Source organism: Ovis aries, chromosome 3 (assembly GCF_016772045.2).
Source record: "Ovis aries strain OAR_USU_Benz2616 breed Rambouillet chromosome 3, ARS-UI_Ramb_v3.0, whole genome shotgun sequence".
NCBI lineage: Eukaryota > Metazoa > Chordata > Mammalia > Artiodactyla > Bovidae > Ovis > Ovis aries.
The window spans coordinates 136338832-136399779 of NC_056056.1; the positions used below are offsets into that span (position 1 = coordinate 136338832).

Consider the following 60948-nt stretch of genomic DNA (forward strand, 5'->3'; position numbering starts at 1 on the left):
CAACAATATAACATGATTGCAACAAAGATCCCATGTGCTGCAACTAAGACTTGATGCAGTCAAATAAATATATAACTATTTTTAAAAAGCCCGGATATTTGGGATGCTTGTCAAAAAGTTTCAAAACACTTGGGTGTATAAGATCATAAGTCACTGTAAGACAATCGTTACTCACTTAACCGTAGTGACAATAAAAGAGTTCAAAGGCAAATATAGAACAGATAACTTAAAAGGTAAAGAAACTTAAATCTGTTATCAGAGGCAGTTCAATGTTTTAAGAAAAATTGTCTTCTTGACAGATATAAAATTCAAGTTTCAAACCAGCTTACTTTTGAAATTCATTTACTCAGTTAAATTCATTCCAAACTCAACCAGACTTGACCAAGCACAAAACTCTTCTCAGGGTCCACTTCCCACAAACCTTCCATCACTTTCTGCATCCATATTAGCCCATCCCTCATTTTTCCATCCAAACACAATGAGCTCTAAGATGGACTCACTTTGTTTTTCTTTAATAAAATGTAATTCCATTCCTTACTGAAAACACACATCCCACTTTCCTACAGCATACTGAAATGTTTCCTTTATTATTTTTATTAGCTTTAACTACATGTTTAAATTAGAGTCCTCAACTTTTAAAAAACCTTGATTTTTAGTGGAAATTCAGAAGTAAGAAATTATAAACTTTTATATTAGCATTCTATTGATTGGTGAACATAAATACCAATGATAATTTCTAAAAACATTTGCTTTTTTATAGAGAACATCTCCAAGTGGCACCAAACATATTCACTGATAGACCTAAATGTCTTTAATTTCTTTGTTTAGTAATTGATGTCCTGGTATCTTATTTGGGAATGACCCAGCTATTCAACAAACTTCCATCATTTAACTCACATTTCATGTTACCAAATACCCAGAGAGATCTTCCTCAAGTGGACATTCCTAAACCATAATTATTCCCATACAGTTTACCTAAAAGCTCTTATCATTTACATTTACTTTCCTTAAAGGACTTCCCTGATGGTTCAGTGATTAAGACTCTGTGCTTCTAATACAAGGGGCCCGAGTTTGATCCCTGGTTGGGGAACTAAGATCCCACATACTACAGATCATGGCTGATAAATAAACAAAAGCTTCTTCACATTATGTTACTTTCCTTGACAGATTTGCAACAGATATAATAAGGTTTTATTTGATTTTTATTAAAGTAAGTACAACCGAAGTATTATGTTTAATATCGATGACTCTAAAGACATATCTATATTAATCGAACCAGTAAGCTTAAGCCGCCTTCAATAGCAGATGTCAATTCAGTACTATTTCCCAGGTCATAGGGTCCTGAAGTTCATCTTGGCCAATTTTTAAAATATTTAATTTATAAGCACTTATTTTAAAGACAATTAAATAGAGCTCACTTGCCAGTTATTTACATACAGACAGAACCAGAGATCTCACAGTTTTTCCATTTGAGGCCCCCCCTCTTTCTTTTTTCTCTTTCTTCAATCTCAGAAAGTAGAGATAGTCTAGATAAATGTTCTTGAGAATCCTGGTAGAACATTTACATCTCAAGGCATAGGGGGAGAGAAATACCAATTTCTTTTTCTTTGAGTAGAGAGAGGTTTATTTTAAGAAACTGGCTTTCCCGGTTGACTTGAGGATCCTCAAACCTGATAGGATAGGTGGTTAGGCTGAAAACTCAGGGAAGAGTTCTTGTTCAAAGACAGTCAGGTGGCAGAATTCCTTCTTGCTTAAGGGAAATTAATCTTGTTCTATTGAGGCCTTCAACTGATTGGTTGTGGCCTGCCCACATTACAGAGGACTTCCGTTTTATTAAAATTTTGTTAATGTAAATGCTAATCTCACACAAAAAAATACCTTCACAGAAGCATTCAGAATAATTCTTGACTAAATATCTAGGTACTGTGGCTCAGCCAAGTTGACACATAAAATTAACCATTGCAGGAAGTAAAGCAGTGTGGCTTTTAAACCAAATTACTAAATTTTTTTGAATCCACCTTCTTTTAAAAATTTTTTATTTATGTTTAATTGAAAGGAAATTGCTTTACAATATTGTGTTGGTTTCTGCTGTACATCAACATAAATCAGCCATAGGTATACATATGTCCCTCCCTCTTGACCCTCCCTCCTACCTGCCATGCCACCCCACCCCTCGAGGTTGTCACAGAGCCCCGGTTGGAGTTCCCTGAGTCACACAGCACTTTCCCACTGGCTCTCTGTTTTACATATGGTAGTGGATATGTTTCCCTGCTACTCGCCCCGTTCGTCCCACCCTCTCCTTCCCCCCGCTTCCCCGGTCCATAGGTCTGTTGTCTAATGTCTGCATCTCCATTGCTGCCCTGCAAATAGGGTTGTCAGAAATACCAATTCCTTTTCATGGGAGCATAGCTGAAATTTCCCCAGCTTTGTAAAAACACCCTAGGGGGACTACAAGATAGAAGATAGAGCTCTGATCACCTCTGTCAAGGCTAGTCCAGAAGGGAAAATTCTAACCAACCCTCCGCCACAGGCGAAGCACAGTGCAATAGAGAAGGATACCCTGATGTTGTCACAAGTGAGACCTGTTATTTACCAAAGACCTCTCCACCAGTCAGTGCCAGTACTGACACACATACAGACAAACAACAGCATGCTTCAACAGACAAACTGTTAGACCAGGTGTAGCCCGATGATCCCATTTCCACTCCCAGATGGAGAACTCAAAGTGGCTCGCAATGAGCAGGTAGAATGCCCCCATCCTGCACAAGACAGAGGAGCTCACCCCAAAACAACACACACAAATACAAATGACAGATACGCCACGGTCGCACAGACAGAACATCAGAGGAATAATCTAAAACTTTCACTCCCACTCCCAGACTGAGGGTTCCAAAGAGATTGGCTCAGTTCTTGAAGGAGAACAAGCCCAGGACTGGCTCTCAAGGAACCCAAGAGTGGCTGGCCATGATGGAGGGGAGCAAATTCCCAGCCTTTCCATTCCTGTGACAAAGCAATTCTAACTGAAGAGTAGGGGATCATACAAAGGCTACCTCTCCTCACTTTTAAGAATGCACATTGGCCAAACAGAATTACAATAGGATCTCATTTCTTTTTAGTCATAGGTTCATAGCTATAGGTCGATCAGTCTGCCAGGATTTTCTCCAGAGGACTATCAGATGGAATTGAAGATGAAGCATTTCCCATGTTTGATCGATAGAACCCTCAAGTGCAGACCAAGAACAAACCAAAATCCTCGCCAGCAACAGAAGCCTCAAACCAAAAGCCAAACATAACAAGGCTCAAATCAGCTTCCAAGTTCTGCTTAGCCTGTGACCTCTGCCCCAGCGGGTGCCTTTCAAATGGAATTTCCCAGAAGGAAAACTGATGCCAGAAGCTCAGCCTCTGTACACCGGTGCCGAATCAAATCTCGGAGACAGGGTTTGGGGTGAAGTAGAAGAGAGTAGATTTATTGCTTTGCCAGTAAAGGGGGCCACAGTGGACTAATGCCCTCAAAACTGTGTTTCCCACCTTTGGGGCGGGGTGGGGGCTGTGAAGAGTCTTTTAATCAGGATCAGGGATCAGGGTGTGTGCAAGACCCACATTCCTTTAATCCAGAGGTCATCTGGCATCAGGTGATGCGTGAACTGTGACCTTCTCTGGAAAGAAGAGTGCTTCATCATGTCTTCTATATGATATGAGTTTTAATTCTGCAGAGGAGCTCAAAGATAACATTATGTATATCCCTTGAGGGGGGACCAGGAGCCTGCTCCCAAGGCTGTACTACTGCTTCTTGACTGCTTCTCCCTTGTCTCTGCATTTCCTCCCTTACCTGATCAGCAAATGTTTGAACCTGCCCTTTGGAACTCAGAGAAGATGACGCAGAAAGGCTTTTGAGCCCAGGAGCCCCATAACGTCTTGCTTGGTTTCAAGAAGAGAGGGAAAGAACCATGCATGTATAGGGGAAGAACATTCCAGGCAGAGGGAGCAGCCTGAATTGCTGGAGCAGAGAAAGCAAGGGAGGGCAGAAAGCGGTGGAGGTGGGCAGGCGTTGCGCATCACCGGAAGGACCGCAGGCTTTACTCGAGAGACTGAGGGAGTCACTGACCGGGGACTAGTGTGGACTGAAAAAGTTCTTTTTTGTTTTTCTTTTTGGCTGTACCATGTGGCATGCATAACTTCCCTGACCAGGGAGTGAACCCATGCTCCCTGCAGTGGAAGTGCAGAGTCTTGGGCACTGGACCACTAAGGAAGTCCCTGACAAAGGTTTTTTAAAAAATTAATCTTTTTTTATGGCTGTGCTGGATCTTCGTTGCTGCGCAGGCTTGTCTCTAGCTGCAGCGAGTCGGGGGCTCTCTCCAGGTGCAGTGTGCGAGTGCTTCTCTTGTTGTGCAGCACAGGTCTAAGGCACTCGGGCTTCAGCAGTCGCTAAGAGTGGGCTCAGTGGTTGCAGCTCCCGGGCTCTAGAGCACAGGTCCAGTACTTGTGGCATATGGGCCTAGCTTCTCCGAGGCACTTAGGATCTTCCCAGATCAGGGATCACACCCCTGTCTCCTGCATTGGTAGGCAGATTCTTTACCACTGAGCCACCGGGGATGCCCCCTGACAAAGCTTTAAAAGACACCTCTGTTGTTGTGTTGAGAAGAGAAGAGAAGGGCATGGAGGCAGGGACACGGTGGCCTGGTGGGAAGTACTGAAGGTGAGCGATTTGGATCCCTTTGAATGTAGAAGTGACAGGATTCCCTGATGGAGTCAGGGCTGGGTGTGAGAAAGGGGAGTCAAAGATGGCTCAAGCCTTGTGGCCTCAAGCTGGAAAGATGGAGTTGCCATCAGTTGAGATGGGAAGGATCATGGCAGGAGCAGGTTTAGGGAGAAGAGCAGGAGGCTGATCGTGCACGTTCAGTGCTAGGTGTTATCCCAGGTCCCTGCCCTGTCTTCCCAACATGGTGCTATAGTCAGTACGAGGGGACCAAAGGGGTCTGTCCTTCACTCTCTCTGGTGGCCACACAGCCAGCGCATCTCCTGGTGGCCTCCCTGCAGTGCCACCTGGGTGACAGAGCCCAGCATACCCATTTGGGCCAGGCTGACAGTGGGACTTGGACACCACAGGCCTCCCAGCTGAGCTCCTTCAGCACTGAGATCCCTTCTGCACCACCCCTCGAGGCAGCTCTGGGTGCTCATGACTAGCCACAGACTCTAGTCTGTCTTCTGGCTCCTCAGACTGCACGGACCATTTCTAAATTGTGACAGAAACAGCATTTATTGACAAGTGAGCATTTATTGAGTGTTTACTATGTGCAGGGCACTGTGCTACACAGGGCAGATGAGGGAAGATAGAGAGGAGGGTGCCATCTGAGAACCAAAAGGAGCCCTGCCCCCACAGAGCTCATAGTCCAGCTGGGAGGCACTGCCCAGATACAGAATCGCAGCTTAAAGACCCAAAAGAGTATTGAAGCAACCCACGCAGGGGCAAAGTGGGAGTGAAGAGGTGGAGGCAGCCGAGGCCCAGTGGCCAGCCCTTCCTCCCCTCAGCTCAGAATCTCCTCGTCCTCCAGCTTGGGGACCTGGAGTTCTGTCCATCTGCCTCTATGCTGCCCTGCCTCTGTCTGGTTTGGCATGTGACCTCCACCCTCCTCTAGACTGGGTGCTCTTTGAGGGCAGAAACCAGCCTGTGTTCTTCGTCATCGTCTCCCCACCTGGCCCCAGCCTACCCCACACCCAATACTGGCAGGCCAGTAGCTCTGATTTCTGCCAAGGGCTCCCAGGAGGGCCCTAGAAGTGGCCTCAACACAGGCCTGATCTGTTCTGACATCTGAGTGGAAAGATCATGGCATTTTGCATAAGCAGGCTTGAGTTCAAGTCTTAGCTCTACCATATACAGCTGTGTGACTTTAGTCCAGTTGTTCAGCCTCGGCCTGAAATGGGAAGGACAATATTTGCTCAGCCTGTCTTGCAGGGTTGGGAAATAATTGCAGGAGATGGTAAGGAAATGCTTTGGAAAAAGTAAAACACAACATGGCTGTCGGCTGCCGGCCTTCCCTAACCTCCCTGAAGTTTCAGGAGGATTAGATGAGCTAATGCATGTAAAGCACCCAGCACAGAAACTGGGACACAAAAGTGCTTAACAGGTGTAGTTCCCCTCCATCCCATCACTTGATTTCTGCTTTGACTTCTGACCTCAGTGATCCCAATCTGGGAGATCGGGGCTGGAAGCAGTAGGGATCTCACATTTAGTTCAGGGGACAGTGTCATCTTGGAAGAGGAACAGCTGTAAGGAGAAATTTTTGGCAACTTCTAGAGGGATCTGTGGAGAAGGAAATGGCAACCCACTCCAGTATTCTTGCTTGAAAAATCCCATGGACAGAGGAGCCTGGTGGGTCAGAGTCCAGGAGGTGCAAAGAGTCAGAAACTATTGAGTGACAGAACATAGCACAGAAGGATCTGCTGGGGAGAAGTGAGGAGGGGATGAAATATCCGAGACACATCCAGGCTTGGCTCACAGCTCAGTACCTTCCTGCCTTTGAAATTCCAGTGCAAGGACACTCAGCTGCCAGAAGTACAGCCCTGGGGGTCACTTTGGACTCTGACTTGACCCCTCCTCCAGGAATGAGGCCAGTGACTGTCATCAGCTGTCAAGGATTGGGAGAATCATCTCCATATCATCTATGACTGAGGGCAGGCTTTTTCTAACCTGAAGGAAGGTTTGGTCAAGGAAGACAGAAAAGAGCTTAGAGGAGGCAGTGGGCATAATTACAGATATGTGTTCCTTATCCAGTCTGTCTCTGAAGAGGGTGGAGGGCCCGAAGGGGCTGGAAGCTCTGGTGCACAGTGATGCTTGTGCAGTGTGGGACAGACACAGAAAAAAGCCTTGAAAGCATGAAGGCATCAGAGCATGGAGAAGGGGGCTCATGGTGTGGTCCTTAGGTCAGCTATGCAACAGGCTGGAGAGGGAGGGGAGAACCGCTGGCATGGGTGGTGGGAGGAGGGGAGAACAGTCAGTGTGGAGGCTCAGAGTTGGGAGAGGTGAAGAGGCAGAATCAGGATGGGGCTAGCCCCACACCCATCTCCTGCTGGTAGCTTGGGGCACCAGGGCCTGCCTTTGCTTTAACCAACAATTAAAGTAGGTACAGGAGGCCAAAGGTCATGCCCCTTTTGTATTCTTCCCCCCACCCCACCCCCAGGAACAGAAATAGCGAAATGATCCCACTAATGCGTGATAATGGTATGAGGAATTATAGTTCACACAGCATCTTTACATGCATGATCTCACTTAATCCTAGTTAATCTCGTTTGAGAAGCATCGCACTGGCCTGGAAATTTAGAAGGCCCGGCTCTAGACATAGACCTGTCTCTGCCTGGACAAGTCATTTCCCCTTGTTTGGCCTAGAGAGTGCTAGGCTGCTCTCTCCACAATAAGGTCCTATGGGGGGAGCCAGAAGGGAGGGGGCAGTAGGGCTGGGGAGGTGGAAGGGAGAGAGGGGAAGAAGAGCTGCTTCCTGGGAAGGGGCCGGAAGTGGGATGGGCGATGGGGGCATGTTGCCTGGTGCCTGTGGTTACGTGCCTGAGTGCCTTGCCCAGCCGGCCATAGGTGTGTGCTGGGTGAGAGGGCTCACTTGCGAAACCGAGTGTCCCCTTTCAAGAAGTGTCTAGTTGCAAATCTTCCCCCTCCCAAGACAAAGGCCAGGGGCCCACTAAACCCTTTTGTTCTCTCTGCCACAGTGGGAGGCTGATCTCTCAGTCTGCAGCCCACCCGCCCCCACCCAGATGGGCTCGGTGGTACACCTGCTGGAGACGCGCACACACACACACATGCCTGCTTCTTCTTCCTGGGGCGAGGTCCTCTCTTAGGGCAGGAGGGAGATTCCTGGCCCCCAACTTCCCTCTCCCCGCTCCCATCCCAGGCCAATGCTCGGGGAGCTGTCTTCTGGTTGAAACCTCGCTACCTTTAGCGAGGGTTCCTGGCAAATCTTAGGACCCCAGTGCCGCAGCTTGGGAAAACTTGCCTGAAGGGGCAGAGTCGGGAGTAGAAATCAGTGCCTCCCTCTAGCCCTCTCTGGGTGGCCTCCACACCCCCCCTCTTCCCTTCTGGGGAGAGAGCTTAGCGCTCGTGGGGACAGGACGCCTCCACTGCAGACGACGCGGATTTATCGCAAGTAGGGCGGGAGGGGTCAAGAAGGCAGTGAGAGCTGATCAGCCAGGGCACACTTGCGCCAGCGCAGGCACACCTGCTTACACTCAGGAGTGTGCACAGCCCTGCACTTGGGGACAGAGAGGCACTGGGGGACGAACACGCAAAAACACATGGGGCACCATTTCCGGCTCCCGTCCCCCAGCCCCCCAGTACACTAGCGCAGGCTCTCGGAGGAAGCTTCTAGCTCCGCCCTCCCTCCCCAGCTCCCTGCCAGGAGACGCAGGGTCCACTACTTGCTGGCCCGCGCAGCCTCAGGCCAGGGGAATCTGCCAGGCTCACCGCGGTGCCCGGGGCCCTGGCCGCTCGGCGCGTCTTGGAAGCAGCTACTGTGCCCTGGGGGCCGGCTTCGAGCCTGGGGAGAGGGGCTCCGGCGGGGTGGCGGGCGGGCGGGCGAGCTCCCCCAGCCCGTCCCGGCGCTCAGGCCTTGCTGCCGCGCGGGAGGCTCTGCGGGGAGTGCAGCTCCACTGACTGCCGCCGCCGCACTTCGCGCTCCTCCCAGTCGGTGTCTGGCTCCAGCCCCTTCAGCACCGCCAGGCGCTCCGACAGGCTCTTGGCGGGCGGGAACAGCACGTAGTTGTAGAGGAGCGAGGCCACGATGGCGCCCACCAAGGGTCCGATCCAGAAGACCTGGGGGGCGAGCGAGAGGGCGGCTGGAGGGATGCTCCTCTCCCCGTTGGCGCTGAAAGGGGGCCTCGCACGGTGAAGGGTATCAAACTCTCTTCCGTGTGAATAGTGAGGAGGAGCGAGCAGCTGGGAAGACTTGTTAGTTGTGGGCTAATGGGGCGAATTCAGTGCGGACTCCCTGGCAACCTTGGACAAGTTACTTGGCCTCTCTGTGCCTGTTTGCTCACTCTAATACCTAACGCCTAGGGTTGTTGTGAAAACTCTGAGTCAATATTTGCAAAGCACTTAGAGTAAGTCCTGGCACATACTAAGGAAGTACTAGATAAGTGCTAAATGATAGAAATATGTCATTTCTATCTAGTATGAATAATTACCATTTATCTAATTCTAAGGCAGTGCGTCATCTCTTTTAAACCAGTAACCTCACTTAATCTTTCCCCAGAGCCAAAGGAACAACCACTCTTATCCTCATTTATAGATGTAGAAACGGAGTCTCTGGGGTCAGACCTGAAAGGTGGACCCAAGACTCCCCGTAGCCCCAGGAGGAGAATTGGGGGTGGGGTGGATTTGCTGATCCCACTGCTCTCCCTTCTAGTGGAGATGGGTTTCTGCGGGAGGGGAAGACAGGGAGGCTTCAGCCATTACCCAGTGGTCATCAAACTTGCCGGTGACGATCGCTGGAGCCAGGGAGCGGGCCGGGTTCATGGAGCAGCCGGTGTAGTGGATCTGCAATGGAGGAGGGAGGCAGGGAGGCGGGCGGGCTGAGGATGGGGCCAGAGTCTGTGCCCCTCTCCAGTGCTTGACCTCAGCCTAAAGGGCATTCATGGGTGGATACTTAAGTTTGTGCTGTATTTACAGGACTTGCTATTCGTTTGAAGCTGGAGTGCTGTCTGTCCCTTTGTGGTGCCTGGGGGTCAAACGCTCTGTGTCTGTCCCTCTTGGGAGGTCTGTGTATCTGTCTCTCTGGGGGTGTCTCTGTCACTTTCAGGGGTTCTGTGTATCTATCTCTAGAGCAGTCTGTGTATCTGTTTCTTTGGGGAAGGTCCGTGTGTCTGTCCCTCCAGGGAGGCTGGAATCATTGGCCACGACCTACCCCAAGGAGGTGGCCCAGGGCCACAGAGAACCCAATGGAGAGGGCAGGGGTGCCCACGTTGTCTCCACGGCGCTCATCAGTGGAGGCGAAGATGCAGAGCACGAGCTGCAGTGTCAGGAAAAGCTCCACAGTAACGGCCTGGCCAGCTGTCGAGTTGTTGTTGAGCTGGGGACAGAGGAGGGGGACACACTGAGCATGCTCCCCACATTGGTGTCATCTTCCTGTCCACCTGCAGCCAGGGACCCAGATAGGCTTCCAGGCACAATCCGCCAGGGCGCACCAACCACCTTAGTCCACACTACTGGTGGGTTCTTACTGGGCCAGGGCACACAGCCAGGGGGATGGACCCTATGACTGACTGCTTGTGGTTCCCAGGCTAGAGGTAGGGAAACTGACTCCATAGCCCATTAGGTTTGGTAACTGGGATTATGTGCCTGCAGTGTGAGAGGAAAAGGGTACTGAGATGTGGAATTTCTGTTTCCTGAAGAACAAGGAGGGAAGAGGTTTTGATTGCAGCAGGAAGTTTTAGGCCTGGTTATAGGAAGACCTTCCTTGCTATTTACACCATAGGATACTGGTATAGTGAGAGGTCTTTCCTCCTATGGTCAGAGGGCTCCCAGGAACAGGATCAAGGGACTAGCTCAGGGGCTGGCACTAGTGTGCTCCCTTCCCCCAAGAGTCCTGTGCACAACTATGCTTATTCCCCTTGACCTTGCCTATTCCTACTGCATTTCAGGCGTCAGTTTTGCCCTGTGGATTTGCTCTCTGCACATCCTGCGGAGGTTGAGGTGGGGGTGCTGGGGCCCTGTACTGTGATGCCTCCACCCCCATGTGGGGTGCCCATGGTCCCAGCCGACCTTACCTTGTAACGAGAGAACCTGGGGCTGAGTGAAGAGGCGATTTCATAACTCGGCCACACCCAGTACTGGATTTCTCTCTGGGTTTTGTTATCTTGAACCCTACACCCTGCCCTCTGGGTCTGGGCACTGCGCTGGGTGAAGCTGGAGTAGCCCTGAGCTCCCACACTCCTTCTTCAGGCTCTGAACCCCCACCTTGGGTCCTAACCATTGAGATGGCGCCCTTGGGCCTCTCTGGAATCTAACCTCAACTCCCTCTCATCTTCCAATATCAGAGCCTATAGTGGGGGCAGTGAAGAGCTTTGGAGACAGATACTTTGGAGCCTCTGACTTGCTGTGGGGCTCTATTTATTTCAGCCTCAGTTTGTCTTTCTGTAAAATGGGGATAGCAGAATGGATCCTGGGGGACTGTGAGACAAATGACAAAGGCAGAGGCCCAGCTCCATTCCCTGGTAAAGAGTGGTCTAAAGGAGAGAGTATGGATGTGGGTTCGGTGTCAGACAGCTCTGGGTCCATTTCCAGGTGCTGACATGGCTCTGTGATTTGAATCAACTGAATGCTGAACCTCAGTTTTACCACTCAGAGTGGAGGATCACAGAATTCTCCTTATGGTGTTGTACCAAGAACGAGGTGGAGTCTGCCTGCCACAAGCAGATGCACGTCAGTGGTGAATTCTTGGTGGGCAGACTGGCTTTTCCAGTGACTCCAGAGGACACGTGGGACAGCCAAGGGGGTCATCTGGCTCTTGCTAGCCACAGGACAAGTCCATCTCACTGCTGCCCCATTCCAGCCAGGAAAGTTCTCCCCAGGTCATCAAGATGGTAAATGCTGAGCAGAAACTCGGAGGAGCCTCCCAGACCCTTCCCTCCTGAGGGCCCCAGTCAACTGCGAGATGATGGAAAAGCAGGAGGTTGTGTCCTCAAGGCCCCTTAGCACTCCCGTTGCTCTGCTATTAGAGATTTCCTAGCCACACATTCTGAGGCTTTCTTGACCATGCTTTCAGAAAGTTCCTTTTAGTCTAACTAGACCTCACCTGGCTGCAAACTGAACTAATTTCATTCTCAATGGAAATGGTCAGACTTCTCAGCCTATCCATCACGCTTGCCTTCTCTCAAACTTGAGCCCCCAGACTCATCATATTTTCCATTTGAAGAGAGAAGTTCCCCAGTGGGGACACCCTTGCTCCTTGCATGAGGAAGGCCACCTATATAGGGGAGGGGATGGCCACAGAGACCATGCAGTACTCTTCAGAGACATCAGAGCTTTCATCCAGTGGCCCAGGGGTAGAGAAGGCCAAGAAATGCGGGAGATCGAGGCGTGAAAGAAGCACACGCCTTCCTGGCTTGGAAGAGGAGCAAGAGTTAGAGCTGTGTTGAGGAGTTAGAGCTGTGTTGAGGGGCACAGGCTGTGTCTTCCCACCCATGCCCTCAGTTGCCCAGGCCTTGCCCAGACCCAGGAGAGGAAGAGGGCAAGGGTGTGGAGGGGGAGGGGCCACAGCATCACCCTCAGCTCCCAAAGCCACTGGTCATGTCAATCAGCTCATGGGCTCTGGGGACAATTTCCAAAGTCTGGAGAGACCTTGCCCCTTCAGTTTTGCCCTGGGTTCTGCTACTTTCCTTGATGTCAACAAAACTGTAGAGCTTTTAGCCTGTCACTTCCCTTCTCTGAACGTGTTTCCTTGTTTGCAAAACAAGGCTTAGATGGTGGCTCAAGGAGGGAGTATTGGTGGGATAGAGAGACCACAGGTTTTACAGTCAAGCCTGGGTTTAAAGACTAGCTTTGGTACTTCCCCCTTCTGAGTTTCAGCTTCCATGTTCTTAAGAAATGGATCTTCTCATCCCTCCCTTATGAGTTGTCGTAAGTTATCTGCATGTGGCTTGCATGGAGCCCCTGCTGCTGGAATGCTGGGTCCTTCTTCCCTTAGGAAGATGCTGGGGACTAGCTCTCTGAAGTTCCTTCTTCATAGTCTATTCATGTCTGCCTGGGGACTCTGTGCTCCGTGAGTTCTAGCACAGCCCTCGCTGCAACGCGAGCATCAAGTCAACAGAGTCCTTGACGTGGCTCTCCCTCCAAGAGGCTCAAGGCAGAAGGCACCAGCAGACCCGTGGGTACCCAGCTGCTGCTCTGACATTACTGCTCCTTCCACCCTGACTCTCCTGGGGCAGCTATGCTCCAGCATTTCTGCCCCTTCCCCATCCCACCTCTCTCTGTCTCTGTCTCCCCACCTAGACCCTCACCCAGATGTGGTCCCTCCCATCTCATCCCTCGCAAGGGACTCGCCAGGATCTTCCCTTCTGGAAAGGACACAGTTCCGGCTACTCACGGCATTGACAGCCAGGTCCCCTCGGATAGCTGGTGGGGTGATCTCATGGAGCAGGGCGGCCCCGGCCACAGCCCCCAGCAGCTGGGCGGCCACGTAGAAGACAGCACGGAGAAAGGAGACGTGGCAGCCCACCAGGCAGGCTACAGTCACGGCGGGGTTGATGTGGGCCCCGCTGACGTGGCCCAGAGCCTGCACGAGGGTGCCGATAGCCAGGCCGAAGGCCATGGCGATCTGCAGCACAGAGGGCAAGGCCTGTGGCCAGTTGAGGGCTGAGCCGAGGCCAAAGAAGACGAAGAGGAGTGTGGCCAGGAACTCTGCGAGCACTGCCCTGGAGAAGGCTATGGACCGGAGTTCCCACATGCTGCGGAGCCTTCCGTGGGCTGGCCCAGGGGTCTCGGGGAGGGGAGCTTGCAACTCTCGCTCTCCCTCTGTCTGTCTGTCTCTCTCTCTCTCAGGGTCTCCGGGGACGCTGGTCCTGGGCATTTATAGGGTCCCTCCATCCTGAATTTGGACACGTGAGATGTAGGTGGAGTCTGGCCGATACCTTTTCTCCCCTGTGGCCGCCTCCTGCCCCTACCCCCTACCCCTGGGCGCAGCATGCCTATCACCCCATCTAGGACTTCACAGCTGAATGGCGTTCCCCATTAATGAGCTCCAGATAGGGATTGACGTCCCCTAGTTTTCCGTGTTTGTTCCCTAGGTTATCACAGGGCAGCTCCCCCAGGGCCTCCCCCGCCCCCACCGGTCCTATGGGGATTCTGTACAGCTTATGCTGCCGAACCCCTCTCTCTGATTCAAACTGCTTGCCAAGTCAGGGGCAACACTTTACAGAACTGACCATGAAACAGGGTGTCAGTGCCACCCCTTCCGGAGATTGGGGCATCCTTCCTGCTGACTGGCCTCCATCTCGCAGGGGATGGAAAACAACCGGTTGGTGTGACACGAACCTTCCAAGGCATAAAGGGTTTGTGTCTCTCCTGTGTTTGCTTTCTTGCACTCAGTCATCCACAAATCATTAAGCTTCACTTGCTCCCTGGAACCCCTGCCAAATAGCAGCTTTCATCACCTGAAAGCAGGGGGCGATTTCAGAGGCGCTGGGATCCTGGCCTTGGGTGATGGAGTCAAGCTCAGGTCGACTGAGGAAGCTGTGAGTTTCCATTCCATAGTGCATCTCTGTGATTTCGAAAGGGGATAATAAACCTATGTGGGCTTGGGGTTTAGATTAAATGAACTAATATATGGAAAGTGCTCAGAGCTGCTCCTGGCCCGCAGCAAGATGTTAATTGATATCATTTGTTATTAATAGCATTATTTATACTATCAGGAGAGACCATGATTCCCCAAACTCACATGTTAGGGTCCCAGAAGCTGTGACAGGCTCTAGGTACCCCTAGAGCTCAGAGCCACCCAAGCCACAGGGGGAGGACTTTTCTGTGGGGCAGTGAGCTGTGTAGGCTCAGGACGACTGCAGTAAGTGACTTCCTGGTCTGAGTGCCCACTCAGTCCAGCCTCTGGGCAGTGCCACTTCCTGCCATCAATGCTGCCCTGACCTGGGGTCCAGGAGACATTAGGTCTCATTACATCATATTTCTTTGATCTCTCCAGCCCTGCTCCCTGTCCTGGGGACCCAGAGGCAGGGTCAGGGTCTAAGTGAGACTAAGAGAACCAGCTTCTTGACTCTGCTCTACCTCCTGTCCCCAGGGCAAGTCACAGTCCCAGGAACGGAAATCTGAGAGCGATTGGAAACCACAGAGTGGAGCCCCCCGTGATGCAGCTTGCCCTTGGATGGGCCACACACACTTTCTTGTCTCTCCTCTTTGATCAAAGTGTTCGTGACCTTGAGAGAGAGAGAGAGTGGCTGACCCATGATTCTGGACAGGATCTCTTCTTATCTAGTCAAGTGAAAAGTCTCTTATCTCCCAATAAACCCCCCAAGAGGTGTCATGACTTCTCTCTGCAGCCCTTAATCCACACCCCAAACCATGTATGTGTAGGTTGGCCATTCCGTCACACAGCCATAAATTTAGAACCCAGTGGTAAGATACCACTCTAAGACAGAGGTCGTCTAGCCTGTGAATCTCATTTTACAGATTACATGAAGTCCAGAGAGATTGAGACTCACTCATGTTCTGGTCTGGACACAAGTCTGAAAGGAGGGGAGGACGCCAGCCATGACTGGGCCCCTAGTCCGGTTGTTCATTCCTTTTGAGCCGGAGTGGAAGGTGTTCCTGAGAAGCTGGGGGGTTCCAGCCGTGGTCCCTGTTTGGTGAGAAACCCGAACCCGGGGAGGGTTGCATTTTGTTTACAGTGATCACAACACTGCGTAACTAAAAAAAAAGTAATTTTGCTTAATTATGTTTAGTGCACAGAGGAAACATTGTTTCAGCTATGTATTTTTTGGTTAATATGCATGCTGTATGCTGTGTGTGTGTGTTCAATTGTGTCCAACTCTTTGAGACCCTATTGATTGCAGCCCACCAGGCTCTTCCATCCATGGAATTTTCCAGCAAGAATACTGGAGCCAGCTGCTATCTCCTACTCCAGGGGATCTTCCTGACCTAGGCATTGAAGACACCGTTGTCTTATGAGGACCAAGGTGCCATCAGCTGTGTGATGCACTGCTAACTAGAGTATGGCAAAAAGTGCTTGGAGGCAGATGGTGAGATGGTCACACACTGTGACTGTACCTGATACCACTGAATCGTGCTCATACAGATGGTTAGGGTGGTAGGTTTTATGTTATCTTAGAAATAAGTTTTAAACATAAGTGAAGGAAAACAACCCCCAAAATGCTTTATTCCTAATCTTTGTTTTGTACTTATTGAAAATAGTCTTTCAGATTTACATAGATATCATAAGAAAAGCTATGACAGAGCTAGACAGCATATTAAAAAGCTGAGACATTACTTTGGTGACCACGGTCTGTCTAGTCAAAGCTATGGTTTTCCCAGTAGTCGTGTATGGATGTGAGAGCTGGACAATAAAAAACACTGAGCACCATGAATTGATGCCTTCAAACTGTGGTGCTGGAGAAGACTCTTGAGAGTCCCTTGGACAGCATGGAGCTCAAACTAGTCAATCCTAAAGGATATCAACCCTGAATATTTATTGGAAAGTCTGATGCTGAAGCTGAAGCTCCTGTACTTTGGCCACCTGATGTGAAGAGCTGACTCACTAGAAAAGACTTTGATGCTGGGAAAGACCAAAGGCATGAGAAGAAGGGGATGACAGAGGATGAGATGGTTGGATGGCATCACCAACTCAATGGACACGAGTTTGAACAAACTCCAGGAGTAATGAAGGACAGGGAAGCCTGGCGTGCTGCAGTCCATGGGGTCACAAAGAGTCGGACATGACAGACCAACTGAACTAAATAGCATTTAGTCAAAAGCCACTCTTATGAACACATGAAAAAGGATATTATAAGCAAAACAAATGGCTAAAAGAGTTCTAAAATTTCTTCATATTCAGAGTTTGACTCTCCTCAAATCCTGTTTCGATTCCAAGCTGAGTCCCTGATATTTCTCTGCACAGTTTCACCCGCAGTGCCATCCGAAGTGTAGCGATCCATCACTTCTTACAAGATTGTCTGCCACGTTTCTGTAAGCGTACCTCTGGGGTTTTCTTGCTTCATGTGTGACTGGCAATCATTTTGCCCTTTTCTCAGTAGTAAAACAACAATTTCATCTGCTTGTGGGACTCTTCCTTTCTTGGGTCCCATACAACACTTGGCAGTTGTTTTACAAGAAAATACAGGCTTGTGGTCATTCTTCAGTAACAACTATTTGCTTCACTAATGTCATATTCTTGGCAGGCTGCTCTGTTTCCATGTCCTTCTGTACACAAAATAACTTTGTTTAACTGCTAAACCATAGTGTAACTTTTTGAAGACATTTTCAATAGCAATTAAACTGAACAGATGTAGGAATGAGAAGGCGTGAAACTCTAAGGACCAAATTTAAATATGCACAGGTGATGACAACCATTCCCAGCTGTTGTAAGATACCACGATCATTAAGACATTAGAATGAGAGTAAAAAGGTATACCTTAGAACTGACGAGATATAGCAGTTATAACACTAAACTTGCATTTAGTGCTCACTGTTTAATGAACTCCTTTAGGCATTCCTACATGCATTAATGCTGTTAATCTTCACAGCAATCCTATGAGCTAAAATTATCATCTCATTTTTTATGAGATGAGGAAAATGAGAGAGGTTAATAACTTTCCTGAGATCACACAGCTAATAAGTGGGGAGGCAGAATTGGAATTCCAGGTGTTTGATGTTTTGGGTTGTTGTTGTTGTTTTTTTTTTTTTTTTTTGGCTGTGCCACGTGGCTTGCGGGAATCTTAGTTCCCCAACTAGGGATTGAACTGGGTCCCCTGCAGAAGCATGGAGTCCTAACCACTTCACCACCAGGGAAGGATATTTTTAACTGTGAAAGTGAATTTCTACCTCATACCCACCCTGTGAAATAATCAAGATAGAGAAAAAGTGAGACAGAAGGTTAAAGGATGCTGAAGACTAAAGAAGCGGGGATTTGTATGTGGTTTGCTGGAGGCTTGAAGGAGGTGGCTGAGAGTCTGGAAAAACAGAGGTAGGAGGAGGGTATCTGTGGGGAGCTGGGCCAGTAAGGGTGCCCCACGTGGGAGCACAGTGACAGAACTCAGGACTGCTGCTATCTGGCAGATAACAGGTGTGTTTCCTGCTCTGAGCGGAGATGCAAGTGCCCTCCATTCTCCCATCAAGGTCAGTAAAAGCAGGTCACACACCACAGTCTGTGTGGCTGGAACTCTGGGGAAGGAGAAACAAAGAACAGGGCAGATCCATAGTGGCTGAAGCGGGACAGAATAAAAAGAGAGCCCCCAGCAGCAGCGGGTGGAAGGGGTGGGAGTCTGGGGCTCCGGTCCCCTCCAGAAGCCCCAGAAACCTTGCTGGGGATTGGGTCCGCGGAGTTCTGGGACGGAATGTGAGTGTTTCTATGGAGGGTTGCCAGATAAGTCACTGGATACCCAGGTACATGTGAATTTCAGAGAAATAACAAATTGTTTAGCATAAGTAGATTTAACGCAATATTTGGGACATACTTACATTGAAAATTTGCTCATTATATGAAATTGAAATTGAGCCGAGGTATCCTATATTTTTCTTTGCTAAATACGACAACCCTACTCTATGTGGAAGTGAAGAGAGAACCTAGAGAGCTGAAAGCCTGGGGGCATCTGGGTTTCAAACTGAATTCTCACATGGACTTTTAGGAATGAGTCTTAGTGGCCTCATTTAATCCAGGAGGAAACTGAGGCACAGAGAGGTTTTAAAAGTTGCCTGTGAACTTCCCTGGTGGCCCAGTGGTTAAGAATCTGCCTGCCAGTGCAAGGGTCAAGGATTCGATCCGTGATCCAGGAAGATCTCACATGCCTTGGAGCAACTAAGTCTGTGAGTCACAACTACCGAGCCTCAGCCCTTAGCCTGTGCTCCGCAGCAAGAGCAGCCACTGCAGTAAGGGGCCCACTCACTGCAATGAAGAGTAGCCCCTGTTCTCAGCAAGGGTGAAAACCCACGCGCTGCAACCAAGACCCAGAGCAGCCAAAAGAGAAATGTTGCCTAAGATCAAAGGTAAGTAGCCAAGATAAGCTATAAGTACGGGTCTGTCTGATTTAGAAATTCAGACTTTTGCCCCCCGGGTTGGCTGACTTTGTTCCCAAAGGCTAGGCAGTCCTGAAAGCTGAGGCCCAGGTAGAGACAGGCTCAGGCTCCTGGGGAGACAAAGATAGCTTCTGGCTATCTCCCTCCTGCCCATGCAGTAGGGCGCAGGGATGAAGAAGACCTCACCTATAGCCTCCTATAGCTCCCACCGCCCACAGGACAAGGCCAGACCAACTCCTCCACTTTGGGGCCCCGATCCATGTTGTTCCCTCTGGCTGGGACGTCTGTCCCCACCATTTTCTCACGGCTGACTTTTCCTCAAACTCCAGACCAGTGACTTTCAAACCCTTTTAATTGAGACTTGCAGGAAGAAATGCATTTAATATCTTAACCCATTTACATTGTCTTAATAAAAAGAGATATAACTATAACATTACACAAAGCAATATTTCCTCAATGTGATGTTTTAAATTCCTCTACTCTGTTTCACTAAAAAACTCATTAAGGTCGCAGCTACTAAATAGACTTCATGACCCACCAACAGGTTGCCACTCAGTTTGAAAAACACTGTTTTTGATTCTGGCTTAAAATCCCTTTCTCAGTGGGGAAGAGAGTATTGGTGGGTTTAAGAAGGGTTGGGAAAAGCTTGCTCTCTTTGAAGAGAATTAGGTGTGAGTAAGAGATTCCCTGGTGGCTCGGATGGTAAAGAATCTGCCTGCAGTGCAGGAGACCTGGCTTTGTTTCCTGGGTCGGGAAGATCTCCTGGGGAAGGGATGGCTACCCACTCCAGTACTCTTGCCTGGAGAATTCCATGGACAGAAAAGCCTGGTGGGCTACAGTTCATGGGGGTCGCTAACAGTCGGACACAACTGAAGCAACTTAGCATGCAAACATGTTAATCATAAACTCAGCACCTAGCACTGGGCCTGGCATGTTACAGGTGCTCAGCCAATGTTTGTCAAGCGGATAATGAGCAAGTCCACCAGTTCTGGTCCCCTCACCCGCACTCCAGCCCACTTACACCCTGCCCAGCACCCTCTGTGTTTCAGCCACATGACCATCTTCAGGGGCCTGATCAGAAGAGAAGCTGATTCTCAGAGCTTGGGCAGAGAGAGGGAGGCATGCATTTGTGCACTCGTGCGTGGAATAGGAGTTGGAAGCAAGCGTGTGCTCATTTGCAAACGATCAGGCAGGAGTAGGGACTTGGGGCAGAGAGACCTTTCTAATAACAACTCTGCCTTGTGAAGTAGTGAGTTCCCGGACTCTTGGAGGATCCAATGAAGGCTGAGCAAACACTGGGGAAGCTATGGCAGGAGTTTGTACACCAGGATGAGGGCCAGACAAGTGGACAAATGCGGACGCTACAACTCTACAGCGTGGAGAAGCCCGGCATGAAGGTTAATAAAGCTTCTGCACAGGTGGGCAATGGGGAACCATTGTGGGTGCTAGCAGAAGGGGAGACGGGCCAGCAGCAGGACATACTGCTCCCCTCGTGACGGAACTCCTTCCAGTCCCCGGCTCCCTGTCCCATCACATCTGGGGAAGGCTAGCCAGCGTGGAAGCCCCAAGGGAGCCTTGGCAGCACCCTCCCTGGGGGAGGGGGAGTCCTCCTTGCAGGGCAGGAAGGCAGAGGGGGAAGTATGTGCCAGCTGACCTGGGAGAGCTGGTGTCTCTGCCCTACAGGGAGAGACAGGAGCTGTGAGTGCCAGGGTCAGGCTATGCCGGGGTCATTACCAGATCAGGGAGTGGTAATGAGTTGAAAAGGCTATGGGCAATGCCCCATGACCTTGCTTGCAAAGGTCACCCAAACCTGTTTGACTCCCCACTCACAGCCTCAGCTGAGCCACCCTGGCTGCACAGTGCCTGCCTCCAGCATCTGTGGCTCCAGTGATTGGTTCACCAGCAGGACTCTGATCAGGCTCTGGGCAGGGCCCCTCTCCACTCCCCCCCAACATACCATCATGGCCGGCTTCCTCCTACCCTGGCGCTATACCCCCTCATGCCCCTCCCAAGCCTCTGTCAGCCTCATGCCTCTCCTTGAGGCTGGCCCTGCCCATCTGATGTGTGAGGCAGCAAGCTAGGCTCACATGGCTTTTCCCGACCAGTCATCTTGGCCATGTGAGCAAGTGGGCACCAACCTCATGTATGGATGAGGCTAAGGGAGGCTCAAGGACCTTAAACTGGCTGCCACTTCCGCTGCCCCCTCCCCAGAGTGCTGTCTCACCTTGGTGACATCACGGATCATGGCATCCTGGCTAAAACTCTGAGGACAGGAACTGTATCAAATTTACCCTTGTAGTCCTAATGCTTAATATGTGACTGGCATGGTGTAGACACTGTTAAAAATGTTTGGGGAATGAATTGTTTGCTCAAGGTCAAACAGCTAGGAAGTAGCTAAGCCATAATTCAAACTTAAATCTTCCTCCATCCCAACCCAGTCTCCCACACCCTTCATCTTCCTCCAGGAAGCCTTCCCAGACTTACTCAGTCATGGCAGCTTCCCACCCCACTCCCCAGAATCCTGGGTGTTTGCCTCATCTTCCTTCTCCCTGTTCTCCCTGAAGGCAGGGTCCTGGGATAGCGTCTCAGCCTGGTTCTGATCCCCCAGCTCTGCCCCCAGAACTCAAGAAGACCTCTCTGAATGCAGGATGTCCAGCCTAGGGATGGGGAGGGCTCAGAAGAGGAAGACATCTTCAAGCCTGTGGGCCCAGCCACCTGCCTCATGATCCCTGCTCATCCAGCCACAATTCCGCCTGGTACTGGGCCTGCCGACTCCTCATGAGAGTTGACCCAGGCCTTGGTATTCGCCCAGGGTGGGTCCAGGTGGGGCAGGTAATCCTCTGCTCATTTTGCTGCAATTCAATATCAGCCTCCAATTTGCACGCTCTGCTGCCGTCCTTCCCTCCTCCCTCTGGCCTCAGCTGGGGGAAGGGAGAACTCAGGACTCTCCAGGGTGCTTCTGAGGGACGCCTGGAAGTCCTTCCAGCTGACCACAGTCCCGAGCCTACTCTGGGCTGAGCGTCAGTCTTGGGATGGAGGGACCACTGTCCCCACCAAAGGAACAAGACCTGATGTCTAGCAGCCCAGGGTGGATTCCGGGTCTACCTCGTAGGAATCCAAAGCCACTCAGGCTCTCCAAGCTTCCGGGTTGAACAGTTGTATAAAAGTCCCTGGACATGGTGAGTGTTCAAAAATACTAGCCAAGGTCTCCCTAGGGGCTGAGCGTTGGTGGCTTTGGAGAGTCCTGTTCTCACCCAACCACCCACCTTGGGCGGCAACATGGGCCTGTCCTCCCTGGTTCTAGCTGATGAATGTCTGTTTTCTTGGGATTTTAGAGCCCTTGAAGGAGTTCATTGTATTTATTTATTCATGCAACAAATAGTTATTGAGCACCAGTCATGTGCCAAGCACTGTTTTAGGCTTTGAGGTACGTCAGGGAAAAAAACAGATGGAGATCCTTGACCTGGCAGGACTGCCTGTTCACCTCCACTTCAAACAACCTGAAAAGAGATGAAAAGAAGTTGTCAGAACTGGAAAATAACAGCGTTTACTCTCCCATATCACTATCACCCCTGTCTTACCAACATAGCTTGAATTTAAGTCATGTCAGATGAATGTAATAAAAAGTGTGTGTTGTTCCTCAAAAAGTTAAACACAGATTTGCTATATGACCCAAAGTTCCACTCTTGGTTATGGACCCAAAGGAGCTGAAGTCAGATGTTCAAACACAAACTTGTATGCACATGTTCATAGCAATATGATCCACAATAGCCAAAAGGTGGAAACAACCCAAATGGCCATCAAGAAATGAATGGATAGACAAAATGCATATCCATACAATAGAATATGATTCAGCCATAGCAAGGAATGACGTGCTCACACATGCTGCGACACGGATGAACCCCGTACACTGTGCACTGAGTGAGAGAAGGCAGGCCCAAAAGGCCACAGACTACGTCACTCCATCTGTAAGAAATGTTGAGAGTAGGCAAATCTAGAGAGACAGAAAGTGGATGAGTGGTTCCCAGGTTGTAGGGTTGGGGGAAAGAAGAACGGGGTGTGGCTGCTTAATGGGTACAGGGTTTCCTTTTGGGGTGATGAAATGTTCTGGGACAAGAGTGGTGGTGGTTACACAACATCGCGGATTTACTAAACGCTGTTCAGTTGTACATCGGAGACAGTCGAATGGTGCATTTTGTGTTACGTTGTTTTATGATTAAACAAACCATAATGTCTTCTGTGCAGGGCTTCCTATCCCATGCATTGCCTCTGTGTTCCCCCAGGGCGTTTGCACATGCTGGTCCTTCTACTTGGGCTGCTCCCTTTCCTCTTCTTCTAGTTAACACGTCTATATCCTTCAGATCTCAGCTTCACCATCACTTCCTTAGAGAGGACCAAGCCCTGCCATTACATACTTGAGAACTGTGTCCCACCCTGATGAAGCGCTTGTCCTGGTCATACTCATGCCATTTATCTGATGAATGTCTCCCTCACCAAACTGCTAGTTCCTGGAGAGAGGGGAGAACCTGTGTGTTTGGGGGCCTGGCTGCATCCCTAGGGCCTAGTTCAGTGCCTGGTCCACTGTAGATGCTCAATAAATCTTGACTGAGTGCACAAATGAATACATACCTCTAAGTGAATTCTAGTAGAGTCACTATCTCCAGCAACCCCATCTCAGATGGTTTCCCCAACACTGCCACTGCCGAGCCTTCATAGCCACCATGACGCCTCATCCTAATTGCCACGTGACAGGGTGGCGGGATGAGGAGGAGGAGTCAAACTCCCAGGCAGCCCAGGAGCTGAGACAGAGTCAGTCAACAAGGGTGAAGTTCAGACCAATTACTAGCACTGGGATGAGAGAGGTCAGGTGCCAAGTGGAACAACTGCCTGAGTTGGAAGCGCAAATGTGAGTCAAGTCAATACTGCACAGGATGGGCTTTCCAAAAAATGCATATTGAACAAATTCCTGAATGAATAATGTGCCAAACCCTTGCAAGGTAGGAGCCTGGCACATCATTGCAGAATGATGAATTCTGGAAATATTAAAAAGAAGCCCCAAGGGGACTTGGTGGGTGCTGGAATGAGGGCGTGAGGGAGGGAGGTGTACAGAGTGACTTGGAATGTGTACTTGCACCCTGCTGCCCTTTCCCAAGATGCGGAGAACCAAGGAGAAGCAGATTGGGGAGAAATGAGATGGGATGCGATGTTTTGATATTGAGGTGCTTCTGGGATGGCTAAGGAAAGGTTCTGGAAGAAGGGCAGTGGCAGAGGCAGTGGGAAGACTGAAGGGGAGGTGAGGCAGGAGGGGAGGGCAGAGGGGGTCTCCATGATTATGGGAAGAGTTGGGGGAAGATGCACAACTGGAGAGAGGGACAAGGAAGGGGATGACAGGGACCTCCGCGCCCAAAGAGGAGGGAAGGGCTGCGCACAAAGCCCCAGGGTGGTCCGAGTCAGGAGAGGGGAGTAAGGTGCAGTCTGCGTGATGTTGCTGCGTGAAGCTGGGATGGCAAGAAATCAAGGGGACTCCCATCTTGGGGTCTTTGCTTTCTTTGTGAAAGAGGGGGAAGGTCTGAATCAGGAGCCTGGGGGAGATGGAGCGGGTTTGAAAGAGCTGCAGTGGAAAGAAGACAGGGCTGGTGCGGGCAGTGGTCAGGGCCTCTCTGAGGCAAGAGGCCCCGGTCTCCAGGGTGACCCACTGTTTCCAGTGGGTGCGGCAGCCCAGGGTGGCAGCCAGCTCCACCAGCCCAGCGGGTGCCCATTGGGTGCAACGGGCAGCTGGGGTGAGGCCCTGGGCCAGGCAGTCAAGAAGGAGCCATCAGAAGCACAGAGGGCCATAGGCAGCAAGTGGTCCATTCAGTTCAAGCTTTGAGGAGTGCGAGTGTTTTAGCAAAGACAGGCTCCAGGGTGTGGCTGTGGTAGGGACTGATGGAAATGGGGAAGGCCTTTGGAACTGAATAGCTTCACGACCAGAACAGATATGGACGTCCTCACAGGAGAGAGAAGCTGGGCTTCCAGAGGTGGAAGGGATGATGACAATGCTGAGGAAATAGGAAGGCTTGTCAGAGGATTCTGGGAAGGCTGAAGAGGGAGCGAGGGAAGGCTGGAGATCACATGGACCCATAGCTCGAACGGCAAGGCTGGACACAAGGTTTCCAGAACAATGCCCTCTAAGCCCCGTGCTGCATGGGGGCAGGCGTGGGGCAACGCGTGCCTCTCAGGAGGGGTCAGCTGCTTGGGGAGGGCGCATTTCTGTGGACTCTAGCCCCTCATCTCTGGCCCATAGACACTCTTCATTCAGGCCTTCAGCGTCTCTTGTGGAAATCCCCAGAGCGGATAAGAGATCTCCCCTCTGCCCCAGGGTCCTCTCCCTCTCCAGGCCCATCAGTTCCCCAGGAGAACTGTAGGGTCAACCCCAAACCCCTGGTGGCTCTGGCCTGCTCTCTCACCCCACAGCCACACTTGGGAGCACTTGCACTTCCTTGAACACCTCTTGCCTCTAGGCTGTGCGCAGGTGGCTTCTTCCTCCTGGGAGACCTTCTCCACCCTCCTGGCTGGCTTCTGGCCCCAGCCTACTCTTCCTCCAAGACGCCTTTCCCGATGACCCAAGACTGCCCCTCCTGGGCGTTCCTAGAGTACTCCAGACTTTCCTTATCGCAGAGCTGTCACAACATGGTGTTGTCTCTGCTCTGGCCTGCCTTGCTTCCCATAGATGGTACAAGAGCTGGGTCTTGCATCTCCAACACCTGGCCCAGGGCCTGGCCCAGTATGGAAGCTCACTAAACACACATGGAATGAATAGGCTAGTTGGTTCCTTCCTTTTTTCTTTTATATTGGGGTATAGTTGACTCACAATGTCATCTTAGTTTCAGGTCTACAGCAAAATGGTTCAGTTACACATTTTCTTGTATACATCCTTTTTCAGATTCTTTTCCCATTTAAGTTGTAGAGTAATATTGGGTAGAGTTCTTGTTCTGTACAGGAGGTCCTTGTTGGTTATCCATTTTAAATATAGTAACATGTACATAGTGTTAAGTTGCTCAGTCATGTCCAGCTCTGTGATCCCATGGACTGTGTCTGGTCATAGCAAACACCCTCTCCAAGAAACACAAGAGAAGACCCTACACATGGAGAATCACCAGATGGTCAGTACCGAAATCAAATTGATTATATTCTTTGCAGCCAAAGATGGAGAAGCTCTATACAGTCAGCAAAAACAAGACCGGGAGCTGACTGTGGCTCAGATCATGAACTCATTATTGCCAAATTCAGACTTAAATTGAAGAGAGTAGGGAAAACCACTAGGCCATTCAGGTATGACCTAAATCAAGTCCCTTACAATTATACAGTGGAAGTGACAAATAGATTCGAGGGATTAGATCTGATAGAGTGCCTAAAGAACTATGGATGGAGGTTTGTGACATTGTACAGGAGACAGTGATCAAGACCATCCCCATGAAAAAGAAATGCAAAAAGGCAAAATGGTTGCCTGAGGAGGCCTTGCAAATAGCTGAGAAAAGAAGAGAAGTGAAAGGCAAAGGAGAAAAGGAAAGATATACCTATCTGAACGCAGACTTCCAAAGAATAGCAAGAAGAGATAAGAAAGCCTTCCTCAGTGATTAGTGCAAAAAAATAGAGGAAAACAATAGAATGGGAAAGACTAGAGATCTTTTCAAGAAAATAAGAGATACCAAGGGAACATTTCATGCAAAGATGGGCTCAATAAAGGACAGAAATGGTATGGACCTAACAGAAGCAGAAGATGTTGAGAAGAGGTGACAAGAATACACAGAAGAACTATACAAAAAAGATCTTCATGACCCAGATAATCATGCTGTGATCACTCACCTAGAGCCAGACATCCTGGAATGTGAAGTCAAGTAGGCCTTAGGAAGCATCACTATGAACAAAGCCAGTGGAGGTGATGGAATTCCAGTTGAGCTATTTCAAATCCTGAAAGATGATGCTGTGAAAGTGCTGCACTCAATATGCCAGCAAATTTGGAAAACTCAGCTGTGGCCACAGGACTGGAAAAGGGCAGTTTTCATTCCAATCCCAAAGAAAGGCAATGCAAAAGAATGCTCAAATTACAGCACAAATGCACTCATCTCACAGGCTAGTAAAGTAATGCTCAAAATTCTCGAGCCCAGGCTTCAACAGTACATGAACCATGAACTTCCAGATGTTCAAGCTGGTTTTAGAAAAGGCAGAGGAACCAGAGATCAAATTGCCAACATCCACTGAATCATTGACAAAGCAAGAGAGTTCTAGAAAAACATCTATTTCTGCTTTATTGACTATGCCAAAGCCTTTGACTGTGTGGATCACAACAAACTCTGGAAAATTCTGAAAGAGATGGGAATACGAGACCACCTGACTTGCCTCTTGAGAATTCTGTATGCAGGTCAAGAAGCAACATTTTGGAATTGGACATGGAACAACAAACTGGTTCCAAATCAAGAAAGGAGTGCCTCAAGGCTGTACATTGTCACCCTGCTTATTTAACTTATATGCAGAGTGCATCACTATATCAGAGAAATGCTGGACTGGATGAAGCACAAGCTGGAATCAAGATTGCTGGGAGAAATATCAATAACCTCAGGTATACAGATGACACCACCCTTATGGCAGAAAGCAAAGAAGAACAAAAGAGCCTCTTGATGAAAGTGAAAGAGGAGAGTGAAAAAGTTGGCTTAAAGTTCAACATTCAGAAAACGAAGATCATGGCATCTGGTCCCATCACTTCATGGCAAATAGATGGGGAAACAGTGGAAACAGTGACAGACTTTATTTTTGGGAGTTCCAAGATCACCGCAGATGGTGACTGCAGCCATGAAATTAAAAGATACTTGCTCCTTGGAAGAAAAGCTATGACCAACCTAGAGAGCATATTAAAAAGCAGAGACAACACTTTATCAACAAAGGTCCGTCTAGTCAAAGCTATGGTTTTTCTAGTAGTCATGTATGGATGTGAGAGTTGGACTATAGAGAAAGCTGAGTGCAAAGAATTGATGCTTTTGAATTGTGGTGTTGGAGAAGACTCTTGAGAGTCCCTTGGACTGCAAGGAGATCCAACCAGTCAATCCTAAAGGAAATCAGTCCTGAATATTCATTGGAAGGACTGATGCTGAAGCTGAAACTCCAATACTTTGGCCACCTGATGCAAAGAACTGACTCATTGGAAAAGACCCTGATGCTGGGAGGGATTGAGGGCAGGAGGAGAAGGGGACAACAGAGGATGAGATGATTGGATGGCATCACCAACTCAATGGATGTGAGTCTGAGTAAACTCTGGGAGTTGGTGATGGATAGGGAGGCCTGGTGTGCTGCGGTCCCTGGGGTCGCAAAGAGTCAGACACGACTGAGCAACTGAACTGAACTGAACTGGACTGTGTCTGCCAGCCTCCTCTGTCCATGGGATCCTCCAGGCAAGAACACTGGCGTGGGTAGCCATTCTCTTCTCCAGGGGAGCTTCCCAACCCAGGGATCAAACCAGGGTCTGTTGCGTTGCAGGCAGATTCTTTACCATCTGAGCCACCAAGGAAGCCTGGCGTGTATATGTCAGCCCCCAAATCCGCAACTACCTCTTCCCACCTTCGCCTCTGGTGTTCGTAAGTTTGTTTTCTCTGAGTCAGTTTCTGTTTTATATATAGGTTTATTTGCATCTTTTTTTTTTAAATTCCAAGTAAGCGATATTGGGCTTCCCAGGCGGCACTAGTGATAAAGAATCTGCCTGCCAACGAAGGAGATAAAAGAGTCATGCGTTCGATCCGTGGGTTGGGAATAAGCCCTGGAAGAGGGCATGGAAATACGCTCTAGTACTCTTGCCTGGAGAATCCCCATGGACAGAGGAGCCTGGTGGGCTACAGTCCATGGGGTCGCACAGACTCAGACACGACTGCAGCAACTTAGCGCACACGCACGCGTGCGTGCACAAGCTTTCTCATGTGATCTTTGTCTCTGACTCACTTCACTCACTGTGACAATCTCTAGGTCCATCCATGTTGCTGCGAACGGCATTATTTCATTCTTGTCAGTGGCTGAGTAATATTCCATTGTGCATACGCACCACAGCTTCTTTATCCGTTTGTCTGTTGACGGACATTTAGATTGTTTCCTTGTTTTGCCTATTGTGAATAGTGCTGCTATGAACACAGGAGTGTATTATCTTTTTGAATTATGTTTTCCTCCAAGTATATTCCCAGGAGTGGAATTGCTGGAACATTTGGTAGTACTCCAAAAAAACTTTTTAAAAAATGAAAAAAAAAAAAAGTGTGGAAGCGCCATAAAGACATGTTGAATGAATAGGCTATTTGGTTGGATTGAGCTGGGCTGGTGTGCTGCTAGTCTTATCATTTCAGAGGGGTAGTGCATCATGTTATGTTTTCAGAGACCTTTCTAGGCAGTTTTTCTGGAGGAGAAGGACAGATTCAGGAATGGATCAGAATGATCTGAAAACCTTTTCACAATACCATTGGCAACCTTCCTGAAAGTCATATTGTCCGGATCATGTAGGGGTGAGAATAGGGAAGGGGCAGCACATACACTCTGAGAAAGCTGCCAGGAGTTGTTGACCCACCACGTCTCCCAGCCCCCCGAGACCACTGTTGAAGGCTGAGTTCCAGGCCATATCTGGGGTGATAACCACCCACGGGGTTCAAACCAAGGTGTACCAGACTCTGAAACCACTGCCTCTGATCTCCACACCATGCTGTGCTAACCATGACCCCACCTTCATGAGCTGAGACACCACCAACCACCCTCTCAGGCATTCACCCTCCCCTACAGTTCCTCACCCCACAGCCATACCTCGGCCAGACCCTCCGCACGGCTTGGTCCCAAAGAACCAACTCCTGCTGAAGCCCAGCCCCCTCCCACACCTTTTCATCCGCTGCCCTAGGGCAGGCTGTGCCTGGGGTACATCTTCTTGGGATTCATCTTTCCCCTAGAGATCAGTGTCCTTGATCATCTTGATCATTGCCATGCTCCGGCTGGCCTCAGGGCCTTTTCTGGGGATTCCCAGCTCCAAGATCCATGGAGCATGTATGTATGTTTCTGAGAGAAGGTCCATTACTTTCATCGGATTCTCATGGGATGTTTCCTGTTTTTGAGTGTGTGCGTGCTCACCCCTTGGGGAACTGTTCACCTGTCAAAATGCAATTCAGACAGAACTGACTCTGGACACTCTCCCACTCCCATCAGAGCACTCCCCAGCTCCGTATCTTTCCCGGGCTGAGTTCTCCACGGTCTGCCTTCTCCACAACAGTGTCAGCTCCCTCACGGCCGGGGTCACAGTTCTCCACCCTTATTTCCCAGAGCTGCACCAGTCCGAGTCACATGCTCAGATGGTTTCCTGTAATCAGACAATCTATCAGGCTGTTTCAGAAATTACTCCTCTTTCAAGAAGCCTACCCAGATGGACTGGCAGGTAAGCACTTCTTTATCCCAAGGTGACATCTTAGGCCTTACCACTCAACTCCCTCTATACCTCAAGGTACAAAGGCTTAGCACCTTGTCTTAAAGACAATAAAATGATGGACAAGAGTATTATTTATCGGCAATGAGACGCTCTGATCTTTTGCAAACATGCCATTGTCTGCTTTGCACTCAGTATTATCTATTTTTATTTCCTGTATGGATGTCTAGAAGTTCTTTATATGAGAAATAATTGCTGGTAAAATAGACCATTTTAACAAAGTAACTATATTTCTTTTTACCAAAAAAAATGCTATTTTTCTATGATGTAAACAGTTGTTAGGTGGCAGATTTTTAAGGAAGTTTATTGTATTTAAGAGTCTGTATCCCTTTGTGTGAGAGGAACCCAGAGAGGGTTCGCATTTGCTTTAAAGCATAAACCCCTCACCCATTCACAACTCTTGCTACTCTTAGTTTATCTTAGAAAGAGATGTCAATAGAGACATTTTTCAGGGTTAATAAAATTAACTTTTCACAAAGATTTTTTTTTTTTTTTACAAATGCAGCTATAAGGTTATATTTGAAAATAACCCTCTTAGAACCAGCCAACAACATCCTTACAACAAATTTTTGCTGCCATATTCACTAGAATTACCAAAAAAGCCCCCATAGTTTCATCTTTGTTCATCTGCGGGGATGTGCCCTGAGACCAGATCCCCCTCCCCTCACCCCCATTGTCCCTTTCAAGAAATGTGTATTTTTATCTACAATGATCTTTAATTAGCCTCTGCCTATTTTCCAAAAATGCTAGAGACATTATATGTACGCCATTACAGAAGTATTATGAGGCCTATGTATTCTGCTGTTTACTATTGCATTAATCTGCACAAAGTTTATGCATTTTTTAAAAATGTGTTTGTCACTTCTTTCTAAGTCAGGCTTTCTCGTGAGCTAACATTTCCTCAATGGTTTCTGTCTCCTCCCTCCCTCCCTCCCTCCTTTTCGTCTTTTTTCCCTTCTCTTTCTCTTTCTTTTTCAGAAACCACCTTATCAGTTTCTAAGCATTTTGAATTCCTAAGATGTGAACTGCTGAGTGGTCTGCCATTTGGCCCTAAAACAGCTCTGGGCTCTCATGGCCTGCTTTTATCTGTCCCATATGATTGTATTTCATCAGAACTTCATGCATTTGGACAGTAATAAACAACACGGAGTCTAAAAAAAAAAAAAAAGACAATAAAATGGGACAAATGATTAATTAAAGGATTGTTCTACATAGGCCACCTAGTTATCTGCCCCAGGCATGTCCAAATATCCAACTAAGGCTTCTGAATGTCTTCATATCAGGTTCCAAGCTCTCATCATATCACTCCTACCCCCTACCTAGTTGCCTTCCTCTCCTTTCCCCAACTCATCACCCTGGAGAATTTCTAGTTCCTTCATCCCTCTAGAGGTGACCCCTTGGGGACTCCGCGTACTCTCATACTACCCAGAATACAAGCATGTGTGGAGACCATCTCTGCATGGAGACTGTCCAATCTGCCACGTAACGCCCCTCCCCAGCATACCGCATTCAATGTAACTCTGCCCTTTCCTCCATCACATCCATGCATGAGTCCCCTTCACCAAGGATCTCTCTGACCAAATTCTTTCCTCCCCACCCTGCTCACAGCTCTAGATGGATTCTGATTTGTTCCGGGTGTTGTTCTGCCCCCCAGCCACAAGCACAATTTCTTTCCTCCAGTGGACTTCATCCCATCCTTGGTCATGGACAGAAATGGGGGCAGAGCTGGAAAATAAAGAGCTCTTGGGGATGCGTTGAGGGGAGGGAAGCCCCAGAGCCTGAGCTCTGAGTGACCAGGTCTGGAGGAGGTGGCTGACACTGAAGGAGGCCACAGGCCATGTTCCTAAAGACAACACTGGGTTCTCTCCGCCGGGTCAGGGGCTGCCGGGATTTGCAGAGGGCAGTTTCAGTTTTCACAGTGCTCCAGGAATACAAGTCCCATCAACAGTTTCCAAATAGCCGCCCTCTCCCAGAGCAACATGAGACAACCGTGGGCCTGGGAGGACTTGTCCAGCACTGGGCTGGGCAGGGGTCTGCTGGAGTGAAGGGCACAGTAAAGGTTGGGGGCTGAGGGCAGGTTGAGAAGGAAGCCTCCTCAGGGGACTGGTCCACCCTCCACAGCTCTGCGGTCATTCCAGGGGGAAGCCCAGACCCTGGGCTTATCAGAGCTGGAAGGGAAGTTAGGGACTGCCTGTCTTGTCAGTGGTTCCTGGACCCAGGTCACATGAAGGCTGGGATGTGGGTTTCTCAAGTAATTTGCTCTAATTCAATGGGTTCTGAATATTTCCCTGACCTGAGACTGTGATCAAGTAGCTCAGCCATAAAGAGCCTCTGCTTATTTCTGGAATTCTACCAACCCTGGTTGGCACACTTGCTATCTGCGGTAGATCTGAGTCTGCTCCATAGGTCTTCTATTAACAAGAAATGGGGAAACAAATTAATCATTACTTACATGTGGTCTACTCAGTCAGCCACATTTCCCAAAGCATGTTCTCCATGGCAGTGGTGGGTGTGGGGATAGATAACAGAAGGCGAGGTTGGTGGGTAAAGGCAGGGAACTGCCTTTCAACCCTGCAGAGGATCCAACTGAGGTTCAGAAAGGAAAAGGCTTTGCAAGGTTGCACAGCAAGCTGTGAATGGATGTCAAATCTGAACACATGTCCCTGACTCCTCGACCAGGCCACCTACCCTTCTCACCTTCGGATGGACTGCTGAGACCCCCACACATGAGATTTACTCTCTATTGCTCAGGAGGACCAGTCTTTCAAACAAACTTCTTGCTTTCTCTTTTCAGATCTTTTTTTTCCCCCTCAAGATTTTATTCTTTTGTGATATCTTTAATCTCTTTTTAATCCCTTTAAACATATCTTTAATATTTTCATTCATTTGTTTTTTGGTTGTGCTGGGTCTTGGTTGCTGCATGTGGGCTACTCTTTGTTGTGGTATACTGGCTTCTCATGCTGTGAGCACAGGCTCTAGGCATGCAGGCTCAGTAGTTCCTGTTGCATGGGCTTAGTTGCCCCTCAACATGTGGGATCTTCCTGAACCAGAGGTTGAACCCATGTCCCCTGCACTGACAGGCAGACTCTTGTCCACTGCACCTCCAAGGAAGCCCCATCTCTTCAGATCTTTGACTAATCTGTTTGTTCAAGTGGAAGTGCCAAGAGAGTCCACACTCTATGATTCCAAAGTACGAAATCAGACAAAACTGATCTCTGCTGTCACCAGCCAGGACGCTGGTTATCCTTGAGGGAGGTGGTCACTGGGAGGGGAACAGGCATTCTAGGGTGCTGGTCACATTCTGTCTTTTGATCTAGATTCTGGTTACATGGGTGCATTCAGTCAGTGAAAACGCATCAGGCTGTACACTAATGCCTTGCATCTTAATACATGCTGGTAATATATCAATTACGAAATTTAAAAGGTATGAGATCAGTAAGTATTTGTCATTGACTGATGAAAGAAAGCACATTGGGGCTGTTTCTAAGCACTTTTAAATATTGTGCTTAGAAACACAAAGCTACACGCCCTCAGCAGTCCACAGCCCTGCGGAGACTCTCCCTGCTCCCATGGCTCAACCAGGTGGCTTAAGGCCCCAGCAGGGGCAGGTGGAAAAGTTTCTGCATCTTGTAACTATCAAGCTTCATCATGTAACCAAGAACCTCTAGCCTAGTTCCTGCTGGGCCTTCAGGGATTAGTGCCAGAGTCCTCAGTAAGGACCCAGAGGAGAGCGTCCAGCCTGGTGACACAGAGGGAGAAGGAAGCGAAGGAAGGCCGGGGATGGCAGACGTTCAACGCTCTCTGGAGGAGAGGCCAACTGGAGCCCAGAGCCTGGCGCAATTCTGGGCTGTGGGTTGACTCAGGTGGGCACACTGACATCTTCCAGACCATTTCTGATGGGCCCAGTTCTTGGGAGAAGGATGCGTCTGAGCACACGTGTGTGTCGGTGCAACGTGTGCCTGTGAACACACCTTTGCTCCAGCTGTTCCATCCGCCTGGAACACCTTTCCCACCCTCCTGAAATCCTTTAGTCCACGTCTCTACCTGACAGAATCCTAGGCAGTATTCCAGGCTCAGTTCAAAGGTCTAGGGTGGCTTGATGCCTCCCAGGCAGAATGGCTCCTGCCTGGCTGTTCCAGGCCTACTGTGTGACCCAGCACTGGTCCCCTGACTCAGAAGTGTCATGTGTGTGCCGTCTTCATGCCTTGACCGAGAGCAGGGACTCAACCCCAGATCTCCGCTGGACTGTCTAAGGTTCAAATGTGCGTATTTAGCTCTGGGAGCATATATTAGAATTGATTAGGGCTAATCCCTCTAAACAAAGAAAATCACTAACAGATTAATTAAGATAGCTGTTTGGAGTGCTAATTCAAAGGCTAATGATCTTTTAGTTTAAGCAAGGTCTGATGCTTTGATAAGGCCTGTCATTGTACTATAGTATTGATTGAGATTGGGCCTGGCTTGTGAAATGCCTAAGTGTGCAATTCACACATAATTCCTCCTCTAATTCAGGCACATTTTTCTCCTGTTGATAAGCCTTATAATGACTATAATGAATTAAGGAAACCTCAGGTGAAACAACACATGACTATACTTGTCAATAGAGGTGTAACTATGAATTTAATGAATGTATTTCCTAAGCCATTCTTTGGTAAGGATGTTTGCCCAGGTTCTGATCAGAATATGAACTATATGAGTGACTCAATAGCATTCATTTATTTAGGTGCTTATTCATTCGTTCATTTAGCATGTACTCAGCCCTACCACAGTCGTCAGCTCCATGCTGGGGGGTGTGAGGAATGTTTTCAGACATAACTCCTGCCTTTGATGAGCTCTTCTTCCAGTAAGATTAGTGATCCCAGAAACCTCACGAGAGTACAAGGTGCTGTAAGACAAGTACTAAAGGAAATGTTCAGAGGTAGGCAGATCTTGAACCAAGGGTCTGGGAAAAGTTCCCTGAATGAAGTGGCTTTTGGAATGAATTGAATATGTAAGATTTTGTTACGTGCTGCACACTGTCACTTAGTCGTGTCCGACTCTTTGCGACCCTGTGGACTGTAGCCCACCAGGTTCCTCTGCCCATGGGATTTCCAGGCAACAATACTGAAGTGGACTGCCATGCCCTCTTCCAGGGGATCTTCCCAACCCAAGGATCGAGCTCCTGTCCCCTGTGACTCCTGCATTGCAGGCAAATTCTTTATCACTGAGCCACAGGGAAAGCCCCGGGACGACTGAGTAGCTACATGCAAACGAATGAATTTGGAGCCCTATACTAAGATTAAGTAAAAATGATCAAAGGCCTAAATGTAAGAGGTAAACTATAAAGCTGTCAGAGTAAAACATAGAGGTAAGCCTCTTTGACTTTGGATTAGATGATGGTTTCTTAGATGTGACATATAAGGCACAAGCAACCAAAAAAATAATAATAACAAATTAGATGTCATCAAAATTAAAACCTTTTGTGCTTCGGAAGACATTATCAAGAAACCAGAAAAACAACTGATATGATGGGAGACCATATTTGCAAATCATGTATCTGATAAACATCCGGTATCCAACGTATATAAAGAGTACTTGGAACTCAACAATAGAAAGACAACCCAATTTAGAAATGGGAAAATGCTTTGAAGAGATGTTTTTCTAAAAATATGGAGAAAGAGAGAGAGAAGAGGTACTTCTCTATAAACATATAGAGAATTGGCAAAAGTATTTGAAAAGGTGCTCAGCATCAGGAAAATGCAAATTAAACCATAATAGGATGCTACTTCACACCCACTGGAATGACTATAATGAAAAACACAGACAACAACAAATGTTGAGAGTGACGTGAAGAAATTGAGATCCCCCTCATATGTAGCCAGGGGGAAGGTAAATTGTTGCAGTTGCTGTAGAAAGCAGTGTGGTGTTCTCAAAAACATTAAATATGGAATTGCCACATGATCCAACAATCTCACTCCATATCCAAAAGAATGTGAAACAATGACTCAAACAGGAATTATACACCAGCATTCATAGCAACCTTATTCACAATAGCCAATAGCTGGAAACGGCCAAAGTGTCCATCGACAGAGAACTGATAAACACAGTGTGGTCTACCCATACAGTGAAATATTATTCAGACTTAAAAAGAAATTCTGACACATGCTACAACATGGATGAAACTCAAAGTCAAGATACTAAGTGAAATAAGGCAGTTGCAAAAGGACACCCATTGTATGATTCCATATATGGAATCAGTGTATGAAATATCCTTTCATATATTTCAGTATATGAAATATCCTGACTAGGCAAGTCCACAGAGAAAGTAAGTAGATTGTGGTTACCAGGGGCCAGGGAGCGGGAGAATGAGGAGTGACTGCTAACGGGTATGGAATTTCGGGGCTGATGAAATTGTTCAGGAATTAGATGGTGATGATGGTAGCAGGGCTTTCCTAGTGGCTTAGATGGTAAAGAATCTGCCTGCACTGTAGGAGACCTGAGTTCGATCCCTGGATTGGGAAGATCCCCTGGAGGAGGGCATGGCAATCCGCTCTAGTATTCTTGCCTGGAGAATTCCATAGACAGAGGAACCTGGCAGGCTACAATCCATAGGGTCGCAGAGTCAGACACGACTGAGGTAACTTAAAACGCAGCTCGACAGTGGTACAGCCTTGTAAATATACTAAAACCCACTGAATTGTACACTGTTTTGAAGGATGAATTTTGTGTTATATGAATTGCATGTCAATTTAAAAAGTAGTTTATGCTTATCATAGTAAGTGTGGAAACAAGTATTTTTAAAAAGAAGAAAAAGCGTTCCCCAGACTCTTCCCTGGAGGCTGTCACAGGCTGGGGGACCCATGAGCGAAAAAGGGTAGGGTGAGGTAGCCAGTGTCCAGGGTGACTGGCACAGACCTGCAGAGTGCCTGAACGCCAGGTTAGACCAGATGCAGGACAAGGAGGAGCCATGAAGAGTTCTGGGGAGACCAGACTGGCAATTAGGAGACTGAATACGAAGCAGTCTCCATTAACGGTCACCATCCTACCAAACACTGAAGGTGCATTCATTTCATTTACAGCAAACTTGCACGTGTCCACAAGGCGCATGCACAGTAAGCAGCGAATGAGGACTGCAGGGTTACCGACAACGGAAAGCAGATGGAAGCCACACGCACGCACAGCAAGAGCGTCTGTGCGGTTGTGGGAGAGGATGTCACGTGGAAGATGTTCAAGATACTTTAAGTGAAAGAAAAAAAAACTCTTATGATAAGAACTTGATTTTGCTTTTGAAAAAGTTACTCATAACCCTCCTCTTTACATATGAGTGGAGATAGGCTAAAATGTTAATGGTAGTTACCTGCTTGGTGGCTTTCTTAGTCTTGTGTTTTCTGTTTAAAAAATATTTTCCTATGATAAACATGTATTACTTATTTAAAAGAATAAGGATAAACATTAATTGTCATTAAATAGTGAGAGAAAAATTCTATTTTGCCAATTTTCTGATTATTCATGGGAGAATCCAGGGAATGCAGGGGCAGCAGAAGGTAACATCAAAGGGTGAACTAATGACTCAAAAGCGATTCACCTTTTACTTTCAACAAGAGGGCAGAGTGAAGGGTGGGGGTGGGAGATAAAGGCATTGGATCTGATTCTCAGTGTTCACCAGCTGAAGGAGCTAGGCGGTTCCACATTGCCAGTGGACAGAAGGTCTAGCCCTTCAGCCACTGGAAAGAACGACAGTTCATGGTTTCATCCCTTCGTTCATTCATTCACTTTTTGGGTGAGCACCTGCTGTGTGTTAGGTCCAGAGGGCAGTTCTAGAATTTATCTGAGACACAATCCTTGGCCTCTCAAAGCTAGGAGCTGATTTATTCAATATAATAAGGCTATCTGCCCATATTGAAATTGCCTGCCTGGTAGAGTTAAACATTTATTTACATATTTATTTTGGCTGCATTGGGTCTTGTTTGTGGCCTGTGGGCTTTCTCCAGCTGAGGTGCACAGGCTTAGTTGCCTCAAGACATGTGTGATATTAGTTCTCTGACCAGGGATCAAACTCACGTTCCCTGCATTGGAAGGCAGATTCTTAACCGCTGGGCCACCAGGGAAGTCCCCAGAGTGAATAAAGAAGTATCGAAAGCTTCCTATGTGTCAGGTGCTAAGTGCTCTAGGTAGATAATCCCACTGACACCTCTCCCCCACAAGGTAGTTACTGGTGTTGTTACTCCCTTTTATAGATCGTGAAAGTGAGCCCTCAGCAGTTAACAAGTTGCCCGTTGGAACTGGTGGAACTTCTACTTCAGGAGAAACGTCATCCCAGCTCACAGAGTTAACCTGCCTTATCGAAAGAGCACGGAACAGCAGTCTTGGTCGGCACAGCCGTGAGGCGAGTGGTCGCCTTGGGGATGCTGAGTGAGCATCTGCTCTGGGCCAGGCACTGCGCTGGGGACGCCATGGGGGCTCAGGCAGGACTTGCCTTCAAAGAGTGTCCAGAACTGAAGCAGAAGCACGGACAAATCTGGTCCCCATGCCACAGAAGAGGAAACGAAACCTCTGAGAGCGCGAGAGGCATTTCTGAGTTTTGCACACAACAAGGCACGCATTGACAGAAGCAGGTCCGCCTTCTTGCTTCTCTTCACATTCCAGTCTGTGACTCTGCACAGATTCTTGAATTAGTGCAGTATTCATACAAGTTGAATAAAGCAGTTGAGGAATCTTTTGTAGGACTAATTCTTAAAACTCTTATTTGTATATTCGTAGATCAGGCGTAATGTGGAGGGAGCGTGATACCATCTCTTTACATTGTTCTACCCCGAAGCAATTCTCAAAATGTGGCCCAAAGACAAGAATTCTCTGATGGGCCGGTGGTTAGGTTAGGACTCCGTGCTCTCACTGCCGAGGGTCTGGGTTCAATGCCTGCTCAGGGAATTGAGATCCCACAAAACTTAGACATCATTTCCTCTTCTCATGTTAATTCTCTTGTGAGTGTACAGTGTTTCTCAGAGACTGCTTGGTGTGGATGTCATCACCACTCTGACAGCTAAGAGAACACGCGCTAGTGTGTCGTGTTTTAAAAGTTATCAGTTTAATTTCCGATATGGCAATTGTCAATAGCTTCACTTTACACAAACAAGAGCTCTTTGGAACCCTCAATAATTTTTAAGAGTGTAAAGGAGTTCTGGCATTAAAATGTTTAAGAAATGGTATTTTATAGATTGAGATAGTGCTTTAAGAAGTTTTCAAGATATAAGGGATAGCAGTTTATATCATGAAATGAAAACATTTGTTATTTTTTTTGTGATGGTGGTAATGTATCATATGCCATCCCATTAATTTGCTTGCACATGATACATAAAATTTGTGCTTTCATTCTGAATCCAAGTAATGCTTAGAGAATAATTTCCAGCCTTATGAAGTTTCTCCAGACTGAAGTTAATAAAAAACTAACAACTACAACAACTCAGGGAATGTTGTCTAATTTGGCATGACTGTCAAATTGATAGTATTCTATGTTTCAGGTATACAACACAATGAGACACGGGGCTTTTTTAAAAGTTTATACTACATTTATAGCTATGAAAGTCTCTATTATAACCACATAATTGGTGATTTTCCTGGACAAATACAAGAAAAGCAAATTTTACTGAAAGAACGTGTAGTCATTTATGAATAATGTATAATTAGGTATACATTTATTACTCAACCAAGCATTGCCAGCCCATCACTTGTACACTCAGACAAGCGCAATAAAAAGTTTAGTCTTTTGACATTTTGTCAAGTTTTAGCCCAGTAATAACCACAGCTTTACCCATTTACAAACTATGGTAATTATGGAAGTGTTTCCTCGAGGTAGGTAATAGAATGTATTTTATTTGAAGCTTATGTGTGCTTGCTCAGTCTTGTCCGACTTTTTATGACCCCAAGAACTCCAGCCCGCCAAGCTCCTCTGTCCATGGAAGTTTCCAGGCAAGAATACTGGAGTGGGATGCATTTCTTTCTCCAGGGGATCTTCTCAACCCGGGGACTGAACGCACATCTCCCATGTGTCCTGCACTGGCAGGCGGACTGTTTACCACTGAGCCAGGTTTGACAATTAGCTTAACCAATAACTTTTCAATATTTAGACAAGTGGTGTGAGAACCTTGCCTGGGTCCTGTACAAGTTAAGGACGGGCCTGGTGTTGTGGACTGGGTCATCGTTTCCCACAGAAGAGCGCAAGAATTTCTAGAATGTTCAGATCCCATGTCAGCCACTTTCCACTCAAGCTGGCAGTTCAGTTACCAGAGAACTGTGGAAGATGTGGAATCCACACTTGAGCTTGAATCATGGTGCTCGCTGCCTTTTCCACGGCCCTGAATTGCCTGAGTCTTGTGAAAAGTCACCATCCTCCACAGGGAGCGTCTCGGAGCTTGCAGTGCAAGCAGAAGTGTCACATACACAGAGACCAGGACAGGGAGACCCCCGGGAGACGTCCTCCTGCCCCTAGCACCCTCATGGGGGCTGCAGTGATGGGCCTGAAGTCCCGGATGACAGTGAAGGGCAGAGCATCTCCTTGGGAAGATGGTCCTCACGGGAGACTGGGTCTCGAAGCTCCAGGCCTGAGGTTCCCTGTGGCTCGGCAAGTGTGGCTACCCCAGCTCAGCTCACCTGGACACAGTTTCTCAACACGGCTTGTCCATCAGTCCTGGAAATCTGGATCAGAAGGCCTTGCCCAGACCTCAGTTCTTTTTCTACACATCTCCACAGCGATTGCTCAGGAAAAGAGCCGGGTGGGGAGCTGGGGGTGAGGTGGGGGTGGCAGCCAATGGGAAGCCAGCTCAGTGTCTGCAGCTTGGCAAAGGAAGCCCCATCTGCTTCACCTCACCTGTGTGCTCCAGCTCGACCTCTCTGTCCATGTCTCATTCTTTTGCCTTTCAGTATAAGGAAGGGGGCTTCCCAGGTGGCTCTAGTGGTAAAGAACCCACCTGCCAATGCAGGAGGCATAGCAGACACATATTTGATCCCTGGGTCGGGAAGATCCCCCAGAGGAGGTCATGGCAACCCACTCCAGTATTCTTGCCTGGACAGTTCCGTGGACAGAAGAGCCTGGTGGGCTACAGTTCATGGGGATTGCAGAGTCGGACATGACTGAAGCGACTTAGCGTGCATGGAAGGAAGGATGGGGAAGAGGAGAAAGAGTGACCCTGTCGATCTCTGATGTCCCCTCTGTCCACCCAGGGGTATGAGGACACAGTTGAGGGTTACCAGGGCAGGGAGAGCCATGACCTTGGGTCTTCCTCTTCCTTCTCCTCCTCATCACTGATTACCACTGATAAGCAGCCACATTAGGTGCTGCCCTGGGTTCAAAAGGTGATGCCGTTCCCTACCTTCCAGGCATCTCCGGGCCAGGAGACTGGAAGCACAGATGTGTCAGTCTCTACCCAGGGCAAAAATAAAAAAGATCTGGAATCTAATTGGACCAGATAGAAGGGCTGGGTTGGGAGGGTGACAATAAAGGCAGAGTGGAGGTGGTGAGGCTGACTGCTTGCCCCGCACACCAGCCCTTAAAGAGTCCTGAGTGATAGAGGCCCGAGGATGTGGCAGGGCGAGGCCAGAGGCTGAGGCCGTGCCCTGTTGTTAATTCAGTTCTCATGAACACTTAGTACCTGGCAGACCTCATTCCATATGAAAGTGGTTCTTTTCCTCACAACACCTACTATGTTTTCAACCAACGTTTATTGAGTTTCAACCATTTATTGAGTACCTACCATACACCTGATTCAGAGCTGGCCACTAGGGTCTAAAAGATAGATGCAGTTCTAAGGAGCTTACAATAGAATATCAAGGTCACCTGAGCACAGAGATAAATGTTAATGAACATAGTGATTGAGGACTTAAGTTTTCTTATTTATAAGATGAGGGGGCTTGACTGTCTATTTATTACCTGCATCCTACCTGCTTCCAAAAGACTTTGAGATAGCTTCCAATTAAACACACTTTATAGTAATTTTGTTAAACCAGAATTAGAAAATTAAAAAGCAAGTGGGAAAAAAAATTAAAAAAAAAATAAAAAGCAAGTGGAAGGAGAGAAACCAATTGAAGGGGAGAAGGGAAAAAGAGAGCTAAAATGAAGCCAAACTGAGTTAAGAAGTCAGATGTCAGTTATCCTCGTTATGTTGTTGCTGTAACTATGGCTCTGAGCTCCCCAGTAGCCAGGCAAAAAGAGAAAGAGAAATGGTCATGTAAGTACCGTTGTCTGGTAAAATAAAACATAAAAGGTCTTTAAGCAAGATAATTGTTTACCTGGTAGTAAATACTAAAGATAAGTTACTATGTGGGTCCTTCCTTCTGGTAACATAGATTAGGAGAGTAAGACAGTGCCTTTAGTGGTAGCTTTTCCCGGACACAAATAATGCTGTTATTTTTCATGTGGTCATTTCTTTGCCAAGCATTAACAGATGCCAAGAGTGTAACACTTAAATGGAACTGGGCTGAGGGCATTTCTGCATGGGCAGCTAAGCTAATGCGGTTCAGATGTACAGTTTTCTGGTGACATGAACTGATAGTGAGATAGAATATGTAGAGGAACAGTTATAGAGTTGGTTGTTTCCCCACTTGATCACAGCTTGGGGCACGCTTCCACATGTGTACTGGCTTCATTTATATTAAGTAAATATACCCATATGTTTATCGATATTTCCTCTTCTGTAAACTCCCTGTCTATAGTCTTTGACAATTTTAAAACTTTATTTATTTTGGCTGTGCCCTGTCTCCCTCGCTGCTTGGGCTCTTCTCCAGCTGTGGGGAGCAGGGTCTGCTCTCTGGTTGCGGTGCGCCTGCTTCTTGTCGAGGTGGCTTTTCTTGTGGCGCCCAGGCCCTAGGGCATGCGGGCTCAGTAGCTGTGGCTCCTGGGCTCTAGAGCACAGGCTCGGCAGCTGTGGCGCACGGGCTAAGTTGCTCTGTGCTATGTGGGATCGATCTTCCCCGATCCGGAATCAAACCTGTATCTCCTACCTTGGCAGGCAGATTCTTCACCACTAAGACACTAGGGAAACCCTCTTTGACTATTTAAAAAACTGTTTCCATGTCCTCATCTATAAATCAGATAATAATATAGTACTTATCTGATAGGGCTACCTACTGTGAGATTTAAATAAAATAATCTATGTGCTTAAAATAGTGTCTAGTACATAGTAAATAATCATTAAATACTAGTTTTTATGATGATTAGACTTTATGTGAGTTTCCTTGTAAATTAAGGAACAATCCCTTTATCGTATGCTTTTTCATTATTGTGAAATGTTTTTATGGTGGTCTTCCATTGAGGGTTGTTTTAAAAAATTGTTATGTAGTCAAATGTATCAACCTTTTCCTTTATGACTCCTGGGTTTTCCATCCTGATTAGAAAAGCCTTCCAGCTCCAAAATTATAAATCAGTTCACCTGTACTTTCTTATAGAACTTCTACAGTTTTATTACACTTAAATACGCTTTGTTGTTGTTATTCAGCTGCTGGATAGCATCCGACTCTTTGCAACCTCGTGGACTGCACACATCAGGCTTCCCTGTTCTTCACTATCTCCTGGAGTTTGCTCAGATCCATGTCCATTGAGTAGGTGATGCTATCTAACAATCTCATCCTTGGCCATCCCCTTCTCCTTTTGCCTTCAGTCTTTCCCATCATCAGAGTCTTTTACAATGAGTCAGCTCTTCAAATTAGGAGGTCAAAATATTGGAGCTTCAGCTTCAGCATCAGTCCTCCCAGCAAATACACTTATCATGATTGAAATAGAATTTGTTTTGGCCCCATCTTTATTATCCCCCCAAATAACAATTCTGGTATCTCAACACCATTTATTGAATATTCTTATTTCCCTGTCTATTTGAGTGAGAATTCTAGAAACTTTCACCAAAGTCCAGAGCCCTTTCCCTAATCTAAGACTCCTTTGGTCTTAATATGTTTGGATGGATGCCAATCCGCTGGAGGAGATAAGGCGTGAATGGAGAGGAGGGCACTGGACCGGGAGGTAGTCAGCCTAGGTTCTGAACCTCTGGACCCTTAGCCTTGTGTCTGACCTCTTTTTTTTCTCAATTAAAAATCTTTTTATTGAAGTATTACCATATGATCCAACAGTCCCATTCCTGGGCATATATTGGAGAAAACCGTAATTAGAAAAGATACATAGACTCCAGTGTTCATTGCAACTCTATTTACAATAGCCAAGACATGGAAGCAACCTAAATGTCCACTGATGGAGGAATGGATAAAGAAGATGTGGTGTGTATATATATACATATATATTACTCAGCCATTAAAAAAGAACAAAATAATGCCATTTGCAGCAACATGGATGGACCTACCGATTGTCATATTGAGTGAAATAAGTCAGATAGAGGAAGACAAATACCATGGGACATTGCGTTGATGAGTGATCTTAACAAGTCACTCCTGCTTTCCGGTTCCCCGTTTCTTCTCTCTGTAAGATGAAGAGATGAGATTTGATGATTTCTAAAGTCCCATCCAGTTTTAATACTGTTCAAGTCTAGAGATTACAGAGAGAGTCTGCACAGGAGCAAGTGAGCCAAAACAGGAGATGGAGGCATCATGCTGTTTGTCAGCTTCAGTACCAGCCCTGTCCCCTCACTGTCCACACTCCCCTCTCCTCTGCCCCAGGCCCAAGGGCTTGGGAACCAACTGCCTGCCATCCTGAGAGACACTGGCTCTGGTATAGGAAGGCAAGACCCCAGAGAAGCTGCTGACTGAGGGCTGGCGGACAGATGGCACAGGTCCCTGAGAAAGCCAGGCCTGGGTGAGCACCACTGGGTGCCCATTCCAAGGTCTTAGACTTTCCCAAGAAAGGAAGGCCAGGAAAGGACTGGAAAGCCCTACTCTGAAGGGTGGAAGTGACTATGAGTGCCCACGGTGTGCACACGCTTGCAAGCACGCACACACACACACGCATGCACACATGTCAATAATGTGTATCCACAAAGGAGGGCAAAATTTTGCTTTGAGATGAGACAGATGTGGGTTCAAATCCCTGCTCCACCGCTTCATCTGTGTGACCTCAGATACTTACTACTTCTAGCATTGCCTAAAGAATCAACTTTATTAGATTTTTGTGACAGCTCAGTGAGTTCTCACACAGCACCTGGGACATGGTGAAAGACCAGCATATGCCATATCAACCCCTGTTCCTTCCCTCACCTACTGGATGCTGGAGTCTTTGAACAGGCCACAGCATAGCACAACAGAAGGAGATCTGGGCTTTGGAGTGAGGCCAGCACCCAGCTTCGTGAGCTTACATCTCCAGGGCAAGCAGCACGTCTCTGCACTCCCGGGGGGCACACAGTAAGTGGTACTAATATTATCACTCAGTACTGCTCTGGGCTTGCTGAGGGTAGCATCCAGGCATATCCTGAAAGGACAAGGTGCCCAGATCGGAGGAAAAAGAGATTGACTGGGAGCCCCAAGAAGGCTGAGTCTGAGGGTGCATGTGCGAGTGCTAAATCACTTCAGTTGTGTCCGACTCTGCGACCCCACAGACTGTAGCCTGCCAGGCTCATCTGTCCATTAGATTCTCCAGGCACGAATACTGGAGTGGGTTGCCGTGCCCTCTTCCAGGGGATCTTCCCAGCCTGGGGATCAGACCCATGTCTCTTATGTCTCCTCCCTTGGCAGGCTGGTTCTTTACCACTAGTGCCACCTGGAATGCCCCTGAGTCGGCAGGATTCACTAGCAAATAAACAGCCTAAGACGATGGCACAGCAACAACCCTATGGCCCTGGTAGGTGTCTTAACCCTTGTCCTCAAGTTCAGTTCGACCACTGCACAGCCATTTTCTGGCCCCACATCCCTGTCATTCCAGCCAGACCATAAACTGTCATCAGTAGGTTTTCCAGATAAAATTTAGGATGCACAGATAAATTTGAATTTCAGGTACACAATGAGTAATATTTTTGTATTATAAATATGTCATCCCCAAATAGACCCCTTTGACATAAATAAAGATTTACTTTGAGCTAAAGGCACTTGAAAGACAGCAGATTTAAGAAGGGCATCCTAATCTCTTTTCTTCCTGAAAACAGGAGATAACAACTTCCATGTGAAAGACGCCTTCCCTGTACCAGGAAAAAAAAAAGCAAACTCTTATCTTCCTTTAGCCTCACCATTTAGTTTGGTTACTTCTCCACAATTGTTTGTCTTTGTTCAATCCAATATCAAGGCATGTCGTTTTCACCATTTCTTTGGGTCTTTTAGCAATAAAATTTATAGAAATGTGTACGCTTTTCTCCTGTTAATCTGTCTTACAGCAGTTTAATTCTCAGGTGCAGCCAAAAAACCCTAAGAGGATGGGGTAAATTTTTGCCTCCTCTACAGTCCCAAATATTGTGTGGGACATACTTATAACAATAACAAATCTTTAGTTGTTCATCTGAAATTCAAATGTCACCGGGTTTCCTGGATTTTTATTTACTGAAGTAGACAGCCAGTAGAACACTTCCATGACTATTACATCAGCCGTGTGCTGGCTTCTGTGGTCAAGTTCACATCCATGAACTGGTATGACCTTCCTCTCAACAGATACGGCCTGGTGGCACGCTTGACACTTCAGTGGGGGGGGGGGACAGGAAGGGGGACTGAGGGTGGGGGTCACAAGCAGGACCAGAGAGTGAGCTGGCTCTGGGGAGCCCTCAGTCAGCAGTATTATTATTACTCCCATTTAACATGCAAGGAGGGCAACCCACTCCAGTATTCTTGCCTGGAGAATCCCATGGACAGAGCCTGGCGGGCTACAATCCACAGGGTAGCAAAGAGTCGAACACATTGAAGTGACTTTGTATGCATGCCCATACAACATGCAAAGAAAGAGAAACATATTTATTTAAATATATGTATTGAGCCTGATACTTTTCAAGGCCCAAGAGGAAAGGTTAGCTGATTCACACAAGGTCCCCCAGTGGGTAGATAATGATCAGTTGAACCCTGTGTCCCTGGGGGTCACTTACCTCTCCTTTGAGAATCTGAAACAACATACTGTACATACATTTGAATTTTCAGTGTCTGTGTTTGTCTCCTTTCCTCCCCAGTTCCGCTCCTTCCAGCCCACTGCCTTAGACTGGGATCTCCAGGAAGGCTTGGTTTTACTTACCTTGGGATCCCAGGCCAGAAACTGTGATTAATTTCAGGGACAGTTATTTATGGGGGTTCTCTCTTTCTGGGATGCTGTACCTTAAGTTGCTGCCTCGCTGGGACAATAAGAATGACACTGGCCACATGCTCGCCACCTGCCTTGTTCCCCTTCCTCCAGGCTGTGCATACCTGGGGCCCCAGGAAGGAGTTAGGAAGGGAAGGACAGAAGATTTGGATGGGACAGAAGACTAGGTGAGGCTGAAGGCACTTAGGTTTAAGGAGGAAAAATGCAAAATGCTCACCCGTACAAGTAACTGTTTTGGCATTAGCAGTACTGGCATTTACTATGATGTGTGTGTGCATGCTAAGTTGCTTCAGTTGCGTCCAACTCTAGTGACCGTATGGACTGTAGCCTACCAGGATCCTCTGCCCATGGGATTCTCCAGGCATGAATGCTGGAGTGGGTTGCCATGCCCCGCTCCAGGGGAGCTTCCTGACCCAGGGATTGGACCCGAAGCTCTTGGGTCTCCTGAATTGGCAGGCAGGTTCTTTACCACTAGCACCACCTGTAAAGCGCTTTACTATGATGGGTGGTCCTTAAAATGAAAGTTTGGTAGGGGAGAGGTCATGGCAGGGACAGATGCCGGGTCAAGATCAGAGTCAAGATATTCAGGGCAGTGCTGAAGATGTCTTAGCATGCTCAGCAGCATTCCATGGCCATCCCTGTCCCCTTACTCCACCTCTCACTCTCACCCACTGGACCTGGCAAGCACACTGCTGTTCCAGGACCCTTGCTCTAGCTGATGACTGCTCTGAACATCCTTCCCCCAGATATACACTCAGCTACTCCCTCATCTCCTTCAAGTCACCCTGCTCGTACTACCAAACCCTGCGACTTCTCCCCGAACCAGCTCTCCTCATCATACTTGGCCAGCGCTGCTGTAACTACTAGAAACTTTTAGTCATTTATCTTGTATTTTGCTCACTGGTTTATCTCAAACCTGCAGGGCAGTGCCTGGCATAGAGGATACTCAATAAACAGGTGTCATATTGAATTTATTGAACTGGACTTGGAAGGGACTTTGATAATCTAGTTGTTTCTAATCAGATGTACTTTCAGAGTTTCCCATGGGGCTTGTTGAAATACCCTAACCAGGGAAGTCTCTGGTCCAGTGGTAAGATTGTTCTTCTAGTGCAGAGAGTACAGGTTCAGTTCCCGGTTGGGGAACTAAGAACCCACATGCTGTGTGGCACAGCTAAAAAAAAAAAAAAAGTGGCCAAACAAAAAAACACAAAACAAACAAACATAAAATAAATAAATAAAATACTCCAGCTAGTGCCCTTTCCCTGGACCTCTTGGGTCAGCTTGCGATGTTTCTTGAGGCTTCTGACATGAAAAACCCCTTGTCTGGTGCAGGCCCCTTACTTAGCAACAGGCTTACTGAGGGCATGCCTTGTTCAAGGTCACAGAGAAATCAGGGTCTAACTGGCATCCCCAAACTCTCCCCCACTGGGGCCCTTACTAGCTCTTGCGGCAGACCTGGGGCACCTTCTAGTCCAGCACAGGTAACCCTTAGTTCAGAATGTTAGTTATCAGAAAGAATATCCACTTCTTTTGTTCCACCTGGTTTTCTCCAGAGCACATCTAACTACTAGACATTCTACTGATTTATCTTGTATTTTGTTCTCTGATGTATCCCATCCCGAGTGCATGGTTGGAGCTCAGTGAATGTTTGCTCCTAATTTGCTGTGCCGTGCTAAGTTGCTTCGGCCATGTCCAACTCTTTGAGACCCTATGGAGGTTGCGGACTCCTTTGTGAGGCCTGTGACACAGGGATTCTCCAGACAAGAATGCTGGATTGGGTTGCCATGTCCTCCTCCTGGGGATCTTCCTGATCCAAGGATTGAACCTGCATATCTTACATATCCTGCACTGGCAGGTGGGTTCCTTCCCTCTAGCACCACCTGGGAATCTCTTGTTCCTATTACTTGCTGTCATGTTCTCAGTAAAGCATGTCTCAGAACTCTTCTGAGTTTGTTTTCTAAACTGCAAAATGTGTAGTTCTTAGGATTTTTTTTAATTTTTATTTTAAAAGATTAATTAATTTTACTCTACAATATTGTGTTGGTTTTTTCCACCTGATAATGTACCTCGAGAAGCTCCTTATAAACCCAGATCACCCTGCAAACCCAGCTATCTCTGTTGTCGGTCCTCTTGCTTAATGCCCGCCGTGGCCCCACATCTCCGCCTCCCAAGAACAAAACTGCAGCTCCCTGACCTAGAACCTGAGGTTTCTACCTTGGCCCTAGCAGCCCCTCTCACTCCATTTGCTGCCACTCCTCCTCACGCACCCTTCAGTCTGGCCACAGAGGAAATCGACTCCCTGAACAGGTCATACCCTTTCACACCTCCACACCTTTGTACAAACTGTTCCTCCTGCCGGGAATGCCCTCCTCCCTTCACTACCCAGACAGCTCCAGCATCGCCTGCCTCCACAGCACCCTGCCTCCTGGTTCCTCTGTACCCGATGTGGAGTTGGGTATGAGGTGAGATGAAATGGATGAGATTCCTGGATCTGCCACCTGTCTTGGGTAAAGCTGCTTAACCTCTGTTAGCTCTTAGCCAAACGGAGGTGATAAGAACACTCACCTTCTCTGGGCACTGTGAGGGTCTGACCCCCACCTGGCGCCCAGCAGGTGCTCAGGAAAAGCTGCTCTTGGGTTCTTATTGATACCTCCCCACTCCCAGCAGCACTCAGGCTCTCTGTTCTCCCCACCAGCCAGGTAGGACCTGGACTGTCGTCTAAGACTACTTGGGGGCCACCCTGGCCTCCTGGGAAGCAGAGGGAACTTTCCTGTCCTAACTGATTAATGAAGCAAGTAGGATGAGAACCATAATGTCAGCGGACATAGAACCCGCCAAGAACGGCTGCATCCTTAGGCAGGAGGCCTGCGTCGCAGCAGGTGAGGGGGAGCCTGGGGAGGGAGAGGGCCCAGCTGCAGCAGGAGTCTCGCCCCCTCCAGCAGGTGCCAGACCTGACCCTGCTCCATTTCAGAGGCGAAGTGCCAGGGCCAACAATAGCCCTGTTTCGGTGATTTTCTTGTCTGCCAGGGCCTGCCATTTTCCTGGTTAGTTCCTCGTCCCATCCTTCATTCCTGCAGCCTTTACTTCTACAACCACCAATAGTGAAAGTGAAGTCACTCAGTCATATCTGACTCTGCGACTCCATGGACTGTAGCCTACCAGGCTCCTCCCTCCATGGGATTTTCCAGGCAAGAGTACTGGAGTGGGTTGCCATTTCCTTCTCCAGGGTATCTTCCCGACCCAGGGATCGAACCAGGGTCTCCCGCATTCCAGGCAGACGCTTTAACCTCTGAGCCACCAGGGAAGCCCAACCACCAATAATTCTCACTAATTATGCACCTACCACAAGCCGATACCATGAAAATAGGGTACCGCTAAATGTGTGGGCTTTGGAGTCAGGCCAAGTACTTGGCATACTGTAGGCATCCGATGAATGATCATTGCCATCTCAAATCTTCACAATAACTATTAGACTATGGTGTGCTTTGAAGCCAGACTGTTTCGGGTTCAAGTCCCAGTTCCTCCTCTTTCTGGGTATGCAACCTTGACAAATTGCTCAACCAGCTTATGTTTTAGTCTCCTCCTTATCCCTAAAATAAGGATGATAATAGCTCCTACCTCATGGAGCTGATAGGATGATTACCAGGCTTCCCCAAAGGCTCAGCAGTAAAGAATCTGCCTGCAGTTTAGGAGACATGGGAGACACGGGTTCGATTCCTGGGTCGGGAAGATCCCTGGAGGTGAAAATGGAAACTCACTCCAGTATTCTTGCCTGAAAAATCTCAGGGACAGGGGAGCCTGGAGGGCTACAGTCCAATGGGTCACAAAGAGTCAGACACGACTGATGTCTTTACAGCACTTAGCACAATGCTTCAAAGATGGTAAACACTCAATAAATGTTAGTTATTGTTAACCATTTTCCTCTTTGGGGCATGAGGAGATAGAAAAAAAAGAGAAATTAATAACTCGACCAAGGTCACCAAGCTCGTAAGTGGTACAGCCAGGATTCCACCCCTGGGTTATTTGATTCCAGAGTCAGAGTTCTCTAGGTTTTTCAATGGTTATCTTTATTTTTTATTGCCTTCATTCAATAAATTTAAGCCCCAAAACAAGTTTTTAAATATATCCTAACTGTAATGGCAATAATTTAAAACACTTCGAATATATTTGAATTCACAAGTTCATGATTTAAAAAAACTGATCACTTTTGGGGATGCTAAGAAGTAACCTTTTGATGAGGGTGAAAGAGGAGAGTGAAAAACTGGCTTGAAACTCAATATTCAAAAAACCTAAGATCATGGCATCTGGTCCCATCACTTTAGAGCAAATAGAATGGGAAAAAGTGGAAAGAGTGACAGATTTTATTTTCTTGTATTCCGAAATCACTGTGGATGGTGACTGCAGCCATGAAATTAAAAGATGTTTGTTCCTTGGAAGGAAAGCGATGACCAACCTAAACGGCATATTAAAAAGCAGAGACATTACTTTGCTGACAAAGTTCCATCTAGTCAAAGCTATAGTTTTCTCAGTAGTCATGTATGATGTGACAGTTGGACCCTAAAGAAGGCTGAGCACTGAAGAATTGATGCTTTTGAACTGTCGTGCTGGAGAAGACTCTTGAAAGTCCTTTGAGACTTTCAAGGAGGAGATCAAACCAGTCAATCCTAAAGAAAATCAGTCCTGAATATTCATTGGAAGAACTGATGCTGAAGCTGAAGCTTCAATACTTTGGCCTCTTGATGTGGAATGGACTTATTTGGACTCCGATTTAAACAAGCTGTTTTAGAAATGTGAGAGAATTTGAACAATGAATGAATATTTGATGATATTAACACATTATCATTAATATTTTAGTAATAATAGTAATGTGGCTATTTTTAGGGGCTTCCCAGTTGGTGCCAGTGGTAAATAACCCGCCTGCCAATGCAGGAGACATAAGAGACACGGGTTTGATCCCTGGGTCAGGAAAGTACCCTGGAGGAGGTATTGGCAGCCCACGCCAGTATTCTTGCCTGGAAAATCCCCACGGACAGAGGAGCCTGGAGGGCTACAGTCCATGCGGTCACAAGGGTTGGACACAACTGAAGCAACTTGGCACGCATGCATGGCTATTTTTAGAGATACATATTGGAATATTTACAAATGAGCTGATATAGCAGCTGAGATTTGCTTCAAAAGAATCCAGGGGTGAACTTCCTTGGTGGTTAAGACTCCACACTTCTTCTACAGGGGGCGCAGGTTCGATCCCTGGTTGGAGAATGAAGACTCCACATGCCATGTGGAGCATGGCCAAAAATACCACCAGATGTGTAGCAGAAGTGTAGATGGGCCTGACAATCATTAAAATAGGGTAATGAGTACCCTTCTTCATAATGAGTTCATCATATTATTACTTCCTAAGTTAAAAATTTCCATACTAAAAACTAAAAGAAAAAACTGAATGATATAAAAACATTTTGTCTGGATAACTGTGCCCTAGTTATTACTCCTCTTTGAGCCTTGCTTCCCCAAGTGTGAAGTACTGGAGCTAGACTGCCTCTAACACTGAGTGTTTGCCATGTGCTGGGCGCAGTTTTAAGTACTTGATTTATTTTCAGTCATGGAATCTCTGAATCACCCTCTGAGCTGTGGACCTGTATTGTGCTCATTTCTGACGTGAGGAACCTAAGGTCTGAAGAGGTTGCCCAAGGTCACATACAGCAAGTGGAGAAGCTGAGATTCAATCCCAGGCATTCCAGCTCCAGAATCCTGGTGCCTACGTTCCACAGTAGGCTGCTCAACACACAGTACTACCATCTGTCCCTCTGAGCTCCTCTGGGGTCCTTCCTGTATGCTCAATCCCTTCCCGATCCTGCTGCCTCTTTACCTTGCCTCTGGCTGGGCAAAGAGGCTCGTCAAGGGTGGGAACTGTGGGAACCCGCCAACTGGACCCCACCTCGAGACTGAAGGTGTGTGAGAAGTGTGCTCCTGAGAATCGCTGATCCATGAATTGGGCAAGGGTGGGGCCTGAACTTGAAATGGAGGCAGAGCTGTGCCAGGCAGGAGTAGCTGAATGCTTCCGCCTTCCGTGGGCTGCACTAGCAGCCTTTCCCACCCTGGCCCAAGTGTGGAGAGACCCAGTGATCTCTCTCCCAGATGTGTGTGCACATCTGGGGAAGCACACCTGGGGAAGCACTGTGCCAGAGCTGACTGCAGGAGGAACAGGAATCTGATCCTTTGAAGGGAGCAAAGAGGCAGGAGGCTGGATGCAATGACCTCAGGGTCACTGCCTGTTCTCAGCTGTCTTCAGCTCCTAGCTAGGGAGTGTAGATGAGTTCAACCTGACTCTTCTCTGGAGATTATGATTTTAAAGATTTAAAGATTAAAATCTCCAAATGCTATAGTCACCCAGGTGGGCCTGGCACCATCTCAGCACCATCCTCTGCTGTCTGGATTCTCTCCCCACCCTGTCCCTCGCGTCAGTCCTTATAGTAGTACAGCTCTTCTTTTTTTTCTTTCTCTTTTTCTGGCTGTGCTGGGTCTTCCTTGTGGCACGTAGGCATCTCTAGTTGCAGCTCGTGGGTTTTGTGGCCCTCCAGGCATGAGTGATCTTAGTTTCCCAACCAGGGAGACAACCCACATCTCCCGCATTGGAAGGTGGATTCTTAACCACTGGCCCACCAGCGAAGGCCCAGCAGGCATGTTTTCAGTAACTCATTCTATGGCAGGCACTGTGCTTGGCACTGAGGATATGAAGATGAATAAAACAAGGTCTTACTTATCCTGGAGCTCATAGTCTCCTAGGGAGGCAGACATATGAACAGAGAAATACGGAACGTGAAAGAGAAAAGCACCTGTTCCGAACCCCCATTTCCAGGATGACACAGCTGTCCCCTCGCGCATCTTTCTGCATTTCCAGCCTAGTCTGGATAGATCTTATATCAACATGTCACAAGCCCTCTCCATCTGAGTCTCCCCCATGACATCTTCCCAGGGGTTCCCCTCAGAAGACTGGGCAGTAGGGAAGGGATCAGTCTAGATCATTAAGGTTCAATAGAAAGAAATATGTGAGACAAAAATGCAAGCACATTTATAATTTAAACTGTTTCATACTCTTATGAAAAAAGCAAAAAGAACACGTAGAATTAGTTTTAATATTTTATTTAACCCAATATACCCCAAATATTATCACTTCAATATGTAGTCAACATAAAAACTTACGAATAAGACATTTTATATTAGCTTTTCATCCTGTCTCAATAGCAAAAAAAGCCCCAGATAATATTGATTTAAAAAATTGGCAAAGGTGTGGGAGGAGGAGGGAAAAACTGGGAGACTGAGATTGACATATACACATGACTATATATAAAACAGATTAATAAGAGCTTACTGTGTAGCACAGAGAACTCTACTCCACACTCTAACGACCTAGACAGAAAAAGATCTGAAAAGAGTGGATATACATGTCTATGTGGGGCTTCCCAGGTGGCATTAGTGGTAAAGAACCTGTCTACCAATGAAGGAGGCTTAAGAGACCCTGGTTAGATCCCTGATTCGGGAAGATCCCCTGGAGGAGGGTATGGCAATCTACTCCAGTATTCTTGCCTGGAAAATCCCATGGACAGAGGAGGCCGGTGGGCTACAGTCCATAGAGTCGTAAAGAGTCAGATACGATCAAGGTAACTTCACATGCAGGCATATATGTATATGTATAACATTCACTTTGCTATACAGCAGAAAATAACACAGCACTGTAAATCAACTATACTTCTATCATTATTTTTAGTAGGCAAAGGACTTGAATACACTTTTCTCCAAAAAAGACAAACGGCCAGCAAGTATATGAAAATATAAAGTCACTAATCATCAGGGTAAAGTAAACCAAAAACACAATGAGATGCATCATACCTGTTAGGAGGGCTGTTAGTAAAGAAAAAAACAATAACAAATGTTGGGGAGGATGTTGAGACTCTGGAACCCTTTCACACAGTTGGGAAGAATGTAAAATGGTGCAGCCTCTATGGAAAGCAGTATAGCAGTGTCTCAAAAAATTAAAACTAGAACTACCATATGGTCTAGCAATCCCACTTTTGGGTATTTATCCAAAAGAATTGAAATTAGGATCTCAAAGAGCTATTTAGGCTCCCACATTCATTACAGCATTATTCACAACAGCCAAGATGTGGAAATAACCTAAATGTCCAATGATGCCTGAATGCATAAATGAATAGAAGGTGATATATATATACCTTTTCTCTATCTCTATCTATATACATCACCTTTCCTCTATATTTCTAAATATATATATACATTATACATGTATAGTAAAGTGCTAGTCAACCTTAAAAAGGGGGGAAATTCTTCTATATCTGACAACATGGATGAAGCTTGAGGACATTATGTTAAATGATATGCCAGCTGCAGAAGGACAGACGCCACGTGATTACCTTTTGTGACATATCTAAGTCAAACTCACAGAAGCAGAGAGTCCAACGGCAGCTGCCAGGGGCTGGCAGAAGGTGGAAGTGGAGAGAGTTGCTATTTAATGAGTGTCGAGTTTCAGTTATGCAAGATGAATAAGTTCTACACAGCTGCTATATAATATCATGCCTATAGTTAACAATGCTGGATTGTGCCCTTAAAAACTTGTTAAGAAGGTAGATCACATATTAAATGTTCTTACTGCAACAAAGCGTTTTTTAAAAAGTGCTCAAGAAGCATTAGTACAGGTCACCTTGCCTTCAGTTTTATGCCCCTGCCTTCGGGGCACAGCTTGTGTTCCTTGTTTTCTTTTCTCGGCTCCATGCAACCCTTCCAGGACCCCAAGCGTGACGGAGCCCTTGGCACGGCATCCGTGTTGGAAGGAGGAGCCCATTGATAGCTGTTGGGCTTGGCTGTGTCCCTGCTTGAGAAATGGGACCCTGGGTCGGCTCATGCTCTGACCTCTCTCCAGAAAAGCCTGCAGATCTGTCTTATGCCAGTGACGACTGTCAACTGTTCAAGCAAAAGATCTTTTTTTCTTTTTAAATGAGACTGATCGAACACTTTCAACAGGCCCAGGACGTCACCCAGTCTGATCCCAAGTGCTGCAGAGAACGGCTGCATAGCCTTGACCATGCAGATACCACTGAAATATTTATCAGGCTCATGAAATAGAGCTTTCCAGTCTGGAGAAAGAGAAGGGACATGGCCCATGTGGAGACTTACAGCATGTCACAGCACTCAGGGAGCTTTATGTCCATCACCAAAGCCTTGCAGCTCAGTAGAGGAGCTGCCATTAACCCCATCTAACTGGTTAGAAAACAGTTACTGAGGTGGGACCACATGTGGTTAAGAGCTGGGCTCTGGCTGATGACTGCCAGGTGTGGGAGACTTTGGGCAAGTCACTTCACCTCTCCAAGTCTCAGTTGCTTTATCTGTAAAATGGAGATAAGAGGACCTACCTCTGCTGTCAAGGGCTAAATGAAACCATGCAGCACACTTACCTCAGTGCCCAACACTCAAGTGCTTGATACATTTTAGCTATTATTATTATTCCCCCAGTCATATTACCCTGCTCGCCACTGTTTCTAGGTCTCTTTTCCCCACCATTCTTCTCATGGCTCAGATGCATCGTTCCGTGTTATTCCTGCGGGAATGATTTGCCCCCATCAGCAACCTCCTGGAGGCTCATCCAAAGAAATGAATTTCTAATGGTGGAATCTTGAGCCTGGTGTCATCTTGGCCAAAGATAGAGGGCTGGGAAAGGGGATGGGGGTCTCTTCCTCTTTCTGCCGCTATTGTTTCTATTAAATTTCACTCTTCCAGATGCAGTTCAAAAGTCACCTCCCCCAATCCCTTCTGATCTCCCAACTAAATATAACCACACCCCTCTCTGAACCTCCACAGACCGTAGTGTTGATAACCATCAATCATATATGGCTTTATCTGAGGCATACTGGGGGACAAACAGCTGTCCCTGCTCTTCCTAACATTCTAGAAACTTGTGGTTCTTTGCAGAATGCAATACAAGCTGACGCTGGTTACAAGCTTCTGAACAATGACTCAGACAGACAGAGCCCATTGTTACATAGTTGGTGTGTTCCACTGCGAGTTCCTTGCGGGCACGGATGGGCGTTCTGCATCTCTGTCTCCCTGACACCCAGCAGGGAGCTGACGCAGAGTAAGCTCTCAGCAAATGGTCCTGAATAGATGTGCATGGCAACAGCTCCAGCGTGTCAAGCCTACCATGTCAGGCTCTGTTTCAGCTTTTTCCATATGATGGTTCAAGTCCTCACAATCACCCCATGAGACAAATGTTAATATTCTCCACTAAAAAGTAAATCCCCAAAGGCAGAGAATTGCATCTTTTGTGTTGGCTGTTGTATATACATCAGCCTGAAATGTAGTAAGACCTCAGTAAATATTGGTTGAATGAATGAAAGAATCAATGGATATCTATTACTAAGCTCAGAGAAGTTTAGTGACTTGCCTAAAGTCACTCATACAATAAGGAGCAAGGTCAGAATTCATACCCAAATGGACCTAGATCCAAAACCTGTATACGTCACCACTGAACTCTAGCAGGTAGGAAGAGACTGGGGTGGGAGGGGGACTGCTGTAAGAATCAAGGGACACAGTCTATCTTTAAGGAGCACCTGGTGGAGAAGCAGAAACGTACACGCATAGCACACAGAACAAAACAAGTGATCGTAACAACCTGTGACCATCCCAGGAATCAGGGAGGGTGGGTGCCCACACCAAGACCCAGGGGAAGGAAATGACTTCTCAGGGCCCCCCAGTACTGCCGAGAGCAGCAGGAATGCAATTTCACACCGTAAGCAATTCCTACAGCTGGAAGGTGATTCAGGGTGTTGGTGCCTACCAGAGACGACGTGTTCCCATGCTTCGCAGACTGTGTCTGGGGAGGCAGTGTGTCCTGGGGTGAAGGAGGGGGAGGCAGGAATGGACACCCCAGCACAGAGGAGTTGTGCAACTAAGCTATGACTGGCCTGGACAGGATGTTGGTTTCTTTGCTGTAGGGCTGTTGGGGGCAGAGTGGGGAGAAGGCGAGGAATTTGAAAGGGCCTGTAAGGATAGCAGTGAGAGGGTTGGGGGCCAGGGATCTGCAGGGCAATGGCAGGCTTCAATATCTGTGGGAGGCTGCCACACCTGGGGCCCTCGTATACACAGGGAGGTGCGCTGGTACCCAGAGCAGGCCTGGACCACTGCCTCTTGCAGCCCAGCCTGAGATCTGCCTGCTCTGAGCCCCCCAAGCTCCAGCCCCTGCCTCTGCAGTTCTCTCTTCACCCTCGGGGGCAGGTGCTGCTACTGGCTGGGTGTACTGGGGGTATGGGTGTGGATCTGGTGAGAGGAGACTGAATGGCTCTGATTGTGCCCCCTAGGAAGCCTGCGACCCCTCCAACTCGTCCTCCATACCCATTCTAAGTGTTGTCATTTTGAATCACTCCTGGCTGATGGTCCCCGAGCCGGGGTCACATTCACACTTCTGACTTTGGCATGGCCCCCAACCTGTCATGTAACATTGGGTTAGTCACCAGCCCTCTTTGGCCTTTTGCTTCTGTGGCTGTAAAATGAGAAGCGGTGCCTCTGTCCACACCTTCGGCCCCCTCCCTTGGCAGCTTCCCCCAGACGGAACTGACTGGGAACCACAGCAGAACAAGAATCCAGAGGGGCCGCCACGGTGTGAACTTGGCGGGGAGGGGGTCTGAAACAGAACAGCAGGGGCGCGTGAGCTCCCTTGCCCGAGCAGTAGCCCTGAAGACACTGACGTGTGGCCTTCGAATCTCTCCATTTCCACCTCAGCCTGGAGGTTGAAGACGGTGAGGGGGATTCTGGAGGGAGGAAAATAATTTCCTTCCATCCCCTGCATACCTCAGGTGATGCTCCAGCTCTGCTTGCCCTCCTCTTCCTTCCTTGGCCTCGCTCTCCTCATGTCCCCGGTGATCCAGCCACTGTCCACGTGCTAATGACCAGTGGCCACCCAGTCCCTGGCGACCCCACTGCTAGACTCCACGAGGCCCCAGGGCTGTGCTCCAGGGCAGGAAGGGCAGAGGTGTTCCCCTAGAATCCATTGCCTAGTGTCCCCTGAGCCATGTAAGGTCCTGCCCAAGACCTCCAGCTGGGTGTCCCACAGGCACCGCAAACTCAACCTGACCCCACCTGAGCACATCAACATCTCCTCCCTTCTCATAATAGCACCATTCACCCAGGGACTTGGCCTCTAAGCCCCCATCTCTTCTGATGCCCCTTTACCCCTTATCTATGTCCAGCCTCTTCCCAAGTGCGGTCAGTTCTGCCCCAAGCCATCTGCCTCTCTCCATCTTTGACCCTGGACAAATGGAGACATCTTTGTCTCCCTTTTTGCCTCTCTCCATCATTTGTCTCACTTTAAAGTCACCAGACACATATGGAGCACTTGCTATATGGCCGGCCCTGTTCTGAGCACTTTCCCAATGCTAACTCTCAAGCTTCACTTCACAGAAGAGCAACCTGAGGCATGGAGAAGTGGAGCATCTCACGCAGGGCCCACACTTGAGCAGCCCAGCTCAGCCAGCCTGGGCTCTGAATGCCCATTATCAGAACTCTCCTGAAGTCTCCTTGCTATCTCTGCACCTCCAGCCTCTCCCTCATTCAGTCCTTCCCAAGTGTTGCTCACAGACATACCCTTCTGCCCTTCTTTTTAAAAACTTGTTTAGTTTTGGCTGCTCTGGGTCTTCATTGCTGTGTATGGGCTATCTCTAGTTGCAGCGAGTGAGGCTTCCTCTTTTGTTGCAGAGCACAGGTCCTAGGGCACGTGGGCTTCAGTAGCAGTGGCGCACTGGCTTAGTTGCCCTGTGGCAAGTGGGATCTTCCTGGACCAGAGATCAAACTGGCGTCCCCTATACTGTAAGGCGGATTCTTAACCACTGGACCACTGCCTCCATCCTGCCCTTCTTGTTTAAGAAAATGCTTTAATGGAAAAAATGACTCCAGCATTGTGGTCTTTCTGGAGCATGTGCTAAGTCACTTCAGTCATATCTGACTCTTTGCGACCATGGACTGTAGCCTACCAGGCTCCTCTGTCCATGGGATTCTCCAGGCAAGAATACTGGAGTTTGTTGCCAATGCCTTCCTCCAGGAGATCTTCCTGACCCAGAGACTGAACCCACATCTCTTACATCTCCTGCACTGGCAGATGGGGGAAGCTGTGGAGCATACCTTGCTCAAAAAAACCTTGAAGTCTGCCCCTTCTCCCCTGGCCCCAATTTCCCTTCTACATGAGCGTGGAGTAAAGCTCATCCCCTGGGCTGGGGGTTCGAGGATGTTACCCCAACAAGCTCCCAACTCCCCTGGGGAGCTCCGCACCCTCTAGATCCTTCAGGCGCCTCACCCTCTAAGCTCCCTGATCGCACTTTCTCCAGCCCTCGTGCTGCACAGGGGTGAGCTCTGAACATGCTCGGGATGGATCGCTCCTCCTTGAGGGAAGACTGCAGGTCTGATTCCTCTCTGAATTACTGTCCCCCACAGGATGTCACACAGAGGTAAGCATTACACACATGAAGGATGAATAACAGTGGAACCGAGTGCTTTATGAGGGTGGGAATT

General features: G+C 47.8%; 1 protein-coding gene and 1 long non-coding RNA gene across 3 annotated transcripts; one reads left to right on the top strand and one right to left on the bottom strand.

Moving 5' to 3' along the window:
- Positions 1-5255: 5255 nt before the first annotated feature.
- AQP2 (aquaporin 2) lies at positions 5256-13445 on the bottom strand. The gene is made up of 4 exons (XM_004006371.6): positions 13086-13445; positions 9906-10070; positions 9458-9538; positions 5256-8815 (listed from the first exon to the last, which is right to left on the bottom strand). Exons 1-4 carry the CDS (start codon positions 13443-13445, stop codon positions 8606-8608), a joined length of 816 nt encoding a protein of 271 aa, XP_004006420.3. The 3' UTR covers positions 5256-8605.
- Positions 13446-13527: 82 nt separating this feature from the next.
- On the top strand, positions 13528-38904 carry LOC114113984 (uncharacterized). Of its 2 annotated transcripts, none has more exons than XR_003588802.3 (2): positions 13528-20151; positions 37265-38904. It is a non-coding gene; the product is annotated as an uncharacterized LOC114113984 (long non-coding RNA). The 2 variants fall into 2 exon arrangements; XR_009600225.1 differs by lacking the exon at positions 13528-20151 and adding an exon at positions 23540-23639.
- Positions 38905-60948: the final 22044 nt, after the last annotated feature.

What these genes read in the sequence shown, in the direction of transcription:
- AQP2 (XM_004006371.6), bottom strand. Translation starts at nt 13,445, where the DNA reads ATGTGGGAACTCCGGTCCATAGCCTTCTCCAGGGCAGTGCTCGCAGAG. An exon ending in GGGACCTGGCTGTCAATGCC is followed by an intron (nt 10,071 to 13,085) that starts GTGAGTAGCCGG and finishes CTCTGTCCCCAG; the next exon opens with CTCAACAACAACTCGACAGC. An exon ending in CCCTGGGCCACCTCCTTGGG is followed by an intron (nt 9,539 to 9,905) that starts GTAGGTCGTGGC and finishes CCTCCATTGCAG; the next exon opens with ATCCACTACACCGGCTGCTC.